The sequence below is a fragment of the Primulina tabacum genome, chromosome 13 (genome assembly GCF_025594145.1).
Source record: "Primulina tabacum isolate GXHZ01 chromosome 13, ASM2559414v2, whole genome shotgun sequence".
NCBI lineage: Eukaryota > Viridiplantae > Streptophyta > Magnoliopsida > Lamiales > Gesneriaceae > Primulina > Primulina tabacum.
Genome location: NC_134562.1, coordinates 22,735,023 through 22,807,111, shown reverse-complemented (window position 1 = coordinate 22,807,111; position 72,089 = coordinate 22,735,023). Strand labels below are relative to the sequence as shown.

Here is a 72,089-nt window from a genome sequence, read left to right as displayed (position 1 = left end):
CAGTCCGAGATTTAGTGATTCGAGCTTGCGGTATATGCTAGTGGCGAGGCCCCCAATCTTGCTACAATGACAGTTCAGCAGACTCTGAGGGATAGAATTCGAGAAGGTCAGTCTTTTGATGATCAATTACAAAAACGGAGACTGAAAGATGAAGCTAAGGGTCAGAAAATGTAAAGTGATCATTAAGAGTTCCAAAATAGGCAGTGTGATAAATCCTGATTGGAGTGGGCTGTTGCAAAGATTTTTGTAAAGCCAATGTATTTTAGTGAAATCCTTCCTACAGAGGAAGAAGTGGTAACGCAGGAGTGTTTTCTCCGAATATCCATAAAAATACCGTGTCACTTTTTGCAAGCCTTTAAATTTCAAACCATATCTTTTTGATTAGATTGCCAATAGGTTGAAACTATCATTAGAAATATCGAGCTGTCTTCCTCACTTTTCAAGTGGTTCATATATCTACCGTTTGAGAAAATCTTTCAATCGCTTAAAAACGGTTGAAAACAAATTTTATAAGCAAATATTTTTAAAGAGTTTATTCACCCCACTCTAAACTCTTTCCCAATCCCAACAAGTTGTATGAGAGCGGGGTTCTCTCAAACATCGATATCTACAATTTGTACATGACATCTTTCAATAAAATTCATATGTTTTCTAACGAAGATTATGATGACTGGAAGTTTCGCATGCAGGCACATTTAGCATCCCAGGACGATGACATGTGGTATGTCATCATTGACGGGCCTAAGTAGATATTTAAAGTCAATACAGCTGTGGTTACAACTAAATATGATTTTCAAATGGTGGAAAAGCATCGATTCGAATGGAAAACTGAAGATAAGACAAAGGTGAATCTTGACAACGTTGGAAAAGACATTCTCTATAAAACTCTGGATAAGAACATGTTTGCCAAAATCAAAACTTGCTCCACAACAAAGAAGATATGGAAAAATCTCACACAACTGTGTGAGGGAAACGACCAGACAAAAGAAAAAAGACTGACAGTCACTATCCAGAAATTTGACAACGCAAAGATGAAGCCAGGAGAAACCTTTGCAGAATTCGATGAACGGTTTGGTGCTATTATTATTGAACTTATTGCACTAGGAAAAGAATACTCTACCCGTGAAAATACCTTGAAGGTAATGAGAGCTCTTCCCAGAGAATGGGACGTAAAGACAATAGCGATGCGAGAATACTCCACGATCTATTTCCCGATCTTAAAGCGTACGAGTTCGAGCTTGGAATACGAACTGAAAAAGAACAATCCACTTCTCAAACAAAGGCCCTGGCAGCTACTGCAGTGACTCTTCTGGTCGAAGAGTCCACGAGTAAGAAATCGGCTGAGCAACTGAGCAATGAAGCCATGTCCCTATTTGTAAGAAAGTTTCGTAAATTTATGCGTAAAAATCAATCTCAAATGACTAAACCATGTTTCAAAAAGGACCATACAAATGATGGTCAGACTTGCTTTAACTGTGGAAAGAAGGGACATTTTATTATAGAGTGCAATAGACTGAAGAAAGATGAAAAGAGACCGGTTGATAGGAGACGATCCAAAGATGACAAAAAGTTCACCAAAAAGAAAAATCAGATTGCAGAAGAAGATAAAATCAAGTGGTCCGACTCAGATTCCGAAAGATCCATCTCCGAGGCATCTACAAGTAAAAGCGACGATGAGACAGTAAAATGTCTCATGGCTAATGAAGACTCAGAATCCACGGAGGAAATGGTATTTGACTTCGACTCTATTCAATTTGCACGAAAAGACCTTGTCACAGCACTACATGACATGGTGAATGAGTTTAAGGGACTATCACATCAATTCGATGAAGCTAAAGTAGAAAACCAGGACTTAAAAAACAAGTTAACTCTCTCAAGTTGCTAGCAGCAAAAGGAGGTTGACGGTTTGAAAGTAAAGTTAAGTCTGCTAGCGATTGAGAATGATGACCTGTGTAGATTGTTCCATGCCACGTTAAAAGAAAATAAACGGTTGATGAACACAATCATCACATTGAACAAGTCCTCAGCTTCTCTTGAAAGGATGCATGAGATGCAAAATCCAGCCGAAGACAGAACCGAGCTTGGTTACAGCATCAGTGATTGCAACAACTCTGAAACACAAACTCAACCGTTGCTAGATAAAGACAGTTTAAAATAAATTAAATTTGTTAGATCGAGTACGGTACATGTTGAAACTTTTCAAGTTCGCAATCTTAATTTTGATGCTAACAAAACTTGTTATTTTGTGTTACTAATGATTTACCTTAGTGTTCAGAAGTTAGGATCAGTTACGAGTTGTTTACATCGCAAACTGAAGACCCAACTGATTGCACAAACCAAATCAGGTGAACCGATACGTCAAATGAGCAATTCAGCTGATCGTCTAATTGATAGGTGGTTCAGCAGGAGAACCTCAGAAGCCTGGACAGCCGAAGGAGTGTTCAACGAATGAAGAAGCCCAGCTGATCAATTCAACTTAACAAGAGTGAAATCAGTTCAACTGATGAGTCAACTGATTTCACCAGCTCAACTGAAAATCTGTTGAGCTGACCAGTTTGGAGTGTCAGTTAAGAATCTTTCAGTTGCAGATGAAGACAAACTCATTCAGTGGTTTCCAGCTATACACAAAGGTACAAAGCATTTGTCTAGTCAAAGGACAACAATGGACGTTGCATCAGATCATAAAAGACAAACATTTCAGAAGGGCAGTCAAAGTTGAGACACAAAGCCCAAGGAAATGAAGACAATTATTGAGTCTCATTGTACGATCAATTTTCCGCGTATATAAATAGTAGATCAGTGAAGACTCAAAGACAGAGAGAAGTGTGGAAAAAAAAAAAAAAAAGAGGGCACGCAAAATGATTATCAGCTTTCAAGAAGCAAACCTGTCATGAGAGACACTTCAACATGTTATCAGCTTAGTTTAAGAATCTTATTTCCATTAGTGTGTGAGAACATCCTTGTTCAGTTCTCACATACGCACACACTCACGACCACCCAAATACAGTCTTGCACAAAGACGTTAAACTTGTGTATGTAGTCTTTGACACATAGAAGTTAAAGAAATGTTGGCTGAGAGGTACTGTCTTCAGTCTAGACTAGGAGTTCAGTTAGGCAGTGCATAAGTCCTAAGCTAGGTGGGTTTGTACAAGTAGTTGTATAAATAAAAGTCTTCTAGTGGATTCTACCCGAGGTGGTAGAAGGGGTGACGTAGGAGCAGTTGAAGTCTCCGAACATCCATAAACATATCTTGTGTATTTAAGTGAATAACTGTTGTTTTCAAACTGACTTGATGAGTTAGAGCACCCCATAATTCAGTTCTTACAATAACTGAACTGATATATGCGACAACTGATCCCCTGCTTTTCAGTTATTCGGTTTACATAAGATAAAACGTTTTCTTATTTAACTGTCTTCTTCACGAAAGATTACTTCGAGTTTCTTCCGCTTGGTTTTTAACCAAACTCAATTTAATTCAACGGTGTTAACATTCTTAGAACACGAATTATTGCAACTCATTAGAGAATATTGTGTTTGAAATGCCTTCAAAGACAGCAGCACACGGTCCTTCAATTGGTATCAGAGCTAGATGTTCTAAGAATAACATTTGAGGAAAAATGTGTTTTAAAATATATTACTTTAAAATAGTGTTTAAAGCTATTTAAAAGTATTTCATACAATTTTCAATACTATTTGAAAATGTTTATCTATCACTCATTGCGAAGAGTTGAGAGAATTGTTTCTTCAATTAACGTTGTCGCCACTTCTCTTGACTACTAGGTTTTGGGCTTTAATCAGTCTGCAGGGTCTGAGCTTCATCTGTCAAGATTCTCAGTTAAATTGTTCGATGAATAAGATTTCAGTTGCAAACCTACCAAGTCAGCTTTTCTTCAGACGAAACTCATCCATGTTGGGACGTTGGTTGATTCAATCACCAGCGTTTGAGCCTAGTTTGAGTCTGCTCGACCAGTTGGGTAAGCACAAAGATCAAGTTCAAGACAAATTAGCTCGTTTCTCTAGCAAATTGAACTCACGACCTGTGCAGCATTTCAATCAGTCAAGGCAACTAGTTGTTGGTATATCCAGTTCTGTCACACATAAACCGACTGATATATGATGTTGTTTAAAATATTATATTGTCGTATCAATTTTTTCTTTCAACTGATGTATATACTCAAATGTAAAGTAAAGGAAATTTATTTGATTAAATAAACATCATGCTTATTCAGATGCGTTTCGTTGTGACTAAATGGATATTTCCAAATTTCTTAGTCTACGTTGCTTGAATGATTATAACCTCTGAATAAATGATTAAATAAATACTTTTCAAATATGGCTTTTATTCAGTTTTTGAGGGGGAGTTTTTCTTGTACTCTAAAACTGAAAAATTGTTTCTCAATCAGTTTTTAAAATTCAGTTGTTAAGGACAAGCTTTCTTCAACTGAAGGTGCTCTCTTAATTTTTCTTTAAAGAGGTTTTTCAATTCAGTCTTTGAGGGGGAGCTTTTTCTTTTAGCCTCAATCCTTAAATTGTTTTTCAAAACCGTCTTTAATCCAGTTCTTGAGGGGAGCCTTTAACGATGTTAAATGGATTAACCTTGAACTGAATATATTGTTCTTAACTGCTCAAGTTTTGAGATCATCAAAAAGAGGGAGATCTTTGGAGCTTTTCAAGTTCACAATCTTAATTTTGATGTTAACAAAACTTGTTATTTTGTGTTACTAATGATTTACCTTAGTGTGCAGAAGCTAGGATCAGTTACGAGTTGTTTACATCGCAAACTGAAGACCCAACTGATAGCACAAACCAAATCAGGTGAAATGATACGTCAAATGAGCAGTTATCGTCCACTTTATAGGTGGTTCAGCAGGAGAACATCAGAATCTTGGCCAGCCGAAGGAGTGTTCAACTGATGCCAACTGATGAAGAAGCCCAGCTGATCAGTTCAACCGAACGAGAGTGAGATCAGTTCAACTGATGAGTCAACTGATTTCACCAGCTCAACTGAAGATCAGTTCAGCTGACCAGTTCGGAGCGTCAGTTAAGAATCTTTCAGTTGCAGATGAAGACAAACTCATTCAGTGGTTTCCAGCTATACACAAAGGTACAAAGATTTGTCTAGACAAAGAAAAATAATGGACGTTGCATCAGAGCATAAAAGACAAACGTTTCAGAAGGGCAGTCAAAGTCGAGACACAAAGCCCAAGAAAAACGAATACAATTGTTGAGTCTCACTGTAAGATAAGTTTCCCGCGTATATAAATAGAAGATCAGTGAAGACTCGAAGACAGAGACAAGTATAGAAAACAAAAAACAATGGGCACGCTGAATGCTTATCAGCTTTCAAGAAGCAAACCTGCCTAGAGGGACACTTCAACGTGTTATCAGCTTAGTTTAAGAAGCTTATTTCCCTAAGTGTGTGAGAACATCCTTGTTGAGTTCTCACACACTCACCACCTCCCAAATACAGTCTTGCACAAAGACGTTAAACTTGTGTATGTAGTCTTTGACACATAGATGTTAAAGAAGTGTTGGCTGAGAGGTGATGCCTTCAGTCTAGACTAGTAGTTCAGTTAGGCAATGGATAAGTCCTAAGTTGGGTGGATTTGTATAAGTAGTTTTATAAATCAAATTCTTCTAGTGGATCGTACCCGAGGTGGTAGAAGGGGTGACGTAGGAGCAATTGAAGTCTCCAAAAATCCATAAACATATCTTGTGTATTTAACAGATTAACTGTTGTTTTCAAACCGACTTGATCGGTTAGAACATCGGTCAGTTCAGTTCTTACCAAAGCTGAACTGATATATGCGACAATTGATCCCCCACTTTTTAGCTATTCAGTTTACATAAGTTAAAACATTTTCTAATTTAACAGTCTTCTTCACAAAAGATTACTTCGAGTTTCTTCCGCTTGATTTTTAAAGAAACTCGATTTAATTCATCGGTGTTAACATTCTTAGAACACGAGCTATTGCAGCTCATTGGATAATATTGTGTTTGAAATGCCATCAAAGGCACCAGCACACGGTCCTTCAGTACATGAACATAATGAACCAGAAGTCCAAAGCAATCAGAACGTCAGACTTGAGAACAATGGAAGGCGACATGGTATAGGATATATCAAATTTGAGAATGCTGAATCCAACCGATCGTGGCTTGGACAGAGGACAAATTAAACCGTTCATAACAGTTTAGATTGGTTCCGTAGAAAGCCATGTTCAACCAGACAACATTAAAAAATAAGACCTAACCGATACTACAACAGCCGACCATTTCAAAAGAGGTACAAATTGATTGACAATGATAGACGGCCAAGACAATTGCACACACCACCTGATTATGCACCTAACCGCATCCGTTTTTGGACACACCAAGGAAAATCCCTCAGGATAATCCAAGTGTGGGTCCCTAAGGGTCTAATTAGTTCAAGACCAAAATTGGAAAGGGTGCCAAGTTCCTACTTTAATGATTTCAGGTACTAAAGAAGAAGAACTTGGAAGAACCAATCTGGTTTCTATACAGCGGTTGCTCCAGACATATGACAGGAAACAAAAACCTTCTATCAGAAGTTGTTAAATACAAAGGACCAAGAATCACCTTTGGTGATAACTCTAAAGGTAAAACTATGGGTAAAGGTAAGATTATTCATGTCAATATTATCATTAAAGATGTGTTTCTAGTCAAAAATTTGTCTTATAACCTGATTAGCATAAGACAGTTATGTGATAACGGTTATACCGTTTAGTTCCACAAGCACACATGCATTGTTAAATCCGGTGTAGGCAATATTGTGTTGATTGGGCTTAGAGAGCAGAATACATATAAGTTAAAATGAAATGATGATAGTTTAAATGCACCTACTTGTTTCATCGCAATAAAAGGTAATAAGAATTGGCTTTGGCATAAACAACTTAATCATCTTAAATTCAAATCCATTGTCATTCTTAGCAAGGTTAACTTGGTATCTGGTTCGACTAACATTGAATTTGCAAAATATAGAATCTGCAATGCCTGTAAACTAGGTAAACAAGTTCTCTCAACCTTCAAGAATAAAGGAAGAAATTCATCAGTTAGATGCCTGGAACTACTCCGCGTGGATCTATTTGGACCCATACCAGTAATGATCTTAGGGGGAAAGAAATACACCCTTGTGGTAATTGATGACTTCTCTCGATTCACATGGGCAATATTCCTAAGTTCAAAGGACCAAACCACTGATCAGCTCATCACACTTTTTAAAAGACTCAAAAATGATAAAAACTTTAGCAGTGGACAGAATCAAGAGTGATAGATGAACTTAATTTCTAAACCAATCCATGTCATCCTATCTTGAAGATCACGACATCAAGCATGAGCTCCCAGCTTCCAGATCACGCCAAAAGAATGAAGTTTCAGAAAGAAGAAATCGCACTCTTAAGGAAGCAGCTAGGACTATGCTAGCAGAATCCGGAATCTCTCAGCGATTTTGGGCGGAGGCTTTCAACTCAAATCCGGTCCATGATCAATAGGAATCATGAAAAGACTCCGTGTGAGATCTGGACGGCAAGCAACCAGAAATTAGATACTTCCACATATTCGATTGTAAGTGTTTTATTCATTATAATGGCAAAACACACTTAACTGCATTTGATGTGAAAACTTATAATGGGGTCTTCCTAGGATATTGAGCAGTGAGCAAAGCATATAGAGTTTACAATAAAAGAACTCTCACTGTTGAAGAATCTATACACATTGTATTTGATGAATCGTCCATCCATTATGACAATATTAGTAGAAGCATTCATGATTTAATTAATAAATTAGATGCTACTAACTTTGAAGCTAGCAGTGATGACGGAATAAATTTAAGAAGAACAGGCGAACATATCTCGGAACAAAGTCCAATTGCTCGAGAACAAATTAATTAGATAAATGAACCGGTGAACAATCATCAACCAGAGATCACTCAAATAGAGGAAGAGACAGTGGAACACGAGGATACAACCGCACAAGCAATAAAGCCAAATTCATATGGACCATCTCTCCAGTGGAAAAAGGACCATCCATTTGATCTGGTCACTAGTAACCCAACCGCTCCACTTAGAACTAGAAAACAAATTATTGATGAATTTATGCATGTTGCTTTTGTTTCTCAATTAGAAACTAAGAAAATCAGTGATGCATTGAATGATACCAAATGGATAGAAGCTATGCAGGAGGAACTTAATCAATTCAAAAGAATAAAAGTTTGGCATTTAGTTCCTCGACCTACTAATCTGCATGTAATAGGTACAAGGTGGGTATTTAGAAACAAGATGGACGAAAATGGTTCAATACTTAGAAACAAAGCCAGATTAGTGGCACAAGGTTATAGACAAGAGGAAGGTATTGACTTTGATGAATCATTTGCATCTGTTGCTATACTAGAAGAAATTAGAATATTTCTTGTATTTGCAGCATTCAAATATTTTAAGGTATATCAAATGGATGGCTCCTCCTTAGCTTCTTCAGCATGCATAACATAAGCTCTTCCCACTGTTGGTGCTTTCTTCTTCGGCAATCAACAGCTTTATGTCCTTCTTCCTTGCATATGAAGATTTTGTATGTCCCCCTCATGCACTTGCCAAAATGTAAGCGATTGTACTCCTTGCACAATGGTCTCTCTGCAGGTTTCGGTGCTCCAGGTTGTGGTAGTTTTGGTGGTCCTGGCTTCTTCACTTGCCCTTGGGGCTTTTGCTGCCCTTGAGGTCTAGAAGGTCTCATATATGGCTTCTTATTAGGCTGGGGAATTCTGCTAGTGTTTCTGCCTTTTGCGATGTATCTCAAAATCAATATCTTTCAAGGCTTGTTCGGCTTGGAAAGCATAGGCAGTGGCAGCTGCATAATCCATGGGTCATATCATCATCACATCACGGAGTATAGCAGGTAATAGACCATCCAAAAAGTTCCTAAGTTTCTCATAAGCATCCCTTTCAATGAGGGGGACAAAGTGACAACCCCTATCTAAAACGTTCACTACTCGTTTTGCTTAAGAAATTCTGGAATCTTTTTTTTGAACTTCTCGCAATTTTGGCCGAATTACCTATGAATATTTATAAAATATTTTGTACCATTTTTAAAATTAAACAACCAACTAACATTTAAAAATCCAATGGACATGGTTTAAATCATAAAAGCGTCAATCGTTTTCCTAACTTAGCAATGTTGCTAAACTAACAACCTCTCAAAAACCACTCAAAATCATGATCAAAGTCATAAAATATTTTTAACATAATCATAAAAATCATAAAACATAAACTAGTGCGGAAAACTAATGCTGGTCCTCGGGTTATGTGAACCTTCAGTCCAATAAGATCAACCCTCAAGACCTCAATTATCATTATTATCATAATCACCTACATCAGTCACACCTAGTGAGTTTAAAAGACTCAACACACTATAATCTTGATAACAAGTAATATATATACAGATCACATACGACAGTGAAAAACATTTTACGTAAAATAACATTTTCATAATGATGCATAAACTTTAAACATAAATATTTTCATAAACACTTTCATATCATCATAAGCGTATTCATATTCATATTCATATCCATATTCATATTCTTATTCCATTTCCTTTCGTTGAATTCAGATCGATAATTGTGACTTTCGTATTCGTATTCATATTGGGCTATGGATCCATCTACATGTAATCGTAGTGCTGGGCGGCGGGGACTTCAGCCACACTCTCACCCGTCAACTGAGAATTGGCCTACGTATAAAATATCATATCGTGACAATGGAAATACAATTGTGGGGCTCTTTCTTGGGCCTTCTCCCGTAAAAGAGCTCTCTCTGAGTCTTCTCTATCATGCAACATATCTTTTAACGTTATTGTTTTATCATAAAAATCCATAAACATTTAAAATAATCATTTTAACATATTAATTCATAAAAATCCATAAACATTTTATAAATATAAAACAGCATTCAGGACACTGCCATAGCATTTACTAATTTCTAGGTGTAAAATGATCGTTTTACCCCTATAAGAATAATTTTTCTCATTTATCCTTAGACCTCTAAACGACATCCCAAATCATTCCAAACTTAACATATAACCTTAACACACTCCCATAAATATTCCATAGGCTTAAAACTTAGCGTTTTGATAGGTTCCTCGATTCGTTTTTAATTTACACATCTAACCCGGTTTTGACTCGTATGGACTCGAAACTTAACCAAACTTTACCAAACTTGAACCCAAGCTTAATAACACCTAAATAACCCATATTCAGAATAAATCAAGCCAATTATAACCTTTGAACAAGCCTAAAACCTTGCTGGAAAATTCTGCTCATTTTTGGAAAACCCTAATCTATCGTACCATGGTTTCCTTCAAGCCTAGGCCATAACCATCACGTCCAGTGTAGGGCCCAAATTCAGTACACGTATAACTCATGCATTATTTAAATTGTTAAATATTTTATTAAAGTTTAAAATGATTTTAGTGATGCATGATTTATGTAAATTGCATTATTTTAATGTTTATGTGATGCACGTTAAAATGTTTTTCAAGTTTCATGTTTCAGGCGATTACACGAGGCGGGATCGAGGAAAAGACCGGTGACGATTTTGGCAATTTAAAATGTGGTATTTTATTTTAAGTTGAGATTGGGGCATTTTAACTAATTTATTAAGTTGTTAGTATTTTAAAGCCTAATTTAATTATTAGGTGAATTTTAGAATTTTAAAACTGTTATAGTTTAACAAGAGTGCGTTTTATTTTAAATTAGGGACTTGGCTTGTAGTGAGGATTAACATTTTTTAATTAGCCTTTTTATTAGCATTTCTAATTAGTATTTTTAATTGGGAAATTAAGCCATTTAATTCCCTAATTATTCACACAAACACACGCACACACACACTCACACACACAAACTCACGACAAAAACACACACACACACACACACATATTCATTCAGATTTATTTAAAATTTTGAGAGAGCAAACCTAGGGTTCTTAGATGGAAGAGCAGCCGCCCCATTCCCTTCATCTTCTAGCAAATTTTCGTGTGTTTTCTTCGAGGATTTTAGCGCCACGTTTGTCCCGGATCAACCTCGGATCTTTCCCCGCTTCGGTTCGTCGTTTCGGTAACGTTAAAGATTTAAAGGCATGTATAATCTGTCATTTATGCATCGATCTCGTTATATTTTGTTTTTAGATCTGAAATGTCTTTTCGGTCGCGATTTTGAGAAAACTTTCAACACAAAAATCGTAGAACTTTTTGATACCTTCGATTTGATATAAAATTCTAATTATTTGGATAAATATTGAGTGAGTTATGGTGTTTTTCGTGGGACTGCTCAAACTGCGTTTTCTGGAAAAATTTTGTATTGATGTATTCTTTAAGTTTTTGAGTTGCACGCTTCGTTGGGAATCGTTGGTGGATCGCTGCTGCGTTTGGGTATTGTGAGTATGACATGGGTTGAATTATGGTGCTTAGCCTTGAGTCGGTAGGCACTTGGTTGCATTAGAAGTTGTAGGAAGTATTTTGGTATCAAAATTCATGTTTACGAATTATCTTGCGTAGTTGTTGTGCGTCATTGTCTTGGGGACATTTGTTTGAATTGAATTCTTGTCATAGTGTCCTAAGAGGAGTCTCGTTGCATCGGTTGATTCGTTGGAGCATGAATTTTAAAATTGCATCAAAATGTGTTATTTTAGGTTGGTTGTGCGCAGGATTAGCGCCGCAGCGCCCGATCTACGCTAGCCAGGCGCCGCGGCACTGCTCTTGTGGTGCCGCAGCGCTGGTCTTCGGCATTGCTAGCGCCGCGGCGCTAGGCGCAGCACTGTCCAGCGCCTAGGCGCTCGTCCATGACTTTTTAAAACATTATTTAGGGCACATGTCTTCTATGTTTTGGGAAATGTTCACACATCATTTTAGGAGTTGTTTTGGGGGTTGATGTCTTGGTTTAGCACGACGATTAAACGAGGTCAAGTCCCGAGAGATTTAGAACGTCTTAAGGAAATTTGTCATTTTTGGATGAGAGCATGACAGTTAGTCTAAGTTATGCAAGTTAAGTATTCGAACTCATGTTAGTATGTTGCAGCAGTGGCCCCAAGCGAGATCCAACGAATCCCTCAACGCCAAGTAAGTATATTCGACGTGCAAAGGAAAATATTTTCATGTTTTTGAGGTATGCTAAATGTCTTGTGACCAAATTATGAATGAGTTTGGAAGTCAGTGAACGTGGCCGATGACCTCTCCACCTTGTTAAAGCATGAACGGGTTTGGATCAGGATTGGAAAGCGTTAAAGCGAACGGGGACCAATCAACCTGTTAAAGCATGAACGGGGATCTCATGTATGTGGCAGTGGATTCGTCCCTTTCAGCCTAGTACTGTGGTTTAGTCTGATCACGCAATTTATGTTATGGGTCACTTGCTTTGAAACATGCCTCTATGCAAAATGATGAAGTTATGTATGTTCAAGTATGCAAGAATGTTTAAGAAAGTTTTATGACTATGGCACGTCTATGTATGTATGTACGTATGTTCAAGCTTTTGGTACGCAAGTTCAAGTTTCTAGTTATGTATGCTCTATTTTAAAGTTGCATGTGGTTTTATTATGTAGTACTTGTTACTCCAAGTTTATACGTGTTGAGTCTTTAGACTCACTAGACTTGATCGATGCAGGTGAGGATGTTTTCGAGGAGACGAGGGGTCGGGACCAAGGAGCAGGCTTGGACTGAGCAGGAGGCTAAACCCGAGGACCGCCCAAGGTTAAGCTTTTATGAAAATGTTTAAATACTCTGATTTTATGTTACTGTTTGAGGTTCGAACAAATACTTTTGGTAGACATCATTTTGAGATTTTTCTGTTGCAACAATTTTTGATGACGAACAGTTGTTTTATCAAATTCTGAAGGTACACGAATTATTTAAGAAAAATTTCAATTTTTTTCCGCAAATTTTGAATAGTAAAAGTACGGTACGTTACAGTTTGTATCAGAGCGGTGTTCTTGTAAAGGGTTATGCCTACTGTCAGTCGCAAGAAGCTCACGAAGTCACACCTCAAGTCTGTAAGTTTTAAGATTTTAAATTTATGTTATGTAGTAAGCATGAAGTTCTAATTCCAGCATGTCCATGTTTTAAATTCAATTTACGTGCATCTTATAATATTGGAATCATGTTCATGCATGTGGGGCTTACGTGTTGGGTAAATCCTGGAACAGTATGCCTCCTAGACGTTTGATTAATCAGGAAGCAAGGGATGGGGATGAAGAGACTCGAAAGGAGGGGAGAGACGCTTCTCTTTCTCCACCGCTAGATATGCAGGCACAGATGCTTGCAGGTATGACTCAGTTCTTCGTACAGTTTGCGGGGAACCAGGCTGCGGCAAATACAGAAACGAGGCCCAGGTCAGAGGCAGTATATGAGAGGTTCAGACGGATGAGCCCAAAGGAGTTCTCGGGGACCACTGACCCATTGATAGCTGAAGGATGGATTAAATCCATCGAAGTAATCTTCGATTTCATGGAGCTGACAGACGCAGACAATTTCAGGTGTGCCACGTTCCTTCTGGCAGGGGACGCCAGACTTTGGTGGGATAGTGCGTTGGTGTCAAAGAACTTGCAGACACTGACGTGGAACGGTTTCAAGGAGGTCTTCTACTCCAAGTACTTCACTGAGGAAGTACGATCCAGATTGACACGGGAGTTTATGACACTGCAACAGGGAGACAGTAGCTTGGCGAACTTTGTCATGAAGTTCGAAAGGTGGTGTCATTTTGTGCCCCTGATAGCTAATGATGCCCAGGGGAAGCTGAGGCATTTTATGGATGGGTTGCGGCCGATCTTGCGCCGTGATGTTCGAGTTGCTGAACCTACGACTTATGCAATCGCCGTATCTAAAGATTTGGCGGCAGAGCAGGATCAGAGAGATATTGAGGCAGACAGACAGGGCAAGAGGCCCTATCAGTCTCCACAGCAGCAGCAGCAACAACGATCCTCAGTTTAAGAGGCCGTTCCAGGGGCAGCCAGAGAAGAAGCCAAATCAGGGACCGCCAAAGGGCTAGGGTCCTATTAAATAGCAGAAGGCGCCTCAGAGGCTTGGTAATTTCCCAGTGTGTCCTAAATGCAACCGCCAGCACCCAGGACAGTGCCTATGGGGATCACGAAAATGTTTTAAGTGTGGAGCCAGCGGCCACATGTTAAAGGACTGCCCTCAGTAGATGCAGCCGACACAAGGGAGGATATTCTCCATGCACGCTCAGGAGGCGAACCCAGACACGACACTGTTGACTGGTAATTTATGTAATTCAGTACAGTATTCAATTTTTGCCTTGCATGTTTGTTCTTGAATTGGGATTATTAGGATGTTAGATGGAATTTTTGGTGTCTTTTGCTGCTCAAGACTATTATTAGAACCTTGTGATATAAGTTGTGTGGTGCTAACGTCCCTCATGAAACATTTTCATCAAGAGAATAACTACTTAGGCCTTGATAGATTCAGGAGCCACCCGTTCATTTATCTCGGAGACGTTCGCTAGTCACTTGGATATCAAGACCATTGGACTCGATGTGAATTATTCAGTAACAGTCCCATCAGGGGAAGAAATATCAGCTACCAGCGTGGTTAGAGACATCAATCTCGAGCTGCAGGGCCACCTAGTGTATGCAGACTTGATAGTGTTGCCAATGCCGGAATTCGATATTATCTTGGGTATGGACTGGCTGACAAAGAACATAATTCTGATTGAAAAGGTCAGTGTTGGTAAGACCTTTGGGTATGGAACAGTTTCTCTTCGAGCCAGCTAGGTGGAGGAGTTTCCCTCGCATGATCTCGTGCATGCAGGCGCGAAAACTTATTTCCAAGGGGTGTCATGCTTTCTTGGCCAGCATCATTTCAACACCTGACATACCCACTCCGTCAGTATCAGATGTGCCAGTAGTCAGAGAATTTCCTGACGTCTTTCCAGATGACGTCGCAGGCCTTCCACCAGAGAGAGAGGTGGAGTTTGCAATTGATCTCATGCCAGGCACAGTGCCAATCTCTAAGGCATCGTACCGATTGGCTCTAGCTGAGATGTTAGAGCTCAAGCAGCAGATACAGGAGCTCCTGGACAAGGAATTCATTCGCCCTAGTTTCTCACCGTAGGGCGCACCAATACTATTCGTAAAGAAGAAAGATGGGAGCATGAGACTGTGCATCGATTACCGAGAGTTGAACAAGGTAACGATCAAGAATAAATACCCATTTCCTATAATCGAAGACTTGTTTGATCAGTTGCAGGGAGCTACAGTATTCTCCAAGATAGATCTTCGATCAGGGTATCACCAGCTAAAGGTGAAAGACGCAGATGTGCACAAGACAGCCTTCATGACCAGGTATGGGCATTACGAGTTCTTAGTGATGCCGTTTGGACTGACGAATGCTCCAGCTACTTTTATGGACTTGATGAATCGAGTATTTTAGCCTTACCTTGATCAGTTAGTCATAGTATTTATTGACGACATTCTCATTTACTCGAAGAGCCATGAGAAGCATAGTCAGCATTTGAGGACAGTTTTGCAGGTTTTGTAGAGTCGCAAATTTGCGAAGTTCAGTAAGTGTGAATTTTGGTTTGAGAAATTTGCGTTTTGGGGTCACATAATATCTAGCAGTGGTATTGAGGTGAATCCAGCTAAGGTAGCGGCTGTTAAAGAATGGGTTGAACCGAAGAATGCTTCAGAGATTCGCAGTTTTCTGGGTTTAGCTGGTTATTACCGTAAGTTTATTCAGGGATTTTCTTCAATAGCAGTGCCACTCACTTCGCTGACCAAGAAAAATTCTAAGTTTGCATGGAGTGATGAATGTCAGAAGAGCTTCGATACATTAAATCAAGCTCTTATTTCAGCGCCAGTATTAGCCATGCCATCAGGGCAAGGAGATTTTGTGTTATACACCGATGCATTTAAGCTCGGGTTAGGCTCAGTGTTGATGCAACATGGTCGGGTGATAGCTTATGCTTCCAGACAGTTGAAGATGCATGAGAAGAATTATCCGACTCATGATCTTGAGTTAGCCGCCGTTGTCTTTGCTTTGAAGATTTGGAGACACTATTTGTATAGCGAGAAATTCCAGATATTCACTGATCACAAGACTCTCAAGTACTTCTTCACGCAGAAAGAGCTGAATATGAGACAGAGACGGTGGTTAGAATTTGTGAAAGACTATGATTGCGAGATTAGCTACCATCCAGGGAAAGCTAACGTCGTGGCGGACGCCTTGAGCAGAAAGGTAGCAGCTGTAGCTCAGTTGACAGTGCAGAGACCTCTTCAGTCTGAGATTCAGAGGTTTGGGTTAGAGGTTTATTCCAAGGGCAGAGCTCCCAGACTATCTAATATGACAGTCAAGTCTGATTTGCTAGACCGAATTCGTAGAGGACAACCTTCAGATGATCAGTTACAGAAATAGAGGCTGAAAGATGAGGCCAAGGGCAGTGTACTCTACACAGTTACAGATGGTGTTGTGAGGTACCGAGGTAGAATGTGGGTGCCTAGTGTTGATTCGATCAGAGAGGATATTCTGACAGAGGCACATGCATCTCCGTATTCAATCCACCCAGGAGGCACCAAAATGTACAAGGACTTGCTGATTTTGTATTGGTGGCTAGGGATGAAGCGAGACATCCGCAGATTCGTGTCTGAATGCCTCACTTGTCAGCAGGTGAAGGCAAAACATCAGAGGCCAGCAGGAATACTTAAGCCACTTCCTATCCCAGAGTGGAAATGGGAGAATATTACAATGGACTTTGTGGTTGTTTTTCCCAAGGTCAGTCAGAGGTTTTAATGTCATTTGGGTCATAGTGGATCGATTCATTAAGTCAGCACATTTCTGGCCAGTGAAGACGACTTTCTCCATGACGCAGTACGCGGAGCTTTATATCAAGGAGATAGTCCGATTGCACGGGATCCCAGTTTTCATTGTGTCCGACAGGGACCCGAGGTTTACATCGTCCTTCTGGAAGAGCCTACATACAGCCATGGGGACGAAGTTGCTATTCAGTACAGCTTTTTAACCGCAGATAGATGGCCAGTCTGAGCGAGTGATCCAAATTTTGGAGGATTTATTGTGAGCCTGTATGATCGATTTCCAGGGGACTTGGGAATCGAAGCTAACTCTAGTAGAGTTTACCTACAACAACAGTTTTCAATCATCTATAGGTATTGCTCCCTACGAGGCATTGTATGGACGGAAGTGCAGATCACCGATTCATTGGAAGAAGTCGGTGAAAGAGCAGAACTTGGTCCAGAGATTTTTCAGCAGACTGCAGATGTGGTGGTCAAGATTCGAGACAGGATGAAGACCGCCCAGAGTCGCCAAAAGAGTTTTGCTGACAAGAGGAGAAGAGATCTAGAGTTTGCAGTGTGTGATCACGTTTTCGTAAAGATAGCACCTATGAAGGGTGTTATGCGATTTGGGAAAAGAGGCAAGCTGAGTTCGGGGTTTATTGGACCATTTGAGATTCTTGACAGAGTTGGGACACTAGCTTATCGTGTTGCCCTTCCGCCGAATCTAGCTGTTGTACTCAATGTGTTCCATGTCTCAATGCTGAGGAAGTACCTAGCTAATCCTTCGCATGTTTTGAGCTACGAGTCATCGCAACTTGCTCCAGACCTGTCATATGAGGAAAGACCCGTCCAAATCCTAGACAGACAGAAGCGCAGACTTCGGAACAAGGTGACCAAGTTGGTCAAAGTCCATTGGCTGAACCAATTAGTGGAGGAAGCTACTTGGGAGACCGAGGCAGATATGAGGAACCGCCATCCAGAATTGTTTGGTAAAATTTTATTTCGAGGACGAAATTTATGTAAGTGAGGGAGGAACTGTAGGGCCCAAATTCAGTACACGTATAACCCATGCATTATTTAAATTGTTAAATATTTTATTTAAGTTTAAAATGATTTTAGTGATGCACGATTTATTTAAATTGAATTATTTTAATGTTTATGTGATGCACGTTAAAATGTTTTTCAAGTTTCATGTTTCAGGCGATTACTCGAGGCGGGATCGAGGAAAAGACCGGTGACAATTTTGGCAATTTAAAATGTGATATTTTATTTTAAGTTGAAATTGGGGCATTTTAACTAATTTATTAAGTTGTTAGTATTTTAAAGCCTAATTTAAATATTAGGTGAATTTTAGAATTTTAAAAATGTTATAGTTTAGCAAGAGTGCGTTTTATTTTAAATTAGGGACTTGGCTTGTAGTGAGGATTAAAATTTTTTAATTAGCTTTTTTATTAGCATTTCTAATTAGTATTTTTAATTGGGTAATTAAGCCATTTAATTCCCTAATTATTCACACAAACACACGCACAAACACACTCACACACACAAACTCACGGCACAAACACACACACACACACATATTCATTCAGATTTATTTAAAATTTTGAGAGAGCAAACCAAGGGTTCTTAGAAGGAAGAGCAGCCGCCCCATTCCCTTCATCTTCTAGCAAATTTTCGTGTGTTTTCTTCGAGGATTTTAGCGCCATGTTCGTCACGGATCAACCTCGCATCTTTCCCCGCTTCGGTATCGTCGTTTCGGTAACATTAAAGATTAAAATGCATGTATAATCTGTCGTTTCTGCATCGATCTCGTTGTATTACGTTTTGTGATATTGATTATGTATGAAAACAAGTGTATGTTATGTTGAAGTTTGAGCATAAAATTGTCGAATCGATATTTGAACGTTTTTAGATCTGAAATTTTGTTTTTCACTGTATTTTGAATTTCTGCGATTTTTCGGTCACGATTTTGAGAAAACTTTCAACACAAAAATCGTAGTACTTTTTGATACCTTCGATTTGATATAAAATTTTAATTATTTGGATAAATATTGAGTGAGTTATGGTGTTTTTCGTGTGACTGCTCAAACTGCGTTTTCTGGAAAAAATTTTGTATAGATGTATTCTTGAAGTTTTTGAGTTGCACGCTTCGTTGGGAACCGTTGGTGGATCGCTGCTGTGTTTGGGTATTGTGAGTATGACATTGGGTTGAATTATGGTGCTTAGCCTTGAGTCGGTAGGCACTTGGTTGCATTAGAAGTCGTAGGAAGTATTTTGGTGTCAAAATTCATGTTTACGAATTATCTTGCGTAGTTGTTGTGCGTCATTGTCTTGGGGATATTTTTTTGAGTTGAATTCTTGTCATAGTGTCCTAAGAGGAGTCTCGTTGCATCGGCTGAGTCGTTGGAACATGACTTTTAAAATTGCATCAAAATGTGTTATTTTGGGTTGGTTGTGCGCAGGATTAGCGCCGCAGCGCTCGCCATGGGAGCGCCACAACGCCCGATGTGCACAAGCCAGGCGCCGCGGTGCTGCCCTTGTGGCACCGCAGCATTGGCCTTCAGCATTGCTAGCGCCTAGGCGATAGGCAGCGCCGCAGCGTAGCACTTTCCAGCACCTAGGCGCTCGTCCATGACTTTTTAAAACACTATTTAGGGCTCATGTTTTCTATGTTTTGGGAAATGTTCACACATCATTTTAGGAGTTGTTTCGGGGGTTGATGTCATGGTTAAGCACGACGATTAAACGAGGTTAAGTCCCGAGAGATTTAGAACGTCTTAAGGAAATGTCATTTTTGGGTGAGAGCATGACAGTAAGTCTAAGTTATGCAAGTTAAGTATTCGAACTCATGTTAGTATGTTGCAGCAGTGGCTTCAAGCGAGATCCAACGAATCCCTCAACGCCAAGTAAGTATGTTCGACGTGCAAAGGAAAATATTTTCATGTTTTTTAGGTATGCTAAATGTCTTGTGACCAAATTATGAATGGGTTTGGAAGTCGGTGAACATGGCCGAGGACCTCTCCACCCCGTTAAAGATGAACGAGTTTAGATCAGGATTGGAAAGCTTTAAAGCATGAACGGGGACCAATCCACCCGTTAAAGCATGAATGAGGATCTCAAGTATGTGGAAGTGGATTCGTCCCTGTCAGCCCAGTATTGTGGTTTAGTCTGATCAGGCGGTTTATGTTATGGGTCACTTGCTTTGAAATATGAATCTACGCAAAATGATGAAGTTATGTATGTTCAAATATGCAAGCATGTTTAAAAAAGTTTTATGACTATGGCACGTCTATGTATGTACGTATGTTCAAGCTTTTGGTACGCAAGTTCAAGTTTCTAATTATGTATGCTCTATTTTAAAGTTGCATGTGGTTTTATTATGTAGTACTTGTTACTCCCAGTTTATACGTGTTGAGTCTTTAGACTCACTAGACTTGATCGATGCAGGTGAGGATGTTTTCGAGGAGACGAGGGGTGTGGACCAAGGAGCAGGCTTGGACTGAGCAGGAGGCTAAACCCGAGGACCGCCCAAGTTTAAGCTTTTATGAAAATGTTTAAATACTCTAATTTTAAACTCTATTTTTATGCATAATAATTCATTAAAACGAAAATACAAGGTAGTGTTTCATTTTTTTCAAGCAAACATGACTCAAACATATAATATGGTGTGATAGATGAGAAAAAGGAAGATTAAGGCGTGCCTTTGCGTTTAAACGCGCGAAATACAAATATCGTTGCGATGAAAATCGGCGATGAACGGAGGATGATTTCTATTTTGTCTACCCTTTTCTCTTGTCAAAACCCTACCAAAAACCCACCTTCGGATGCGAGGGAGTCGGGTGATCGTTGTTGGAAGGAAGAACGAGGAAGAAAGTCGATGAATGAATGAGTAAAAAATTCAAAATTTTCCTTGCCTTCCTTTTCTTCTTCGGCCGCTGGTTTCTTTCAAATTGTTACATAATTAGTGTGTGTTTCGGTTGTTTAGGGGTGTATGTGTGTGTGTGTGTTTAGGCTTAAATAAATAAAAAAAATAAAAAGGCTTTTTTTAACTTTTTAATTAATGAGCATAATCAACACTAATTTTTTTAAAATTAATAAATTAGGCCCATCAAAATTAATAAAATCATTAGGCTTAAATTAAAAGATTTAAAATATATATTTCAAAAAATCCCCTTATAAAATACATAAAATTCTTTGGTCCCATCAATTAATTTATATTTTTCCTTAAAAATGCAATAATTATTAAAATATTTAAAATATTTTCTAAGTAAAAATAAAAATTTACCTTTTAAACATTTAACACCTTAATCGTCTCCGGTCCTCCGTTCCGGCCAACTACCGATATTCGTCTGAAAATCTTTTAAATCATGAAATCAAATAAAATTTTACAATTAATCATTTATTCACTCAAAATAAATCATTGAAGTATTCAACCTTATTTTAAATAATTAAAAATAATTATTAATAAAAATAATTTTCCTTATTCAACCCTCGGTCTCCGTTCCTTGATCGAATCTCGAATAACCTTTAAAAATAAAGTTTTATGCATCCATGTAGAAAAGTATATTTTAAATGTGTAAACATGCACACTATATTTAATTCATGCAATTAAAACCATTTAATTTAAAATACGTAAGAAATTTAATAACTTGCATGCATGTGGTTTACGTGGACCTTCAAATTTTCGGGACGCTTTAATTATCAAACCTCCTAAGTAACTCAACCACACTAGTGTCTCCTTGACGGGGAGTCATGAATTCCCTCTTCAAGCGTCCTCGGATGCAAGAAATAAAGTACTTCTCATATAACATATTCTTGAATTGCTCCCAAGTAAGTGTGGTGAGATTAATACCATGTTCAGCTCCTTCCCACCAAAGAGAAGCATCATATATAAACATATAAGTAGAACCTCATGCGGTCAGCATCTCCCATATTCAGATAGCAAAAGTGAACATCAAGTGATCGAATCCAACCCTCGGCAGCAAATGGGTCAGTGGTGCCAGAAAATTTTTTCGGACCAAGCCTCTGGAACTGATCATATACATCATGTTGTGGCCTCGGAGCATGCTGAAACTGATGTTCCAAGAAGCATGCCATGTGTAAGACCCGAGATGTTATCAATTTTATGAGACCCCGAAAAGAAAATATTTTGGATGGCATTTTTGTAATTAAGTGGAAAAATACTTGATTTAAAATTTGATGGCAATTTCGTAATTATTGAGGGCCGAATTGCAAATAGTGAAAAGTTGAGGGACTAAAGTGCAAATATGGAAAATTGAGTGGGACACTTGGCTTTCTTATGCAACTTGATATATATATATAATGTTATTTCCCTCAAACTTCAGAAGAAAGAATCAAGAACTCCAGAGCAAATTTCCCTCAAAGTTAGTCGTACTGTAGAATTTCGATTTTAGCAAATTTGGTTATCAAAATTTAAATCCGGACACAGTTCTGTGATCTTCTCATCGACAACTACAATTGGACGTAAGTTTTATTGAGTTATGTTATCATTTGAAATTATGATATTGGAGACATTATTATTTGATCATTATTATGTGTTCTGGGAATACTACACATCGTAAAATTGAAGTCAGATCGAAGAACAGATTGATTATGGAATTGTTATGAATTTCTGATTATATGGACTGAAAACCGGACAGATTTAGATTATTGATTGATTACAGATTGTATCGGATATGGGTTATGATTTGAAATTGATATTTGTTGATATGGTATTTACGGGGATATTGAGATTGTGCCGTTATGCCGATGATTTGAATTAAATTCAGATTAATCAGATTCAGTATTGAATTGAGAATGGAAGGTTGATATTATTATTCTCGATATGTCATTTCAGATTTATAGAGACAGTCTTGAGTTCAGAACGTATATTGCTTTAGACCGAGACTACGAACGAAAGGTGTAAGTCAATGTGGTATTAGGAGATCGACTCAAGTAGGATATACTTGAGTTTCCCTAAATCACATACTTATTATTGTTATATGCATTGATTTGATTTTATATGCTGTTCTATGGATTTATAGGAAGCATGTATTAGACGAATATTAGACGAGTGATCTTGTGACAGAAGTGCCTGATAGTGGTGAGATCGCCACGGGCACATTGCACGATGTCACAAGATAGTGTATTAGCGATAGTACCACAGTCTGTGACGGATAGGTTAAGACACTTGATGTTTGGTTATATCGATGTGGATAGAATCGGAGTTTCTTCTCTTACTGTTGGTCGATATAGGAATACCAACATCTGGAAACCGGGATCCCTAGACTAGGATTGAGTCTAGTCTGAGTCGTGGAGTCACGAGGATAATTGATAGTTTGATATTAATTATGTTTCAGACTTTGATATATATATCTGATATCTGTTTCATGTTTTATATTGATTATATGATTGCATGTTCATTGATTTATACTGAGATTATATTCTCACCGGAATTATCCGGCTGTTGTCGTGTTTGTATGTGTGCATGACAACAGGTGGGACAGGATCAGGGTCGAGGAGATGACGAGAGATCGTGATTAGAGTGGGGGCTACGGACTTTGATCTGAGATAGGGTTTGGAATACTTGATTTGTAGTTATTAAACCTTAGCTCGGATATGGGTTATGATTTGAAATTGATATTTGTTGATATGGTATTTACGTGGATATTGAGATTGTGCCGTTATGCCGATGATTTGAATTAAATTCAGATTAATCAGATTCAGTATTGAATTGAGAATGGAAGGTTGATATTATTCTCGATATGTCATTTCAGATTTATAGAGACAGTCTTGAGTTCAGAACATATATTGCTTCAGACCGAGACTACGAACGAAAGGTGTAAGTCAATGTCGTATTGGGAGATCGACTCAAGTAGGATATACTTGAGTTTCCCTAAATCACATACTTATTATTGTTATATGCATTGATTTGATTTTATATGCTGTTCTATGGATTTATAGGAAGCATGTATTAGACGAATATTAGACGAGTGATCTTGTGACAGAAGTGCCTGATAGTGGTGAGATCGCCACGGGCAGATTGCACGATGTCACAAGATAGTGTATTAGCGATAGTGCCACAGTCTGTGACGGATAGGTTAAGACACTTGATGTTTGGTTATATCGATGTGGATAGAATCAGAGTTTCTTCTATTACTGTTGGTCGATATAGGAATACCAACATCTGGAAACCGGGATCCCTAGACTAGGATTGAGTCTAGTCTGAGTCGTGGAGTCACGAGGATAATTGATAGTTTGATATTAATTATGTTTCAGACTTTGATATATATATCTGATATCTGTTTCATGTTTTATATTGATTATATGATTGCATGTTCATTGATTTATACTGGGATTATATTCTCACCGGAATTATCCGGCTGTTGTCGTGTTTGTATTTGTGCATGACAACAGGTGGGACAGGATCAGGGTCGAGGAGATGACGAGAGATCGTGATTAGAGTGGAGACTACGGACTTTGATCTGAGATAGGGTTTGGAATACTTGATATGTAGTTATTAAACCTTAGCTCGAATGATTGTATATAGTACCAGACTTGTACTTTTAATATACTGATACGTATATTTGCATGTATTCCATTGCGTTCTGCAATTTAAAAAAAAAATTTAGACCCTGTTTATTATAATTGATTAAATTGTCCTAATGATGATTAAGAACATGATTAGCGTCCGGGTCCCCACAACAGGTGGTATCGGAGCGATAGATCCTTTAGATTGAGATAGGAGCTAGGGAGCGGGGTAGAATGTGTGTTCTTTCCTGCTTTTGATTGCTAGCATGATTTACTGCTTTATAATGCATGTTTATCTGTTTATCTGACTTGATTTGAAAACATGTGTTATTGAGAATGAATCAGCACCGATTCTGGATCAGCAGTAAGATGATCGGAGGAGGACTGAAACATATTTGTGTATTTGGTTGCTAACCCTTTTGATTATCAGATATGCCTCCGAGAAGAATACCAGAACAGGATAGTACTTCGAATCCTCTAATGGACGTTACAGCCACTCCTATGGAGACATTATTGAAAAGGTTTCAGTCGTTCCATCCACCAACTCTGAAGGGTATTGAGAATTCAGTGGATTGCGAGAGTTGGCTAGATGATATAGAGATGCTGTTTGAGTCCTTGGACTATACTGATGAGAGGAGAGTGAAACTGATAGGGCACCAGTTGCATGATGTGGCCAAGAACTGGTGGATTACCACAAAGCGGGCCTTGGAACATCGAGGTACGACTATCACCTGGAATGTCTTTAGAACTGAATTCTATCAGAGATTCTTTCCAGTGTCGTACAGGAAGGATAAGGGAGCGGAGTTTGCAAACTTGAGACAGGGCCAGCTAAACATTGAGGAATATGTGACTAAATTTTCTACTCTATTGCGATTTGCTCCACATGTGGCCGAGAATGAAGAAGCTATTGCGGATCAGTTCAACAATGGTTTGAATCCCGAGATTTTTACATTGGTGAACACAGGGCGACCGAATAATTTACTGATGCCCGGAACCGAGCCAAGGGAGCCGAAGCCGGTCTGATAAGACAGAGAGGAGCTTCGTTTGTGCCACAAGCACCGAGACCACAGCAACCACCTCCTCAGTTTGAAAGTGGCAGCAGTAGTGGCGGAAAGAAGGATTTCTTGAAAGCTAGAGGGAAGCAGTTCAAGAAGTCTGGCAGCAGTTCTTCCAGTTCTAGTTCCTCGAGATAGACTGGTCAGGGCTAGAGTTATACAGGACCCTATTGCAGCACCTGTGGAGGGAAGCATTCCACTGAGCAGTGCCGAGGAGTGTTCGGCAGTTGCCGTATTTGTAGGCAGCAGGGACATTTTGCTCGAGTTTGTCCTCAGAGAGATTCTCAGAGATCACAGGGTGCAGAGTCATCTGGATCAGTGGCTCAGAGAGGTAGACGACCATCTGCTGTTCATTCTTTCCAGCCAGCACCGTCTACTCAGTCACAGCAGAGGCCAGGAGGAAGCCAGACAGTGAGCCAGCCTCCGAGACAGCAGGCCAGAGTGTTCGCTTTGGTTGAGGAGCAGGCACAGGAGGCACCTGACGATGTTGTTGCAGGTAACTGTTTTATTTCTGGTTATCCTGCATATGTATTGATAGATACTGGTGCATCACATACATTTATATCTGAGCGATTTGCTTTGATGCATTCTTTGCCTATTGAGTCATTGTCTGCTGTAGTGTCTGTCTCTTCTCCGTTGGGGACAGGTTTGATATCAGTGAAGTCTGTTAAACATTGTATACTGCAGTATGATAGGCATGAAATTGAGTTAGACTATATTGTGCTTGTGTTGTCTGATTTTGACTGTATTATTGGTATCGACATGTTGACCAAGTACAGGGTTACAGTCGATTGTTTCCACTAGATTGTTCGATTCAGACCTGAGATGGCTGATGAGTGGAAATTTTCTGGTAAGGGTTCTCGAGCTAGAATTCTTTTGATATCTGCGATGAATATGACTCGATTATTGCAGAAAGGAGCGGATGGATTCCTTGTTTACTCAGTTGATTTACTGAAATCGAGTCCATCATTGGCGGATTTTCCAGTGGTGTGTGAATTTGCTGATGTCTTTCCAGATAAGATTCCTGGTTTGCCTCCGATTCGAGAGATAGACTTCAGCATTGAATTGATGCCAGGTACAGTTCCGATTTCGAGGGCTCCATACCGAATGGCACCGATCGAGTTGAAAGAACTGAAAGAATAGTTGGAGGATTTACTCGCCAAGGGGTATATCAGACCGAGTGTATCTGCTTGGGGTGCTCCAGTACTGTTCGTGAGAAAGAAAGACGGTTCAATGAGGCTCTGTATTGATTACCGGCAACTGAACAAAGCAACGGTAAAGAATAAATATTCATTGCCCCGTATAGATGATTTGTTTGACCAGTTTCAGGGTTCTTCCATTTATTCCAAGATCGATCTGAGATCTGGATATCATTAGCTGAGAGTCAGGGATTCTGATATCTCGAAGACAGCGTCCAGGACCAGGTATGGACACTATGAGTTTATTGTCATGCCGTTTGGTTTGACCAACGCTCCAGCTGTGTTTATGGGTCTGATGAACCGTGTATTTCTGAAGTATCTCGATGATTTCGTGATCATTTTTATTGATGATATATTGATTTATTCGAAGAATATGATTGAGCATGAAGAGCATTTAAGAACTGTGTTGCGAATTTTGAGGACTGAGAAGTTATATGCTAAACTGTCGAAATGTGAGTTTTGGTTGAGACAGGTAGTATTTCTGGGACATATTATATCCGGAGACGGTATAGCTGTTGATCCCAGTAAGGTTGAGGCAGTGATTTCTTGGCCGAGACCGACATCAGTGCCCAAGATTCGCAGTTTTATGGGTTTGGCAGGATATTATCGTCGATTCATCAAAGATTCTTCTAGTATTGCCAAACCGATTACACAGTTGACTCAGAAGAATGCTCCATTTGTTTCGTCTGAGGAATGTGAGACCAGTTTTCTTGAATTAAAGAAAAGACTGACTAGTGCACCGATATTGACTATCCCCTCAGGTACTGGTTATTTTGCGGTTTATTGTGATGCATTCATCGAGGATTGGGTTGTGTTTTGATGCAGCGAGGGCATGTGATTGCTTATGCCTCGTGACAGCTGAAACCCCATGAATCTCGTTATCCAATTTATGATCTTGAATTGGCAGCCATCGTCTTTGCGTTAAAGATATGGTGACACTACCTGTACGGTGAGAAATTCGAAATCTATTCTGATCACAAAAGCCTGAAGTATCTGTTTTCACAATCAGAACTGAATATGAGACAGCGAAGATGGCTGGATTTAATGAAAGACTTTGATTGCAAAATCAAATACTATCTGGGGAAGTCCAATGCAGCAGCTGATGAATTGAGTCGAAAGGTATGTGCTTTATCCTTATCGACAATAGGTGTTTCAAATTTGATTGAAGACTGCTGTTTTTCTGGATTGGTATTTGAGACAGATTGTAGACCGTTGAGATTATATGCTATTCAAGCTGAACCAGAGCTGATTTTGAAGATTAAAGAGGCACAGAAAGTTGATCAGAAAGTTCAGAAATCGATTGAGATGGTCAGATCAAGTCATCAATTAGAGTTTCAGGTACTTGAGGATGTACTGTATGTGAATAATCGTCTTGTTGTGCCGAATGTTTCAGAGTTGAAACAACAGATATTGACAGAAGCGCACAGTAGTCGATTCAGTATTCATCCTGGTGGTAGAAAGATGTATAATGATTTGAAAGGACAGTTTTGGTGGAAACAAATGAAGACTAACATTGCAGAATTTGTTTCCAGATGTCTGAATTGCCAACAGGTGAAGGCTGAAAGAAAGAAACCAGGAGGATTGTTACAGAGTTTGTCGATTCCTGAATGGAAATGGGATCACATTTCCATAGATTTTGTGACACAGTTACCACGTTCTTCCAAAGGTTGTGATGCGATTTGGGTTGTGATTGACAAATTGACCAAATCTGCATGTTTCATTCCATACAAGATGACGTACCGATATGATCAGATGGCCGATATTTATGTCAGAAAAGTTGTTAGATTGCACGGAGTGCCGAAGTCGATTGTTTCAGACCGTGATCCTCGGTTTACTTCGCACTTCTGGCATAGTTTGCAGCAGGCTCTCGGTACGAAGTTACATCTGAGTACCGCATATCATCCATAGATTGACGGACAGTCAGAGCGAACGATTCAGACATTGGAAGATATGCTGAGAGCTGTAGTGCAGGATTTTAGCACTAATTGGCAAGATGCATTGCCTCTCTGTGAGTTTTCGTACAACAATAGCTATCAAACGAGTATTGAGATGGCACCTTTTGAAGCTTTGTACGGAAAGAAGTGTCGATCCCATCTTTATTGGGATGATATCTCTGAAGTTCCTGAGACTGGACCTGACATGATCAGAGATATGACTGAAAAAGTGAAACTGATTCAGAAGAAAATGAAGGCAGCTCAGGACCGACAAGCCAAATATGCCAACCTTCGACGTAGACCGTTGGTATTTGAGGTAGGAGATCGAGTATTCCTGAAGATTTCTCCTTTTAGGGGTGTGGTCAGATTTGGCAAGAAAGGCAAATTTTCTCCAAGATACGTTGGTCCGTATGAGATTCTCGAGAAGATAGGAGATCGTGCCTATCGACTTGCATTACCGCCTTCTCTATCTGGAATACATGATGTCTTTCATGTATCTATGTTACTGAAATATCTCCCCGATGATTCCCATATTATCCAGCCAGACGAGGCTGAGCTTGATGAGTCTCTGAGTTACATTGAGAAACCGGTTCAGATTATTGATCCTAAAGAAAAGCAACTCAGAACGAAGACCATCCCACTTGTGAAAGTCCAGTGGACTCGTCATGGCATTGAAGAAGCTACTTGGGAGACTGAATCAGATATGAGACAGGAATTCCCAGAGTTATTCCACTGATGTGAGTTTACTATTTGAGTTTCTGTTATTTCTGAATTGATTACCGATGATATGATTGCTTGAGATTTCGAGGACGAAATCACGTCTCAGAGGGGGAGAATTGTAAGGCCCGAGATGTTATCAATTTTATGAGACCCCGAAAAGAAAATATTATGGATGGCATTTTGTAATTAAGTGGAAAAATACTTGATTTAAAATTTGATGGCGATTTCGTAATTATTGAGGGCCGAATTGCAAATAGTGAAAAGTTGAGGGACTAAAGTGCAAATATGGAAAATTGAGTGGGACACTTGGCTTTCTTATGCAACTTGATATATATATATAATTTTATTTCCCTCAAACTTCAGAAGAAAGAATCAAGAACTCCAGAGCAAATTTCCCTCAAAGTTATTCGTACTGTAGAATTTCGATTTTAGCAAATTCGGTTATCAGAATTTAAATCCGGACACAGTTCTGTGATCCTCTCATCGACAGCTACAACTGGACGTAAGTTTTATTGAGTTATGTTATCATTTGAAATTATGATATTGGAGAAATTATTATTTGATCATTATTATGTGTTCTGGGAATACTACACATCGTAGAATTGAAGTCAGATCGAAGAACAGATTGATTATGGAATTGTTATGAATTTCTGATTATATGGACTGAAAACCGGACAGATTTAGATTATTGATTGATTACAGATTGTATCGGATATGGGTTATGATTTGAAATTGATATTTGTTGATATGGTATTTACGGGGATATTGAGATTGTGCCGTTATGCCGATGATTTGAATTAAATTCAGATTAATCAGATTCAGTATTGAATTGAGAATGGAAGGTTGATATTATTATTCTCGATATGTCATTTCAGATTTATAGAGACAGTCTTGAGTTCAGAACGTATATTGCTTCAGACCGAGACTACGAACGAAAGGTGTAAGTCAATGTGGTATTGGGAGATCGACTCAAGTAGGATATACTTGAGTTTCCCTAAATCACATACTTATTATTGTTATATGCATTGATTTGATTTTATATGCTGTTCTATGGATTTATAGGAAGCATGTATTAGAAGAATATTAGACGAGTGATCTTGTGACAGAAGTGCCTGATAGTGGTGAGATGATCGCCACGGGCACATTGCACGATCTCACAAGATAGTGTATTGGCGATAGTGCCACAGTCTGTGACGGATAGGTTAAGACACTTGATGTTTGGTTACATCGACGTGGATAGAATCAGAGTTTCTTCTATTACTGTTGGTCGATATAGGAATACCAACATCTGAAAACCGGGATCCCTAGACTAGGATTGAGTCTAGTCTGAGTCGTGGAGTCACGAGGATAATTGATAGTTTGATGTTAATTATGTTTCAGACTTTGATATATATATCTGATATCTGTTTCATGCTTTATATTGATTATATGATTGCATGTTCATTGATTTATACTGGGATTATATTCTCACCGGAATTATCCGGCTGTTGTCGTGTTTGTATGTGTGCATGACAACAGGTGGGACAGGATCAGGGTCGAGGAGATGACGAGAGATCGTGATTAGAGTGGAGACTACGGACTTTGATCTGAGATAGGGTTTGGTATACTTGATATGTAGTTATTAAATCTTAGCTCGAATGATTGTATATAGTACCAGACTTGTACTTTTTATATATTGATATGTATATTTGTATGTATTCCATTACGTTCCGCAATTTAAAAAAAAAATTAGATCCTCTTTATTATAATTGATTAAATTGTCCTAATGATGATTAAGAACATGATTAGCGTCCGAGTCCCCACACCATGTCCTCTAGTGCATGGATAGCAGCATCCCGATTAGGAAGTGGAGGTGCATTCATATGACGATCCTCAACATTCTCAGCTTGCATATCCATACTAGGTGTGCGTCTAGGAGGCATTATATCAGAATGTTTTCTAAATTCTAAACGTAACCAACATGCATCTAAGTTTTCTAATCATGCAATATTTAAATTTCATTTATCCTTAAGCTTTAAACATTAATAAACATGCATCTTAAACATGTATCATGATATCATACAGGTGCTAATCAATAAAATCATATAAAACATTTAAACTTACAAATTTTAAGCTTGACGACTAAGCTTCCCAGTACCGACAGTGGCACAACCCTTTTGCAGAAACATTGCTATAATACCAACTGAAACGTCCACTACTCGTTTTTCTTTAAAAAGTACTAGAATTTTTTTCCCTCTAACATTACGGCCAAATGCTACAATATAACTAAATATATTTTAAAATAACCTTGTATCATTTAAAAATAAAACCACCAACTATATTTGAAAATTTAAAGGAAAATAATTCAAAACATAAAATCGTCAATCTTTTACCACACCTACCTTAGCAAAATTTCAAAATAAATCTGATTTTAACATCCTCTCAAAAACCACTCAAAAAGCATCATAAAAATCTTAAAATCTTTAACGTAAACTTTAAATCATAAATGCGGAAAAACTAGTGCTGATCCTCGAGTTATGTACACTTCCAGTCCAGCAAGATCAACCATCAAGTCCATCAACAACATCAATATCATGCTCACCTATATCGATCACACTTAATGAGTCTATTGACTAGGCAAACCATAACCATAATAGCAAGTAATACATTTACAATCACATGCAACAGTGAAAATACTTTTACTTAAAATAACTTCTCATGAACATGCATAAACATAAACATTTTTCCTTTCATCATAAACATTTTCTTTTTCATCATATACGTATACATTTTCCTTTTATTGAATTTGGATCGTTAATTTTGACTTTTGTATCAGCTGAAGGTCGTTGGATCCATCTACGTGTAACCACAGTATTGGGCTGCGGGGACATCAACGACACTCTCACCCATTAACTGAGCCTTGACCATATATATCATCATAACCATCATATCATCGTATTAGTAACAATTACTTCCCATCTTCAACTTTCGTATTTTCATCGCTTATAAAAATTCAAGCATATAATAATGGTTTTTCTTTTAAACCAAGCATGCAACGTATCTTTTAGCATTGTCGTTTCATCATAAAATTCCATAAATATTTAATATTAAAATATTATCATTATTTAGAGTATTCAGGTTACTGCCAAGACGTTTATGTAAAATGACCGTTTTACCCTAGACGTAAAATTTCTCGATTTTGACTTTTTCTCACTTTCGTTGACACTAGACCCTCCCAAATAATTATTTAATCATAAACTAAATTTCTTATTTTTTTTTTAGCTTAAATTCATGGCTTCCGATTTAATTTTATAATTATTAGTTCGTAAAGCGTTTTAATACCGAATTAATTCAAACTTAAATATTAAATTCCAAATTTTAACCATATACTTTTTATTGCCTAAAATAGCCTTGTGAGCCATGAGCCACGCCCAAGGACCCACGGTTCCAGCCCTAACCTTTAAAACCCAATATTGGAACCCTAACTAGCTACCCTCGAGCCATCTTGTGAATTATTCTAGCTGAGCCCATGCCAGGCCTTGACCAGCCCATCTAGGAACCCTCCTGGTCCCACTAGACCCAACCTAACCCGCTACATCACCCTACATGATGTACACCAGCAGCGCGAGTTCCCTACAAGCATAGGACTCTTCTCCCTTGACTAGGACTCCTCACCCAAGCTGTCTCCTGAGCCCAAACCCTCTTGACTAACCTTGGACCACCCTGAGACCTAGTCTAGACAACCCTGCCCACGCCTGAACCCTCCATGCAGCCGCCCCTCGTGGCTGCTCCTAAATCGCATGGGAAGAGTCCATGCGATCATGGGCTCTCCCTTAGCGACCAGCCATGGGTCCTAGAAGGGCCATGACCCTTCCAGCCCCTTAACCATGATCCTCACCGAGCCCCAGACCAACTCTGGCCAAGCCCTCGATGTAATACCCCTTATCCGAACACTTATGAACCAACATGCAAAAATTTTTGTTCAGCTTCCTTCCGTGTGTGTAAAGCCGTGGTGTAAGCTTGTCTAGGCCCGTAAACCATCTTAAACGTGATCTTTTTTAATTGTCCTAGGATGGAAGCCCCTTCACGCAATAATATCGTGTGGTTTGAATCATGAAATCATAAGTTATTCACATGTCAAGGCATTAAATCGAAATTAATCATAATTTAAACATGTTTTTTCATGCAAAAATAATTAAAAAAAATAATTTACACATGAAAACAAATCGACGATGCGATAACAGCAACGTAGAACTCGTAGGCTGAAAACCCTTTAAAAACCAATGCCTCCATTAAAGAATTTCTTGTGTGTGCATGTGTTTTGAGAGGAGGGGAGAGTCCATGCAATTTGAGTGGAAGGGGCGTGGGAATTATGTGGTTAATGGAGATGGTTTAGGCTTATTTATTTGTTAATTATCAAGTGTATAAGCCTAGGCTCAATAACATGGTTTAATAGGTCCATTAAGCCCATTTGCTAATAACTAAAATATTTTTTTTAACAAAGTTCGTGAAAATATTAGCCGAGTTCTCGAAAAATTCATATTTTAGTCGAATATCGAATACCGTTAAAAATTATGACTCGGTGTATAAAATAACCTCAAAACACCTTATTTTCAAAAATATTATTTAGCACCAACCTTATTTTAAATAATTAAAAACAATTATTTAATAAAAATATTTCTCCTTTTTCAGCCGTCGGTCTCCGTTCCTCGATCATATCTCAAATAACCTTTAAAAATACAGTTTTCATTCATTCGTGTAGCAAGTACATTTTATACATGAAACAGTGCACATCATATTCATATGCAATAAAAACTTATTTAATTAACCATTTTCCATTTCCGTAAATTAGTGATAAATATAAAAATTTTACATTAATTAAATGTTTTATAATATAACTATATAGTTTTTGTTTTATTAAATGTTTAAATATTATATGTTTTATAATAAATTGTATAAAATATAAGTTATTGTGTAATTACAAGTTTTTACTATTTTTTACATGTTCGATAAAACAAGAATAAACTTGGCGTTGCAAATGGGATTAAGATGATTCTTGGACCTGTAGAAAGTTGATGTTAATATCTACAATATTGGTGGCAAGCATGAGATAAAAATCCTCTCACAATTGGGATTAAATTAAGCAACAAAAAAGTTACCAAAGGAGTGGCAGTTTTACCATGCTCTAGTATTTTGACCATATCTCTCAAATTACTTGGTCAAATGGTTTGAAAAAAATACCACAACTAGACAACTCAATTATCCACGCGTTTCTTTTTATGTGAAGAAGCAAATTCGGAGAAAAAGATTTTCAAAATTGATGTGTAATATAATATAATATCTTGGAACACCAATGAAGACTTATTTGTAAAAAAATAATATTTTATTTATGGTTCTCCCCAAATTTGGTTATAAATAGGGGTGCATTGTAATGTATTGAGATATCCCTCATTCTATGAACAAACCTTTGAGTTCATAATATTTCTCTCTATATTTTTTCTTTATTTCTTCATTTAAATATAATTAGCATGTTAATTTCATATTCAAAGTTTTACACTTTGAATAATGAATAACTAACTTCCTAAAGTTGAGATGAAAAGATGAAACTCTTAGCACGATAATAAAGTTACTAAAAGGTCATAATCTATGTTTTATATTATTTAATCATTATTTATTGTTTATGTTATATTTATTTCTTTAAACATTTTTATACCCTACTTATAAGTGGGAGTTTTGATTTATTGTTGCTATATATTACACTAAATTCTTGGAACCATTTAAATGTTAGTTTGGTATTACCAACTATTTAAAGTGGATGCCTTGATTTATTATATATGAATATATTATAATATTAAATTCTTGGAACCATTTAAATATTTGTTTGGTTTTACCAACCATTTAAAGTGGGAACCTTGATTTACTATATATAAATATATCATAATAATAATTTCTTGGTACCATTTAAATGTTAGTTTGGTTTTACCAACCATTTAAAGTGGGAACCTTGATTTAATGTTTACAAATATATATATAGCACAATAAATACTTGACAATATTTATAAGTTTTGGTATATATTATATACTTATAAGATAATAATATCTAACATAATATAAATATGATTATTTAATATATTGGAACTATTTTATTAAGTGGATTTCAATATTGTTCGTTAATGTTAATTTTATTAAAATACCAAGAGTGGATCCTTTAATCTCAACTACTTAATTAAAATTTGAACAATTAAAAATTACCAATTAAAGATTCAAACAACTAAAAAAAATAAAAATAAAAAGACATTTTAGTGGACTTGTAATTACCTTAGCTTCCCTGTGGATACGATATTCGGACTCACCGAATTATACTACTTGTGGACAACCTGCTCTTGGGAGTGCAACAATCAAAGTCGCAACAAGTTTTTGGCGCCGTTGCCGGGGAAGTATAATTTAATTTCAAGTCTATTTAATTTTGTTTATATTTTATTTTTCTTTATTTGAATTTTTATTGTTTTTATGTGTTTTTATTCTTTTGCATTTGCATTTGCATTTGCATGAGCATTTGGTCACGTATACTTAGTGGTCGACTCATTCGAAATAACCATTTATTTTTACAAAACATGGCGGAAGAACCCATCCAAGAAAATGAAGATGAAATTCAATCTCAACATGATCATGATAGACGAAGAACACTTAGAGATCACATGAATCCTACACGTACTAGTGCACCTTCATGTCTAGTTTTTCCCCCTGATGCATTTCATTTCAATTTTAAGCCTGATATTATCCAACTTTTACCCAATTTTCATGGCTTAGATTCTGAAAATCCATACATGCATTTACGAGAGTTTGAAGAAGTGTGCAACACATATAATGATCTAAATTGTAGCATGAACACCATTCGACTTAACCTTTTTCCTTTTTCTTTAAAAGATAAAGCTAAAACTTGGCTACAAAATCTTAGATCGGGATCCATTCGAACTTGGGATGAATTGCAACAACAATTTTTGAAAAAGTTTTTTCCATCTCATAGAACAAATTCCTTCAAAACACAAATCATCACTTTCAGTCAAAAACAAGGAGAAACTTTTTATCAGTGTTGGGATAGATACAAAGAATTGCTTAATCTTTGTCCACCTCATGGTTTTGAAATTTGGAGAGTTGTTTCTCAATTTTATAAAGGCTTAACACCTAAAGATAGGCAAATAGTTGAATTTATGTGTATTGGAAACATTTGAAAATAAAGATCCAAACGAGGCAATTGAGTATCTCGATTCATTATCTGAAAATGCTCAAAATTGGGACACTATAGATACAATCGAACCATCAAACAAGATTCAATCTCGTACATCTGGTGGAGGTATGTACACTCTCAAAGATGAATATGATCTTCAAGCTAGATTTACCTCTTTGGCAAGAAAAGTTGTGGCACTTGAATTGAAAAAGAATGGTCAATTAAAATCTGTTCAAGAAATTGCGTGTCACATCTGTGATACAAGTGATCATTTTACAAAAGATTGTCCCACTTTGCCCTCTTTTAAAGAATGTCTCCATGAACAAGCCAATATTTTGAACAATTTCAAAAGGCCAAATTTTGAACCATTTTCTCAAAATTACAATCCAGGTTGGCGAAATAATCCAAATTTTAGTTGGAGGAATGATAATGCTGCACAATTTTCACAACCACATTTCCAAAATCAACAAAATTTTCAAAATTATGCACCTTATGTTCCTCCACCTAAAAGAAATTTGGAAGATACAATGAATTCTTTCATTGCAAAGCAAGAGTCTATCAATACTCAAACTGCTCAAACCATGACAGATTTGAAAGATACTCTTGCTAAATTTGCATCTGCACTTAATGTTCATGAAAAAGGTAAATTTCCTTCACAACATCTGCCTAATCCCAAGGATCATCATTCACAAACTGGAACTTCTGGAACTCAACCGATGGATCAGGTAAAATCTGTTATTACCCTTCGAAGTGGTAAGGTTGTGGAAAAATCCATTCTTGAACCTTGTGAAGATGATGATAAATCAACTCCAAATGGTAAGGAAGTGGAACCCATAACTTGCGAAGAGGAGGTTCAACAGACAGTGTCACCACCATTCCCTCATGCATTGAAAATTACAAAAAAATCAAATTTGAATTATGATATATATGATATTTTTAAACAAGTAAAAGTTAATATTCATTTATTAGATGCAATAAAACAGGTACCATCATATGCCAAATTTTTTAAAGACTAGTGCACTGTGAAAAGAAAATTGAATGTGAAAAAGAAATCATTTTTAACCGAACAAGTAAGTGCAATCATTCAAAATAATAATACTTTGAAATACAAAGACCCTGGTTGTCCTACTATTTCATGTATTATTGGAGAACGAAAGATTAAAAAAGCCTTGCTTGATCTTGGAGCTAGTGTGAATTTACTTCCATATTCAGTTTATCAAGAACTCAATCTAGGCGAGTTAAAATATACTTCGGTAACACTTTTACTTGCTGATAGATCTGTTAAAGTGCCAAGAGGTATGGTAGAAGACGTATTGGTCCAAGTTGATAACTTTGTATATATTGTCGATTTCATAGTTTTAGATACACAACCTATCGAAGCTTGTAATGCAATTTCTGTAATTCTGGGTCGTCCATTTTTAGCGACTTCTAAGGCTCTTATAAATTACAGGAATGGAATAATGAAGTTGTCATTTGGTAACATGACCTTGGAGCTCAATGTTTTTAATCTTTGTAAGCAACCACATGACAAAGGAGATGAAAGTGAAGATGAAAATTTTATTGAAACTCTTGTGGAAGAAAACATTCAAAAAGGGAGTACTCGTGATCAATTAGATATTTGTTCAATTGAAACTGTTAAAGAAAATATTGAAATTGATCTTGATGATTTTATCAGGTATCACTCGTTACCAGGATCAGAGAAAGAATTTGATGCAAAATATGAGAACAAAGACGAACCACCCATATTTTAGTTAAAACCCTTGCCAGAAGAATTGAAGTATGCATTTCTTGGAGAAGATGAAACATATCCGGTGGTAATTTCTTCCAAACTAGAAAGTGATCAAGAAGGTAAATTAGTTGATATGCTTAAAAGACATAAAAATGGAATTGGTTGGACAATAAAAGATCTCAAGGGCATTAATCCACTAATTTGCACTCACAAAATTCACTTAGAAGAAAATGAAAAACATCTCAACAACCACAAAGGAGATTAAATCCACACATGAAAGATGTTGTGAAACCTGAAGTTCTCAAACTACTTTATGTTGTGATTATCTACCCTATTTCTGATAGTAAGTGGGTAAGCCCAACACAAGTAGTTCCAAAAAAAATTTGGCATTACAGTGATAAAAAATGAAAAAGGTGAATTGTTAACAAGTCGAGTCCCATCTAGTTGGCGGATGTGTATTGATTATAGAAAATTAAATGACGCCACTAGAAAAGATCATTTTCCATTATCATTTTTGGATCAAATTTTAGAAAGAGTAGCAAGTCATCCATACTACTGTTTTCTTGATGGATATTCAGGTTATTATCAAATTCCCATTGCACTCGAAGATCAAGATAAAACTACATTCACATGTCCTTTTGGAACATTTGCATTTGGAAGGATGCCATTTGGATTATGCAATGCCACAGCAACATTTCAAAGATGTATTCTAAGCATTTTTTGCGACATGGTTGAAAATTGTTTGGAAATTTTCATGGATGATTTAACTGTCTTTGGGAATACATTTGATAATTGTCTTGAAAATTTGGAAAAAGTTTTAAAAATATGCGAGGAAAAAGATCTTATTTTAAATTGGGAAAAATGTCATTACATGATTACTTCTGGAATTGTTTTGGGACATGTCGTGTCATCTCATGGAATTGAAGTTGATAAAGCAAAAGTTGATGTCATTGCCAATTTACCCCCTCCAAAAACCATTAAAGAAATTCGCTCATTTTTGGGACATGCTAGATTTTATAGGAGGTTTATAAAGGACTTTAGTTTAATCTCTAAACCCATTTGTAACCTCTTAAAAAAAGACACTGCATTTGAGTGGACTCAAGAATGTCAAAATGCTTTTGATAAAATCATTCGACATTTAACATCAGCTCCTATCATGCAACCTCCTGATTGATCTTTACCATTTGAAATCATGTGCGATGCGAGTGATTATGCAGTCGGTGCAGTATTGGGTCAAAGAAGAAACGGTAAGCCTTATGTGATATATTATGCAAGTAAAACTTTAAACAATGCTCAAATGAACTACTCCACAACTGAAAAAGAACTACTTGCTGTAATATTTGCATTAGATAAATTTCGTTCTTATTTGATTGGATCAACGACTATTGTGTTTACTGATCATTCTGCTATTAGATATTTGTTGACAAAACAGGATGCAAAACCACGACTGATACGATGGATTTTGTTGCTCCAAGAATTTGACATTGTGATCAAAGATAAAAAAGGAACCGAGAATGTCGTAGCCGATCATTTATCGAGACTAGTAACAGGATCATTTTGTGAAATGACACCAATTAACGATAATTTTCCTGATGAACATCTATTTTCAGTTACTACTACACCTTGGTTTGCTAACATAGTAAATTTTCTTGTGACAGGAAAAATGCCACCGCAATGGAGTTCTCAAGATAAAAGAAAATTTTTGAATGAGGTAAAAAACTTTTATTGGAATGATCCGTATCTGTTCAAGTATTGTCCGGATCAAATTTTTCGACGTTGCATACCCGACAATGAGGTAAGTAGTGTCATTAAATTTTGTCATTCAGAAGCATGCGGAGGACATTTTTCTTCAAAGAAAACAGCTGCAAAAATCTTTCAGTGTGGATTTTATTGGCCCACTTTGTTTAAAGACACCCACGAAACCTGCAAGATCTATGAAAATTGTCAAAAATTGGGTGCGGTTTCAAAAAGAAACATGATGCCTTTGAATCCTATCATTGAAATTGAAATCTTTTACTGTTGGGGAATTGATTTTATGGGACCTTTTCTACCGTCGTTTGGATACTTGTATATTTTAGTTGCAGTTGATTATGTTTTCAAATGGATAGAGGCAATTCCATGTCGAACAAATGATCATAAAATCGTCATCAAATTTTTGAAAGAAAATATTTTTAGTAGATTTGGAATTCCTCGAGCCATGATAAGTGACGGGGGAACTCACTTGGTTAATAAACCATTTGCTTCATTAATGAAAAAATATGGTATTACTCACAAAGTAACTACTCCTTATCATCCTCAAACAAATGGACAAGTTGAATTAGCTAATAGGGAGATAAAGCAAATTTTGGAAAAAACTGTTAACTCAAATAGAAAAGATTGGTCTCTGCGACTTAATGATGCACTTTGGGCATATCGAACAGCTTTTAAAACATCATTGAATATGTCTCCCTATAGGTTGGTTTATGGAAAACATTGTCATTTGCCTGTGGAATTGGAACATAAAGCTTATTGGGCGATCAAAACTTTAAATTCATTCATGGATGATGCCAACAAATTGCGTAAATTGAAACTTAATGAACTTGATGAACTCAGAAATGACGCGTATGAGAATTCAAGGATTTATAAAGCAAAAATCAAATCATTTCATGATAAAACAATTCTTAAAAAATCTTTTGAGATTGGTAAAAAAGTTTTGCATTATAATTCTCGACTTCACATATTCCCAGGAAAATTACGATCAAGATGGACAGGCCCATATGTTGTAAAGCATGTGTATACTTATGGAGCTGTGGATATTGAAAATCCTAAAAATGATGATATTTTTAAAGTAAATGGACAAAGGCTTAAACCATTTTTCGAAAATGAAATCTTTCAAGAAGAGTTTATTTCCCTTTCTGATCCTTAAATTTTTATGTTGAATTTAATTTTGTTTGTTTTTATTTCAGGTTTCCTTAATCTTTTTATTTTCCCGGTTAAATGACGGATAATGGTACTCCGTGACTCTCATAGTCGATTAAATCAGTTTCCCACAATTTCTGATACAAAAATAAAAAAATAAAAAAAAATCATTTCTTTTCTTTTCAAAATGGATGAAATTCTCCCAAAAATTTATAAATATTTTCCCTCTGTTTCTGAAAATATTCTAAGAAAAACTTATGCAGGAAGGTGTGAAAGATTGAGATTGCTAATGCAAAAAGGAATTCCAGAAGATATTCGTCTTGTAATAGAAGCTAAGGTCCGATTAGGAAGAGAAGTTCCACAATCATTGCTCATTCGGTATTTGTCTGGATTAGGAAAAAACACTTATGGGAAAAAACGAAGGGCCAAAAGTTTAGGAGTTTGTCATAAGTGTTCAAGATGGACTTGTGACAAACGATGCAGATCTTTGGGACGTGTTTCCAATAACAGAGAAGATAAAATTGGTTTCATTAAGAATGGGCTGAGTAAGGAGTCTTTAGACAACATCTTATTGACTCTTGAGATGCATTCTAGTGGACATGTGCATATTGAACTTCTCCGTTTATAGAAACAATTCCAAGATGAGCGTCATAGTCTTGGGAATCCGAATAAAAAAGACCCTGTTTGCCAATTTATAAGAAAATTGGATGGGAAGCATATTCTCGACTAATAGAAGGCGTTGAAGCCGTTTCTGGACGTAAAACCAGAGGAAAATTGTGAGCTACAATCACACTACTGTTTATATGCATGTGTGTCATTATTATTTTTACTATTTATTCTATTTACAGCTTTGACCCATAGTTTTGTCATGATAACATATTACCCCTATAAAATATCTCATCTTTCTCTCTATTTTCGCAGACAAAAAAAAAAGTAAAAACATGGCTGGATCCTCTGCACAAACATTGAAAAATATTGTGTATTTTGTGGGGCGAGTCCTAGAAAAAATGAAGTGTTTGTAGAAGCAGCGAATAATCTTGGAAAGATATTGGCTGAGAGAAAAATTCACTTGATATATGGGGGAAGTAATATTGGGTTAATGAGATCTGTTTCAACATCTGCTCATCTTGGAGGTAGTCAGGTTTTGGGTATTATTCCTACAGCTTTAAATGAAGGAAATATTACAGGTGTTACGATTGGGGAGGAATTAAAAGTTTTTTCTATGTATGAAAGAATCACTCAAATGATTGAAAATTCTGATGCTTTTATCGCACTACAAGGTGGTTTTGGTACATTAGAAGAAATTTTTCACACTGTTTCTTGGGCACAACTTAATATCCATAATAAACATGTGGGCTTGTTGAATATCAATAATTATTATGACAGTTTGTTGACATTTCTTGATAAAGCTGTGGAACATAATTTCATTTCAGAAAATTCACGACGGATGCTCATCTGTGCTTCGACTGCCGACCAATTAATTGATAATTTGAAAGCTTTTGTTCATAAGCCTGATCCGATGATAACAAAGATCAATTGGTCGCAATCAAGCAATAAGAAAAGGAAGTTGGATCATTGATTCAAAAGTCGTGGATTGGTTTGCGTTTGTTTCAGTTTGTTATCTTCAATAAAATTCTAGGTGATATCTCTTTCATTATGTACTCTTTATTAATAGTTATTTTGACATTAGGGACAATGTCATATTCTGATTGGGGGGAGAACAAACTTATAAAAAAAAATTAAAAAAAATTTAAAAATAAAATATATATATATATTATTGTTTGTATCTTAGTAATTTTTGCAAAAATGTCATACATTACATGTTTGAAAGATTTAAATTAGAACATGCATTAATCTATTTAAGAACGTTTAAATTTTTATTTGAAAAAAAAAGTCAATTTTAATATTCTGATCAATATAAAAATATGATTTATGAAATCTTTTTGAGTGATTAACCATTGTGATAAAATCAGGTATTAAAGTATATGGCCCAAGATATACCTTATAAGAGTGCCTAAAATTTTAAACTCACACATTTTTTGAGTGAGTGGAGAGGACTGAGAAAACAGCTTTCGAGCTTTTTATTGATCATGAGAGAGATTATCTATTGTTTAGATATTGAGTTCTTATTTTGAAAAAAAAAATGAGATTTCCTGGAAAAAAAAAAGAAGGAGAAAAATACAAAAAGAAATATATTGAAGATCTATGTAATTTTTAAGTTATATGCTACGACCCATATATCTCTCATAAAAAAAAAAAAGAAAGAAAGAGAGAAATTTATTGTACAAATTAAATAAATATGTGGTCAAGAAGCATAAACTTACTCTGATTCCATGATGTTATGAAAAAAATATATATCAGGAAAAAACATATAATAAGAACAACTAGATTTTGAATCAATGGATTTTCTATCTTTTGATTAGTTTGGCTCGTTTGTCTGTCTGCATTCTGTAAACCATTTTTCTGAGCATTTATCTGTATTCCAACTCAATGAGAGAAATCATTGCCATAAATTGAAACATTTATTAACCTGTGAGGATATGGAGTTGAGACTCTTACTAGGAATTTCTGAAGGCCGTGTACATTTAACTACCTGAAATAAGCTTTGAATTGATCATCTCAAATTATTTCATAAATTATAATTATGATGATCTTGATATAACTTTGACAGTTTTCAAATTTAATTTAAACACTTAGATAGTTTTGATTACATTTCTATTTAAATTAATCAATATGTTTTGTATTGCTATTAACGTTTAAATTGCTAGGGACTAGCAATAAGCTGGTTGGGAGGTGTGATAAACATAAAAATTATACATTAATTAAATGTTTTATAATATAAATATATTGTTTTTGTTTTATTAAATGTTTAAATATTATATGTTTTATAATAAATTGTATAAAATATAAGTTGTTGTGTAATTACAAGTTTTTACTATTTTTTACAGGTTCGATAAAACAAAAATAAACTTGGCGTTGCAAATGGGATTAAGATGATTCTTGGACCTGTAGAAAGTTGATGTTAATATCTACAATATTGGTGGCAAGCATGAGATAAAAATCCTCTCACAATTGGGATTAAATTAAGCAACAAATAAAGTTACCAAATGAGTGACAGTTTTACCATGCTCTAGTATTTTGACCATATCTCTCAAATTACTTGGTCAAATGGTTTGAAAAAAATACCACAACAAGACAACTCAATTATCCACATGTTTCTTTTTATGTGAAGAAGCAAATTCGGAGAAAAAGATTTTCAAAAGTGATGTGAAATATAATATAATATCTTGGAACACCAATGAAGACTTATGTGTAAAAAAATAATATTTTATTTGTGGTTGTCTCCCTAAATTTGGCTATAAATAGGGTGCATTGTAATGTATTGAGATATCCCTCATTCTATGAACAAACCTTTGAGTTCATAATATTTCTCTCTATATTTTTTCTTTATTTCTTCATTTAAATATAATTAGCATGTTAATTTCATATTCAAAGTTTTACACTTTGAATAATGAATAACTAACTTCCTAAAGTTGAGATGAAAAGATGAAACTCTTAGCACGATAATAAAGTTACTAAAAGGTCATAATCTATGTTTTATATTATTTAATCATTATTTATTGTTTATGTTATATTTATTTCTTTAAGCATTTTTATACCCTACTTATAAGTGGGAGTTTTGATTTATTGTTGCTATATATTACACTAAATTCTTGGAACCATTTAAATGTTAGTTTGGTATTACCAACCATTTAAAGTGGATGCCTTGATTTATTATATATCAATATATTATAATATTAAATTCTTGGAACCATTTAAATGTTTGTTTGGTTTTACCAACCATTTAAAGTGGGAACCTTGATTTACTATATATAAATATATCATAATAATAATTTCTTGGTACCATTTAAATGTTAGTTTGGTTTTACCAACCATTTAAAGTGGGAACCTTGATTTAGTGTTTACAAATATATATATAGCACAATAAATACTTGACAATATTTATAAGTTTTGGTATATATTATATACTTATAAGATAATAATATCTAACATAATATAAATATGATTATTTAATATATTTGGAACCATTTTATTAAGTGGATTTCAATAATGTTCGTTAATGTTAATTTTATTAAAATACCAAGAGTGGATCCTTTAATCTCAACTACTTAATTAAAATTTGAACAATTAAAAATTACCAATTAAAGATTCAAACAACTAAAAAAAAATAAAAATAAAAAGACATTGTAGTGGACTTGTAATTACCTTAGCTTTCATGTGGATACGATATTTGGACTCACCGAATTATACTACTTGTGGACAACCTGCTCTTGGGAGTGCAACAATCAAAGTCGCAACAATTAGCATGCAGTTGATTACGTCGTCTTATTTTTGGACCTTACACTAAACCTAACCCTAGTGCACATCGCCCCTCTCTCTCTTCAGTAGCACTAATTCGTAGGGTTTGTGCAACAACAAGGTTCGACCCCTTCAGTTTTCAAAGAAAACTTCCTCCCCGCCTTTCCAGTTAGCATCCCGCACGTATTTCTTCGAGTTTTCAAGCATATAATCATCAAGGAACGCCCTCTATCTCCTTTCTCATCATCTACACCATGTTTATATGCTGTTGTTTATGTTTTTCCATGAAATTTTGTTGGTACATCTCGTAGCATCGTTTTTGCAAATGTTTTGACACGTACATGCGTATATTTTGTGTGCAACTCACGTTTTATGATTCTTATGCAAGGACTTTCGGTTCTAGGTTTTTAACGGGCATGCATGCTGCAAACTAAGGTGTCATGGTGCTGGAGTCTCGGTTTGAGCACGGGTTGTATGATGGCCTAACATTTTCCTTAGGCGGCTAGGGCTATGTGTTGGCTTTGTGAAAGGGTTTGGTAGGCTCAACCGAGGGAGGGATGAACCAGGACATGGTGCAGTGTAGGAGGGTCCAACCGAGGCCTAGGAGAGGTCCATGCAAGGCTGGTCTCGGGTGGAAGGGAGCTTTATAAGCTAGGGGCTGATTTCAGTCAAAGGTGGCTAGGTTGAGATCTTTCTTGATGGTATGAGGAGTTCGCATGCATGGGGCTGAGGGCTGTGCTTAGTTCTGTCCAGGAAGGTCCTAAGGGGGGATATGAAGGGCTGGACCAAGGTTGGTCCTCGAGGGTTAGGTCAGGGTCGATAAATCATGTGTTTGGCGCGTCTAGGGTTGAGGATTTGCAATGGCCGAAAAATCTAGTAGCTTGCAGGGGCTGTTCGAGGGGATTAGTGGACTAGTCTAGGTGGTTTAAGGGCTGGTAGGATGTGCATGAGGTGTGGTAAACAGTTGGGAGAAATCTGGTTAAGTTTAGGATCGTTTCGGATTAAAATCGAGAACACGATCCAAATTTTAGAACGAATGGAATAACTTTTGAAACGGGCTCGGGTTTACGGCTATGAAATGCTTATAAATATGTTTTGGGGTGTTTTAATGAGTTTGGTAAGTTTCAGGTCAAAATTTAGAGGTCCGGGGTAAAACGGTCATTTTGACTTTATAGTGGCAAAAATGGTCATTTTCCACCGGGTCGAGTTTTTAGTTCTGGCAATGCCCTAAACACTCTTTTAAATGTTTTTAAATGTTTATGTACCACATATATGAAATTTTATGAAATTATGAAAAATATCTTGCATGCTTGATTTTTAAGGAAAAATTATGTATATGAATGATTTTGATAAGTGAGGAAAATAATGACGTTTTTGAAGGATGAGAATTGGTTGTGACTGACGATATATGTATACGATGAGCTGTATGGCAAAGGCTCTATGGATGGGTAATACTGTCGCTGATGTTCGCGCAGCCGGGAACCACGGTTATATGTAGATGGATCCATCGAATAGAGCTGATACGATTAGAGCTGATAAAAAAGTCACAACTAATGAACTGAATTCAAATAAAGTAAATGTATAAGTATATAATGATATGATGAGATGTATTTGACGCTATGCCATGATATGAAATGTTTAGATTCACGTTTCTTTTCAAGTTCACGAGATGTATTTTTAGTACTGTACGTTTCACTGTTGCATGTTGTTGGAAACTTAATTTCGGAAGTTTGACAAAACAGCGAATAAAGATTGAACTAACTGATCAAGAAGACTAATTAGAACTGATCCAAAATATACGCAAATGGTTAGTTGCCTAACTGAATATTAGTGCGCAGACAAGGCAACCGAACTAAGCTAAGTGAATTGTGTAGTTGACAGGATGATTAGTTAGAACTGATCAGTTTTACTGCAATCAGTTGTGAGCTATCAGCCAGTTCTATCGGCTGTGTCAAACTGATAGAATAGTTTGACACGTCATAAGTTAAGGAATGTAACTATCAACCGATAACTGTACAAAAGCATACTGTAACATGTAGTACGAATGCCGCATATCAGCAAAGCTACATTGTACGACTGTCAGAAGAATATTAACGTGGAAAACAACGAATAGAAAGATTCAAACGCACTTATTGTTACCATTGGAAGTAAAGTCTATAAATAGCCAAGAAGTGCAGCTGAGAAAAAAGGTAATACATAGAACCATGTTGTTATTCTGCTGAAATCCTCACAAAGCTTTATGTTCATATTCAAATATTTCAAAAGTTCACACTTAGCATATAGATTCATAGTATTCAAGGGCTATACATTGGGCTTACAAGCACAAATATATATCGTTGTATTATTCGATCTTAAAGAGATCAGTTGTGCTAAGTAGTTTCAGATCAGTTGAGAACTGATAAACTGTATTGAAACTAAGAGCTTCAGTTTGGAATTTTAAATCCAAAACTGAAGGGGGTCTGTACAAGTCTTGTATTGATCAAAGTCTAGTCTTAGTGAATATCATATCTTATATATCAAAGGGGTGACGTAGGAGTGATTGAAATCTCCGAACATCCATAAATCTTGTATCTCTTAATTTCAGTTATATTCTATATGTGAGTCAGTTTATTTTCTCATTTTCATTAAATAACTGTTTGATATTGATATAACAAGATTCCTGAGTTCATTTTATCACTAAACTTACTCATTATTCGAAAATTTGATATAATTACCTGGTGTTTATTAAAACCCCGCCTTCTAAACACACTTTCACCTAACAACCAATCCTATCAAGTGGTATCAGAGCAGTTGAATCTTGGTCCTGAATATTCCTACCTACAAAATCTGATCATCGCATCTTTCTTCAAAAAAATTCCTATGTTCTCAAGAGAATAATTCGATGACTTGAAGATTAGGATGTAGGCTCATCTAGCTGCACAAGATGATGACATGTGGTATGTCATTACTGACGGACCCATGAGAATACTGAAAGAAAATACTGTTGTTGCCATAATTGATGGTGCACGCCATCGCATTGAAAAGCCAAGAGAAGAATGGACAGTAGAAGACAAGAGAAAAGCCAATCTGGACAACGTAGCCAAAGATATCTTGTAACCAACACTGGATAAAATCAGTTTCAGCAAAATAAAGATGTGCAAAAGTGCAAAAGAAATCTGGGAGAAGTTGATTAGCCTCTGTGAAGGCAATGAGCAAACCAAAGAAAATAACCTTTCAGTTGTTGTTTAAAATTCGACAATATTAAAATGAATATTGGTGAATCTATGCACAAATATGATGAAAGAATCAGTGGCATAATGAATGAACTGAATGCACTTGGAAAGGTGTATTCAAATAAAGAAGTTGCACTGAAAGTTGTTCGAGGTCTTCCCAAAGAATGAGATGTTAAGACCATGGTCATATGAGAATCAAAAGACTTACATAAGGTCAAACTTCATGACCTATTTGCTGATCTAAAAGCATACGAGTACAAGTTGCAGACAAGAGAAGGAGAAATGTCCACACCTGCAGCTACAACAGCTCTTAGTGCTGTCAAACTGGAATAAACTGGTTCAGTTGAGAAAAATACTGATCAGTTAAGCAATGACTCAATGTCATTATTTGTCAAAAAAAATGGAAGATTCATGAGAAGAAATCAAGGCTCCTTTCAAAGACAATATCAGAGGAGTAACACCAAGAAAGAACCAAATACTTACTACAACTGTGGCAAATCTGGACACTTCATTGCTGATTGTCCTAAACCAAAGAAGGATAGTCGAGTATCAGCCGAGAAGGGAAAGAAATCTCATGAGCACAGGAGAAGAACCAAAGATGATAAGAAATCATTCAGAAAGAAACACAAAGTTCTTCTAGCTGAAGAAAGTAAATCCAAGTGGGCTGAATTTGACAGCGATGAATCAGATTCTGAGAGCTTGAGCAGCTCCAGTGATGATGAGGAAATCAAATGTCTGATAGCTGATGACACAGAACTAGAATAAACCAGTGAGCAGGTATTCGATTTTAGTTCAACTGACTTTACACATGGTGAACTTATTTCTTCATTACATGACATGATCAACGAGTATCACAAGCTAGCTCTCTCAGTTGAGAAGGCCAAAGCAAAGCAAACTGATTCCAAAGACGATAAAAGTTAAACCAATGAATCAATTGAACTATTGAGTCTGAAACCAGAGATTGCTGAGCTGAATGCTGAAAGAAGCAAGAATCAATCTATGATTCAGCAGTCAATGCTTGAGAATTCAAATCAAACTGAGCTTATTTAGGCATTAAATAAATCATCAGTTGCACTAACTGAAATGCAAGATATGCAAAATTCAGTTACCGATAAAACTGGTCTAGGTTTTAGCAATCATGATGAAGCTTCTACCAGTGATACTCAGCCAAAACTGAACATGGGCAAAAGGAAATATATTCACTTTGTCAAATCAGCTGTGGTACAAGAACAACCTAAGTTTAGTAGACCAGTTGAACATCCTATTGAAAATAAGAACAATGCTAAAAAGTATGGAATTTGTTATGGCCCTAAAACTTCAACTTATTCATGTAGCTGGCAACCTAAAAGGTTCAACAATAAACACCTGATTTCTCAAAATGGCTATTCAAATCACCATAACTGCAAGCCAGTTCAGAAAAGATATCGGCTGAACAACCAATTGAACAAGGCTAAAGTACATACTTCTCATATGCACACAACACACCAATCACACACAAGCCGAGAAATACCATTTGCAACACAACGAATGGAAAGTTAGTTAGACTGATCCAAGTCTGGGTTCCTAAAAGGCTAATCATTTTAGGACCCAAATAGATATGAGTACAAAATTTATTCATTGTGTGTGATTGCAGGTTACATGTACAAACAAGGAATCAATCTGGTATCTGGACGGTGGATGCTTGCGACATATGACAGGAAATGCAAATTTTCTATCCCAACTAATCAAATACACTGGTGCAAACATCTGTTTTGGAGACAACTCCAAAGGTGAAACTGTGGGTAATGGTAAGCTTATCCATGGTAACTTTATTATCAAAGATGCATTACTAGTTGAGAATTTGAAATATAACTTGATCAGCATCAGTCAGTTATGCGACAACAATTTCTCAGTTCAGTTCAGTTCAGCAGAAACACGTGCACAGTTAGAAACTCAACTGATGAGACTATTTTAACTGGCAATCGTTGTGGAAACACTTATAAAGTCAGTTGGACTGATCAAACTAATGCACCAGTTTGTTTTATAGCTTAAATATCTTCTAAGAACTGGTTATGGCATAAAAGGTTGAACCACCTAAATTTTAAGTCTATTGTTTTTCTGAGTAACCATGATCTTGTAACTAGTTTGTTCAAAATAGATTTTTCAAATGATAAAATTTGTTCAGTATGTCAGTTTGGTAAGCAACTAAGATCATATTTAAAAACAAGGGGAGTAAATCATCAACCAGATGCTTAGAACTGCTGCATATGGATCTTTTTGGTCCTATATCAGTCATGAGTTTAGGGGGAATGAAATACACCTTGGTGATTGTTGATAATTTTTCAAGATTTACTTGTGTTATCTTTTTAAAATCAAAAGACCAAACTGCTGCACAGCTGATTAAACTTTTCAAAACATTATTAAATAAAAAATCAGTTGGTATTGATAGAATAAGGTCTGATTGAGGGACTGAATTCATCAATCAAAGTCTTTCAAAATTTTTAAAAAATACTGGGATCAAGCATGAGCTCTCAGCAGCTAGAACACCTCAGCAAAATGGTGTAGCTGAGAGAAGAAATAGAAACCTTAAAGAAACTGCTAGAAAAATGCTTGTTGATTCTTGTATTTTATCAGAGGTTTTGGGCAGAAGCAGTAAACACTGCGTGTTACACTCAGAGCAGATCGATGATTAATAAAAATCATTTGTAAACACCATATGAGATCTGGCATGGACGTAAAAGTGTGTTATCTTATTTAAAAATATCCGGCTGCAGATATTTTATTCTCGATAATAGGAAAAATAATTTAAAAGCTTTTGATGCTAAATCTGCAGAGGGAATATTTCTTGGTTGTTCATTAGTTAGTAAAGCTTATAGAATATTTAACAAATGCACTTTGAATGTCGAAGAGTCAATTCATGTTGTATTTGATGAATCTGTACTAACTGATAAGCCAACTGATCCAGTTGAGCTAATTGATCGCTTTACAGATATAAGCTTGGAGGATGATAGTGAAAAATAAAATCACATCAATCAAAATATCCTTCAAACACCAGAACCAGAAGTTCTAGATCAATCAGTTGAACAAGAAATTGTTCCTGATAATCAGTTGGTAGAGCAAAATGATAATATTCAAATACCAACTGAAGCAGCAGCATCCGAAAATGAAGAGAACATTCAGTTGGCAACTGAAACAGTTGCTGAGATCGATGCAACAAATGATGAATACAGATGGAAGATATCTCATCCACCGGAATTGGTGATAGGTAACCCATCTGATCCGGTAAGAACTCGAAATCAAATGATTAATTTGTTTATTCATTCAGCTTTTGTTTCCCAACTGGAACGAAAGAAAACTGATGAAGCTCTTGCTGATCCTAACTGGATAAATGCAATGCAAAAAGAGCTAAATCAGTTTACCCATAACAATGTCTGGAACATAGTTCCAAGACAAGTTTCTAAAACTGTTATAGGTATGAAATGTATACAGAAACAAACTGAACGAAGATGGTTCAGTTGTGCGTAATAAAGATAGGCTTGTAGCACATGGATACAGGCAAGAAGAAGGAATAGATTTCGACGAGACATATGCACCAGTTGCAAGACTGGAAGCAATCAGAATATTCATTGCTTATGCCTCCTTCAAAAACTTTAAAGTCTACCAAATGGACGTGAAGAATGCATTTCTGAATGGTCAGCTGCAGGAAGAAGTATATGTTGAACAACCATCAGGATTTATGTTAATCACTCTCTTCCTGATCATGTTTATTATTTGAACAAAGCTATATATGGTCTTAAACAAGCTCCAAGAGCTTGGTATGAAAGACTTTCAAAATTCCTAACTGATCATGATTTTACTCTTGGATCAGTTGATAAGACTATGTTCAAATTTTCAAAGAATGATCATATTTTACTTGTACAAATATATGTTGATGAAATTATTTTTGGGTCAACTAACCCAAAATTATGCGAGAAATTTTTCAATTTAATGTAGGAAAAATTCGAGATGAGTATGATGGGTGAACTGACATTCTTTCTCGGTCTGCAAGTGAAACAACTGGAAACTGGTATTTTAATCAATCAGACCAAATACACGAAGAAATTGCTCAAGAAATTTGGCATGGAAACATGTTCAGCTACAACTACTCCCATGAGTTCTTCGATTAAATTAGATAATGATCAATGGGGAATATCACTTGAGACGGCAATCTACAGAGGTTTAATAGGTTCTTTATTTTACATAACTGCTAGTCGTCCTGATATTGTATTTGTTGTTTGTATGTGTGCAGATTTCAGGCAAATCCTAAACAATCACACTTTCTAGCTGCCAAACGTATATTGAAATATCTTAAAGGCACACAAAATCTGGGCTTATGGTATGCTAAGGACTCATCGTTCAATTTAGTTGGCTATTCATATTCAGATTATGCAGGGTGTAAGCTTGATCGTAAAAGCACCAGTGGATCATATCAATTTCTAGGAGACAGTATGATTTCATGGTTCAACAAGAAGCAAACATCCATAGAAACTTCAACTGAAGCATAATATCTTGCTGCTGGAAGATGCTGTGCTCGACTGCTTTGGTTTCAGCAACAACTGAAAGACTATGGAGTCATTGCAAAAGAATCACCAATCTTTTCTGATAATACAAGCACAATTGCGATAACATATAATCCAGTTCTTCATTCAACTACTAAGCATATCAATGTCAGACACCATTTTATCAGAGATCATGCTCTAAAGAAGGTAATCAAACTTTAATACATACCAACTGATCAACAAGCAGCTGATATCTTCACAAACTACCTGAGAATAAGTTTTCTCATTTTCGAAATATTCTTAGTTTAATTGATCTGTCTTAATTATATTTATTTTATTGATGATATGTTAGTTATTGCTAATTATAATTCAGTCGATCAATTGTCAGTTAGTCGATTGTCAGTTAATCGATTATCAGTTAGTCAATATCAGTTAGCATGCAGAAAAATGAAACATAAATGAAACAAAATAACAACTTTATTGATAATATCTTTCACATATTACACGAGTTATTTCTCTTTCTACGGCATCTAGCCAAGGGGACATCCAACTAGACAACTCATTACATGAAATTCTTCTATAGCCTTCTGATAACACAATCTTTTCCAGCATTGTCTGCTCCTTAAACAACATCAACTCCAACAGACCTTCATCAGTAGCAAGATCTGAAGTGTGGATCACATCAATACGCCTTTTATACTTTATCTCAGTTGCCCTCTGTTTATCAGTATCAACCAATCCATCTCGCTAAATAGTTTGGAGGTCTTGTACTTTAGTCCAGGCGGACATGACTTTCAACAAGACTAGCTCTTCTACAGCTTCCTTCAAACTCTCCAAACGATGAAGTGTTGATGCAGGAAGAGGATTGTTGGAATTGCTTGCTCTATCCATCTGTGATTAATTGGTATTGTTATTATCTAATGATAGTAATCTTATTTATAGATAGACTCTTACTGAAGAAGTAGAAGAAGACGAAGAGACATCAGTCAACAGAATGCGCTTGACTGCTTCAGACTAAGTTTCTTCAATCCTTTTTTATTTGTATGCATTTATTGAGGAGAAATATAGAATTTAAAATGGTTAACTGATAAGACAATAGTCAGTTGGTCTTCAACTGATCTGACTCAGTTTTTAACTGATCGCTCAGTCACTGACCTAACTGATCTTATCCAATAAGTTAACTGATTAATCGATAAATATTCTATATTAAGTGACGTGACTGTTAAAATCATGCATTTAATTAATGTCATTCATGAATAGTAATTTAAAACGTGTCCCCACGTGGTTCTTTAGACTTCTGTTCACTTTTTCACCGCACAAACACATGATTTTATCTGGAATTAACACGTGTCAAAAAATTTGAACAGTCACAAACATAAGAAATTGGACCCGCTTCATTTCAGTTTCTTTACATGCACTACAACTCTTAGAGCAAATCAAATACACAAAGCTTCTTCTCGCAGATATTCCAACTATCAACAATGGCAAATCAAGTCCCAGCTTACATCCTCAACGCAATGGCTATTGATATTGACTGAGTTCTGTCTGTCAGGCTGTCTTTCTCAAAATGGAAGCAGCTGGACTGAAGAACTTTCTAGGACTATCATCTCAAGAAATCTATCCCAAAGATATTCAAGTTCTATATGCCAATGGTTTCATCTCTGCTGATGGCAAAATCACTACAACCATCAACAGTCAACTGCTGACCTTTGATGAAGATTCTTTCAGCAATATTTTCCAACTGCCTTCTGATGGCTTGGAAAATATCTCTGAGGTCAAAACATCTGATGTGGAGGAAATGCAGACGCTGTTATCTGCAGAAGGACGGAAGATCAAGGTCTATGATCCGAAGAAAGAGCTGAAGCCTGAGATTCAGCTGTTGGCTAACATCGTGGCCAAGGGGCTACTTGCTAAAGCCGGTTCATTTGCTGCGCTCACCTTGAAAAAGTTCTAGGTGATGACTGCGATTATGGCTGGACGCAGACTAAATTGGTCAGCCGTCATATTTTCCATCATGAAGAACATGATTCAAATATCCAAACAATCCAAGGGATAGGTTGTACAACTTAGCTATCTGTTAAAGAACAACGATTTGGTGGATGACTCGTCTGAGAAGTCATCCAAATTCAAGATTTTTAATGCTAAGAGTGTTCAACTGCCAAAGGTCAAGCTAGACATGTTACCTTAGAAGTTTATCAAAGTGAAGAAGGAGATTGGACACAGGATGCTCACAAATCAGTCAAGAAGACAACTCAGAAGAAGACAATAAAAAAGAAACTGATTGTCAGTGAGACTGATTCTAAGAAAACTCCTTCTCCCAAAATCCTGAAGAAGCCTTGAAATATCAAGACCAAACCGACAGCTGTTCTGAACACAATCACAGCTGATCGATTGACACTGACTGGACCTGAACAGTCTATCAGCGCCATATCTCTAATGTAAGTTCCAGTTGAGTCTTCAACTGAGGGTCAGTTACCTGCACCAACTGATCCATCCAAGAAGATTATCAACAAGTCTTGTGATAAGAAAAAATCAGTAGCAATCCAAGCTCCAACGATCTCCATCAATTCTCTAACTAATCTGCCATTTGCTAGACTAAAAAGAGAAGTCATCAGGGAGAAAATAGATGCAAATACATCATGACTGAGTATCTCTCATATCCTAACTGACCCAAAAGCAAAGGGCCTGATGATTGAAGAGCCCCGAACGACAAACACAATTCAAACTCATATCGACCTATTATGGAAAGAGGTCAATGAGTTTTCTGAATCAATGCTAAAAATTTACAATGAGTGGGTCAGATTCAGAAGTGAAATTTTTGCGAAGCAACTATAGAAGAAAGCATTTTTGAAGAAATTTGTTGCTTTGGAAGCTATAGTGTTGAAGGTAGTTAAAGAAACCTCAATTGTTCATGCACTGGAAAGGAAGACATACTTCTTTCATCTGGTGCTTGTCAAGAAGCTTGCCCAACTGATCACTTAGCTCCACCAAAACTATGATCCAACCAGCCCAACTGATTTCAATGACAAAGCAGTGCATGATCAACTGGATACAGATCTTCGATCACTGTAGATGAAAATAAAGAATTGGGAAATGGATCAGGAGTTGGTTATTCAAGCAAAAGCTCCGAGTCCTTCATCTGAAGAGAAAGCTGAACAATCAGTTCAGGATCTACAACAATCATAGGAACCAGTTCCTGAATAAACTGAGCCAGCAACTGCTCATCCCTCTAAAGATGACCAACCATCACCTTCAGTTCCTCCATCCTCTACTACAGATCTTCAACTCAACACTGATGCTGAGTTTTCATTGGCGAACATCGACGAAGTCATACAATCAGTCGCCACTAATATTCAGCTGAATATTTTATTTACAGTAACAGCTGAAGAACTGAACGTAACTGAACAATCAACCGTAGAGGCTGTTTTGCAACAAACTGAAGAATCAGTTCAGTCGGCTGTCACGACTGAACAAGAAATTCTAGCTGACACTGACGTGGCTCAGATGCACAAGGAACAAACGAAGAAGTGCAAACTGAACAGCCACCTACAGGTTTAGTTGTTCAACCAACTGAAGAAGCAGCTACAGTCTCAGCTGATAAGAAAACTAACGAGCCTTCCAGCTCAACTGATCCTCCGACTTTCTTTCTTCCTCCAGAACTACAACAGGAAGCTATACCAAAAAAAGATTCAGAAATGGTCACTGTTGCGACTGAACCAAATGATAGAGCCTTGGTAATCTTTCATCAAGAAGACAAGGAGCAGGAACCTGAATCGTCTGAAGCTTGGTCTCTTGAAATACCAACGGCTACTGAATTCAAGATTGAAGAAATTCAGTCCAACCTTCACAGTGTGATCTCATCCATTTATGACATCAAATCAACTCAGTTGCTGCACACCTTAAAGATTGATTCTATAAAGGAGAATATTTTCAAAATTTTACAAGAAGTCACGAAAGACATTACTTCATTATTTCTCCAAATAGATCAGTGGAAGAAGGACCCAATGACGATTCAAGCTCATTTCCAAACTCAAGAAGTGTTCAACAAACGTATGGATTTCTTACAGAACATAGTCACGAAGAGAATGGATTTATTGCAAGAACTCATAGTACATGCCTTATCGAATGTCACTTCGGAAGTTCGCGCCTTATCCAACAGAGTTGATAAGTTTGACTAAAAGGGGGAAGAGCAAAAATAAGAAGATTAACAGAACTAATCAAAGAAGAGACCTAGTCAACTGACTGATCAAGGACCATCTGATAAAAGAGCGAAGAAATAAAGAGATCCAGATCAATTAGAAGACAGTCTTTATATTTCTTATTCAGTTGATGAGTTTGGCGGATTTTGTAGAATTTTTCACTCAGCAGTTGATTCTTTTATTCTTTCATTCTTTCTACGAATCTGTACATTGGAAGAGTTGTTAATAAAAGATTATTTTATCTACAAGAGATTCAGCTTGATCAGTTCTCATTTTCTAAGTTTTGTCAAACACACCAAAAAGGAGAAAATTGTTGGAAACTTAAGTTTGGAAGTTTGACAAATAGAGCGAATAAAGATTGAACTAACTGATCAAGAAGACTGATTAGAACTGATCCAAAATATACGCAAACTGTTAGTTGCCTAACTGAAGATTATTGCACAGACAAGGCAACTGAACTAAGCTAACTGAATTGTATTGTTGACTGGATGATCAGTTGGAACTGATAAGTCTTACAGCAATCAGTTGTGAGCTATCAGCCCGTTCTATCGGCTATGTCAAACAGATAGAATAGTTTGACACGTCATCAGTTAAGGATTGTAACTATCAACCGACAACTGTAAAAAAGCAGATTGTAACATGTAGTGGAAACACCGCATATCAGCAAAGCTACAGTGTACGACTGCCAGAAGGATATTGACGTGGCAGACAAATGATAGAAATATTTAAACGCACTTATTGTTACCGTTGGAAGCGAATTCTATAAATAGCCGAGAAGAGCAGCTGAGAAAAAGAGGTATTATATAGAACCAAGTTGTTAATATGCCGAAATCATCACATTCAAATATTTCAAAAGCTCACACTTAGAGTATATATTCATAGCATTCAAGGGCTATACATTAAGCTTACAAGCACAAATTTATATCATTGTATTATTCGATCTTAAAGAAATTAGTTGTGTTAAGTATTTGGAGATCAGTTGGGAACTAATAAAATGTATTAAAACTAAGAGTTTCAGTTTGACATTGTTAAGTTCAAAACTGAAGATAGTCTGTACAAGTCATGTATTTATCAAAGTCTTTTAGTGAATATCATATTTTATAGATAGAAGGGGTGACGTAGGAGAGATTGAAATCTCCGAACATCCATAAATCTTGTGTCTCTTAATTTCAGTTTTATTCTATCTATCACTCAGTTTATTTCCGCACTTTCATTAGTTAACTGATTGATATTGACATAACAAGATTCCCGAGTTCAGTTATCACTAAACTGACTCATTATTCGAAAAGATGATATAATAACCTAGTGTTTATTCAACCCTCCGTTCTAAACACACTTTCACCTACCAACCAATCCTATCACATGTTATGTATATGTATTTGCTATAACGTTACAAGTATGTTGAGTCTTTAGACTCACTAGCTGTGAATGATGTAGGTGAGTTTGTTGATGAGGAGGCTAGAGGTGCCGAAGTCTGAGTAGGTAGATTTGGATGTTCGCACGCGAACCCAAGGACCTTATTATTTTCCACACATGATGTTTTTAAGTTAGGAGTACATAATCATTCTTATATGCTTTGTTTTGACATGTTGATGATTACCATGATTTTTACTTGTTTTTTTTTTTGCATCTAGGATGGACGAGTTGGCGATAATATTTAAATTGCAGTATTTTATCAGTTATATGATTACGATTATTTTAAAAGGTGTATTTTTCAGCACTATTGCATGCATGCAATAATTTAAGGGTTTCGAAAATGAGCTTGACAAAAAAAAATTAAAAATCCTAGAATCATCAACATGTCAAAACAAAGCGTATAAGAATGATTATGTACTCCTAAAATAAAAACATCATGTGTGGAAAATAATAAGGTCCTTGGGTGATATGAATCTGGCCGGGCATGGTGTTCAAAGGATTGGGAGGAGGTTCAAGGAAACATTGCATAAAATAATGAGCGATCGAGAAGAGCTTGCAAACAAGATTCCAAGTGTCGAAGGGTTCGTGATGCATGGAAATGAGCTTGGAGGCCATAAGATCATTGTGCAAGTGTTAAATGAACAAGAGGGCCGAACGCCTTGCGCCCAGGTGGAACAAACTTACCGCTCGAGCGCAACATTTGCGTCCAAGAAAAAAAATTGCCGTGAACTTCTCGCCCAGGCGGACATAAATTCCTGCCCGAGCGCGCCCTGTTGCGACGAAATTATTTCTTTCCTACTTTAGAGTTTTAATTGATTAGGTAATTATATTTTGAGTTTCATTTTGATTTGTACACAATATATGGACGAATTTTCGGCATTGTAAACAAAAATTCTTGAGTTTAATCATACTTGTGAGTTTTTCTCTCAATTTCAAAGCTTGGCTTTGTATACACATTTGTGTGTTTCTCAAATCAAACTTATCAAAGTTTATTATTTTGTGGCGTTTGTCGATTGTTTTCTTCACTTGGATTGTCAAATACGAGTTCTTTGAAGGTTCGCTTGAATTTCAATTGTTTATCTTCGTTAATATTTATTGCTAAATTCTTGTAATTTAGAGATGAATATTACAACTTTACTTGTTCAATAAGATCGGGACAACACAACTATTTCTTTATTTCATCAAATCGAGGGCGTGACTCCGTTTTGAGCGCATTTGCTTTTCGTGGTTTGAAGAATCACAACATTGGGTTTACGTGCGCATATACAAATCTGCCTACTCAGACTTCGACACCTCCAGCCTCCTCATCAACTAACTCATATGCATCATTCACACCTAGTGAGTCTAAAAACTCAACACATCTGTAACGTTAATAGCAAATATATATACATAACGTGCAACGGTGAAGCGTACAAAAAATACATCCAGTGAACTTGAAAAGAAACATGAATCTAAACATTTCATATCATGGCATAGCGTCAAAAAAATATCATCATATCATCATATACTTATACATTTACTTTAATTGAATTCAGTTCATTAATTGTGACTTTTGTATCAGCTCTAATCGTATCAGCTCTATTATATCAGCTCTAGTCGATGGATCCATCTACATATAACCGTGGTACCCGGTGGCAGGGACATTAGGGACAATATTACCCAACCACTGAGCCTTGGCCATACATCTCATCGTATACATCACAACCAATTCACATCCTTCAAAACAATCATCATTTTCATCACTTTTAAAATCATGCATTTACGTAATTTTTCCTTAAAATCAAGCATGCAACATATTTTTCATAATTTTGTAAAAAATCATATACGTGGTAAATAAACATTTAAAAACGCGTAAAATCATGTTTAGAGAGCTGCCAGGACTATAAACTTGACCCAAATGCAAAATGACCATTTTGCCCTTGGAAAACCAAAATGACCGTTTAACCCTTGGACCTCTAAATTTCGACCATAAGCTTACCAAACTCCTTAAAACACCCCAGAACATATTTCTAAGCATTTATTTGACGTAAACGTGAGCCAGTTTAAAAACTTATTCGATTCATTTTAGAACTTGGACCGAGGTCCCCATTTTAATCCGAATAAAGCCGAAACTTAACCAGATTTCTCCCAAATTTTTACCACACCTCATGCACATCCTACCAGCCCTTAAACCACCTAGCCCAGTCTACTAAGCCCTTCGAACAGCCGCTGCAAGCTACTGAATTTTTCGGCCATTGCAAATCTTCAACCCCAGTCACGCCCAACATAAGATTTATCATCCCTAGACCTAATCCTTGAGGACCAGCCTTGGTCCAGTCCTTCCCTGCCCACCTTAGGACCCTCTTGGACCGAACTAAGCACAGCCCAGAGCCCCATGCATTCGCACTCTTCAAACCATCAAGAAAGCTCTCGACCTAGCCACCTTCGACTCAAATCGGGCCCTAATTTATAAATCTCCCTTCCACCCGAGACCAGCCTTGTATGGACCTCTCCTAGGCCTCGGTTGGACCCTCCTAAACCACACCATGGCCTGGTTCAGCTCTCCCTCGGTCTAGCCTACCAAACCCTTTCACAAAGTCAACACATATACCATAGCCGCCTAAGGGAAATCATTCGGATATCCTACAACCCATGCACAACCCGAGACTCCAGCACTATGAAACCTTAGTTTGCAGCATACACGCCCCTTAAAAACCTATAACCGGCAGCCCTTGCATAATAATCATAAAATGTGAGTTGAACACAAAATATACGCATGTACGTGTCAAAACCTTTGCAAAAACGATGCTATAATATGGACCAACAAAATTTCATGCAAAGACATAAACAACAACATATAAACATGGTGTAGATGATAAGAAAGGATATACATGGTGTTCCTTGATGATTATATGCTTGAAAACTAGAAGAACTACGCGAGGGATGCGAACAAGAGAGGAGGGGAGGAAGTTTTCTTTGAAAACTGAAGGGTCTGAACCTTGTAACGGGCGAAAAATTAATCCACGTAAACCACATGCATGCAAAATTATTTTAATTGTTTAATTGTTTTATTTAATTGATTTTAAATGCTAGCATGATATTTATTATATGATTAAATGTATGATTGCATGATTAAATGATAATATATCATGTTTACATGAAATTAATGATTTTAACGGAATATTCGATAATAAGCAGGGGAAAGGAGACCGGGAACGACCAAACAAGAATATTTATTTTTTCATTAATTAATGGCAAGGCTTCTTAATATGATTTAAAAATGATTTAATTTTCCTAAAAATATTGGAGTTTGAATTATTTTATTAGTCAAGCTCGATTTTTCTCAGGAAGTCAGTTTTGGGCAAATAAGGAGTTTTAAAGGATAAAAAATATTAGGTCATCTCCAACCACAAAATCTATTTTGGTGTAAATTTTGCACTAAAATAGTGCGATTTCTGCATCAAATACAATATCCATCTCTAACCCATTTAATTCAAATCTTACACCAAAAAGAATATTCTCGAAATATCTCTTTTATTTTACATATATTAATTATTATATTTTATTTAATATATTTTTAATTATGGATAATGTTTATATTACATACATTAATTTATTGTATTTGAATCACGTGTTTCAAATTGCATTTGTATTTCAATTATGTGTTTCAATTTAGTTATGAATTGTATTGTTATATTAAATTTTTGCATTTATATTTAATTATATTATTTATAAATCATTAAATCAAATTATTCCTTAATTATTAATAATTAACATAAATAAATTACTATTTAAAAAATTAATAATTATTATTATTTAATTTTTATTATTAAATATCTAATTTTTAAAATAATAAAATAAAAATTATTAAATATCTAATTTTTAAAATAATAAAATATATATTATACTATTATTTAAATAATCTTTATATTTTGTAATATAAATATTTATAATAAAAATACAATTTTATAAAAAAAAAAATAAAAAAAAACATACAATGGCGCGGAGGCCCTTCCTCTGCGCCAAATTTGGCGCAGAGGAAGGGGGCTGTGCTATTTTAGCAAAATAGCGCAGCCCCATTGGATGGAATTTTTTGCACCAAAATGGTGTAAAAACACCATTTTGGTGCAAGATTGGAGATGATCTTATTTTATGGATACTAATTTTATAAATTTTTTTTATTTAATTAATTAAGTGTTATTGAGCTTGGCACAATTTAATTAATTTAAGTAGGACCAATCACTCTTAAGCTCTTAAGCCTAAAACCAAAGTCCATTAACTCGTTAATTAATTATAAATAAGTATCCTAGGCTTTCTTAAACACCATAATTTACCCTTCAATCATCCGAATTCACAAAGCACACACCTATATCAGTTTCGAAAATATTGGGGAGAATAAAAGCTTGTGTTCTTCGTCGTCCGTTCGTCCAACGTCGCACCCTCGTATTCGAGCGTTATAAACGCAAAGGCACGTTTCCTAAACCTTTTTAAAACATCATACAAATCATATTATGTGTGTTTTAATTGATTATGCATCAAAATACGAGGGTTCGATTATTTTACGGTATGATACGTAATTTCAACGGTTTTGCGATTTTATACTTGTTTTAAAAGAATCGTTATGAACCCAACGGACACAATGCCAAAACATGATAAAATATGATAAATTAGGGACAAAACATGATAGATTTTGAAGGAAAAGCATGCTGGAAACCATAGGACTTTTCATTAAGGAGCCGTGGGTTTGTCATTGGGTTGGCAAATTCAAGGTCTCGGTTCTTATGCATGGGTGCAGGTGGCTCGACCAGGTCTGGAGGTTGGGTCATAGGGGTCATGGTTAGGTCCTAGAAAAAGTCCTAGAATGGCTAGGACTCGTGGTTCAGGCTGGGGAGGAGTCCACGAAAGCAAGAACTCTCCCCAAGCACTTCTCGCACTGGATCAAGGAGGTGGCTGAGTGTTTCAAAGAGTGGATCGGTTTGGGGCTGGTCTAGGTGGTCCATGAGGGTCCTAGGATGATGGGAAGGGGTCGGGCCAGGGGCTGGAGTGGCTAGGGTCACTGCTGGCTCGAGCCAAACGAGAGAAACGCAAGGAAGCTCCATGGTACGCAAGTTGTGGTTCTGGCTTTCAGGTGGTTCGCTGCAGGGGTGGAAGGGCCTGGGCTGGTCTGGGTTGGGTCTGGGCGTGGTTCGGGGATGGTTAGGGTCATGTGGGCTCGGTGGTGGCTCGGCTGGAAGTGTCCAGGTTTGCCTAGGAGACTTGGGCGCGAGGTTCATTATAGGCACAGAATTTGGGTTTGGTTCCAGCAGGGTTTGGGTGAGCTAGGGCTAGGTTTTACGGGCATGGCTTGGTCAAGAGGGTGTTTAGGTGGGTTGGCTAGGGTTTGGCTCGAGGTGGCTCGAGTATTTTGGGAGATGGCTTGGTGTGTTCGATTATGTGTCAATTTCGAAAATTAAAGAACTAAAATTGAATCCATGGGTATGGCTCATGATTTGAAAGGGTATAATAAATACCAAAAATGTTATGTTTAAAATTTGGGATCAAAATAATGAGTTTTGAAATTATTCGTGATTTAATGGCCGCACGAAATCCTTATTAAAGAATTAATTAAAAAGTCTAGTTTTAAGCTTTAAAAAATTATATTTAAGCTTAAATAATTATTTAGAATAATCTCATGTCATTGAAAGTGAGAAAAAGATAAAATCAAGAATTTTTACGTCCAGGGAAAAACAGTAATTTTACACTTAGGAAAATACGAAAACGCTTGGCAGCGTCCTGAAGGATCATAATGTTTGTAAAATGATATTTTATGATTTATTATGATGATTTTGTTGATAATAGGTATTTTTACGATTTATGGTAAAGTTGTGCAATTTATACCGTTTAAAATGCTATTTTTGGAAAGCTTTCTTATTTTATTCTTTTTAAAGAAAAAGAAAAATATTTTTGAGAGATATGAATTGACTGTGACAAAAGATATGATATGTGACATATGATTTTGTGGGGATGACGTGAGAGCCAATGCCCTAGAGGGACCACCGGGGTATGAGAAAAGGCCCCAGAGGGATTCCGACGAACGTATTTCCACGGTGGAGCCTAGTGCACACCCCCATGGACCATGTGGAGCTAAGACTGCTGTCGACCAAAGGATAAAAGCTAGTCACTTTCATGGATAAACTTCACCCAAAAATGATATATGATTTAAAGCTTATGATAAAAATGATTCTTCTGATATATGATTTTTTATGAGGATTAAAGCTATTTTTAAAATGATTTATTTATACTCAAAGCTTATTTTTAAATGATTTTTGAGATTTGTTTATGCTTAAAGTATTTTAAAATGATTTTACGCTTTATGATTTAATTATGCTAAAATGATTTTAAATGGTTTATTTATGTTCAAAAGATATTTTAAATAAAAATATGATTTTAATGCATGTGAATGTATATGTATTATCTGATATCCATGTTTAGAACGTGGTGAGTCTTTAGACTCAGTAGGTTTGTATGATGCAGAATTCTATGAGTTATGGAAATTGCTGACAATTGAGTGGATCAAGTGTAGCAGTACACACACGAGGACCTTTATGCTTTCGCACTAGTTAGATAGAAAAATAATTTAAATATTTAAGTTAAATATTTTTATTAGAGATATTTTTATGTTTAATTTTATTGTTAGTCGATCTTTTAAAGGTCGATTTAGGAATTATGGTTTGTCGATGGTTAGTCGATCTTTTAAAATAATTATTCAATAAAAATCTTTTCCTGATCATTCCCGATCTCCGTTACTCGGTCAAACGCGAAATGTAACTTAAAACCCTAATCCTTGAAACTTAAAAATAATCATGAAACAATCCCTATCCATGCATAAATCGTGAAATAAAATGCACAAAAATTATTAACCACATATTTTAAATAAAACCCTAGACTGCATGCATTCAGGTTACGTAGTTCAAATTTCCTAGACCTTACATTTTAGATGCTGAAATCTGAAATCAGAAAAACTGAAAATCTTGCTAGTAGAATTGTTTAATGATATCTCATAGCTCGATGATTCAGTATGACCAGCTGCCGAAATGAATGATCAGAAATATAAAGATCCTAAAAGTCATATATCTTGTTACTTGGGCTAAACTAGATGTCATCCAAGCAAGTTGGTGGTTGCAAGATCAAACTCTGTGTAATAAAAAAATAGTAATCAGCTTAATATGAGCAGTTGCTGTATTTTTTTCAACCATATAAGCTCGATAATTAGAATGGAAAAATTCATCATGCATTACGAAGATAAGATGACGATCTACAAAACATCTTCATAAGATAAAGTATAAATCAAAATGTAAGATGGTGATAAAACTGCAATAAAGTTACTAGTTCTGTACATGAAGAAATCAGCAACGCTGAATTCTGCAAATCATTTCAGTAGCACATAAATCAGCAGCATCAAATTCTGTATCACTGCAGATTCAACATCACATAATTCAGCACCGTAGATCCCGCACATCAAAAATTAGCATACTGAATTTTTGAAGACCAATTCAGTATTTTGAATTCGACAAACCGATTTAGAAGCCTGAGTTCAACACCACAAAAACAACAATTTATATAATTCAGCAGCGGTCAAATTTAGCAAATATCAAGCAACACGAATATGACCATTTCGATGTTAGAAACAATACATAAAATTTTCCAACATTCATATTCTTGTTTCAAACATTCAAATTATTGTTAGGGGTTATAAATTCAACTTAAAAATCAAATACAAGCTTTTGAAATGGATTCAAAGCATGGACAGCTTATATGAAAAAAAATTAGCTAGAATGAGAGCAATCACAAGTGTGATTATATATTTGATATATATATACATTGTAAAGGATTAAATCCTTACACATAATAACTCACACTTATACACAAAAGTTGAGCTTCAAAGTTTAGATGAGCGAGCATTCAAAGAAAAATATTAAAGATTGTATTTGTAGTTTTAGTATAAGAGATGTTAAATATTATGCATATTGTGAGGTTGGGGCCTATAATCAAGTGTGTCAGTCTTAAGCTGAAATAGATTTGTACAAGAGTTATATAAATCAAAGTCTTTTAGCTATATTTGTCTAGGTGGAGTAAGGGGTGAGTTATTAGTTGTTATTCTCCAAATATCCATAGACAAATTTCTGCATCTTTATTTATTGCATTTACTTATTACTACTTTTTATAAGAATTGTTGAAGCATTTTACGAATTTTTTCAAATATCAAAATATTGCATACCAGTTATTTGATAAAATGCTTCAAGCAAAACGTTTTTACACATTCACACTTACATATATTTGAAGTGTTTTTCAAATTGTTTAATGGGTTTTTACGATTAATTATTTTGAGTGTTTTCTGCTTAGTTTGAAAAACAAAATCGATTTAATTTCTCGGTGTTCAATATTGAAATAATTGAGCTATACGCCACCAATCCTAAAAATTTGTATTAAATATCTTTGTTTTTAAAAAAGAGCATTTGAAAGTGATTTTATTTTAAAATTTAAATTTTAATTTATAACATAAATTTGCATAGTTGAAATTTTAGAGCAGCTTGCAGCAACCTTTGTAAAAATGGCATAACTCTTTGCTAAAATGTCAAAATGACAAACTGTTTTTTGCATTGCAAACTAGAATCGTAAAAGATGGCATAGGTATAACATTTTCAGCCTGAATAAAATTTTATTCTTTAAAATTGGACCACGTGCGTTGCAGAATAAATTAGGCTATGGAGATCTTTGGTTAGTCGTCTCTCTAATTTTATCAATGCCAAAATTTCAAAATTATAAGGGGAGATTGATTTTAAATATTGAGGGTGAGAAAACTCTATGTTCAAATTATTTTTAAAAATCTATCCTTTTGATTCAAACAAAAATGAGAGAAATATGTCAGATGAAATCATTATTTAAAAATTTTTTGTGATCATCAAAACGGGAGAGATTGTTGGGTTTCGAAATGCTGACAATATTTATTTTGATAATAACAAAGTTCGTTATTATTTTTCTAATATCTTTATTAAAGTGTATAGTTGATTGTTCAAGTTGGAAGTTATGGATGCTGAAATCTGAAATGAGCAAAGCTAAAATTTTTGGCCAGTTTGTATTTTATTGATATCTCATAACTCGATGATTCAAATGACCATATGCCAAAATGAATTATGAAAAAACTCAATTTGCTAAATTTCGTATATCTGGTTAGTTGGGATAAATTGGATGTCATCTAAGCAAACCGATGATTGCAAGATCAAATTGTATGAAATGAAAAAAACAACAATTAGCTTAACATGAGAATTTGTGGTATTTCGGTCAATGAGATCATCTCGCTTATTAGAATAAAACATTTAAGCATGTGTTATGAAGATAAGATGAAGATCTACAAATCATCTTTATAAGTCAAAGACTGACTCGGAGTGTAAGATGGTGATAAACTGCAGTGTATTTGCTAAATTATGCAAATATCATTTCAGCTGCGCATAAATCATTAGTGCGGAATTCAACAAAGCATAATTTAGCACTACAGATTCACGGCAGATAATTCAGCATCGCGGATTCAGCAGACAGATCCGGCATAGAAAAAATCAGCATACTTAATTTTGCATACCAACTCAACAAACTTATTTAGCATACTGAATTCAACACTGCAAAATCGACAGCTGTCCAATTCAGTAAATAACCAGCAACACGAATATGATCGTTTCATTTCAGAAACATTACAGAAACTTTACCAACAGTCATATCGAATTAAAGCTTTGGAACGGGATTCAATGCATGAGGATCCTACATAAATAAATTAGATACAACTATAGGAAGCCCATGTAAGAGGATATAATCCTCACACAAAATCACTCACACATATACATGAGAATCGAGCTTCAATATTTCAATGAGTGAGTCTTCACACAAAGACATTAATGATTGTGTTTGTACTCTTGAAATAAGAGATGTTAAACATTATGTGAATTTTGAGGTTGCAGTCGAGAATCGAGTGTGCTAGGAGTTTCCATTAGGCAAGAGATAAGTCCTAAATATATATGAGTTTGTACAAGATTTGTATAAATCAAAGTCTTCTAATGATACCTTCTTTACTGGAAGAAGGGGCTGACGTAGGGTTGTTTTAGTGACCCATTAAAAAATCACCTACTAATGAAGAGATAAGCATGCAATTAACCTAAATAACAATAATCAGAGATAATTGTGGAAACGGTCAATAAACATTAGTTATACAACCCAATCAAAATCCAAAATAACTCAAACCAAAATATATGGTACAACCATACCAAATCCAAACAAAACTGATAAACTAAAACAACTGGCTACTCAACATCCTCCTCTTCCTCCTAAGCCCTCCAACATGAGATAAGCCCCATGGGAATGGGGAGTCCAAGATAAACAAAACCGAGGACGTGAGCGATAAGAATGCCCAGTACAAAAGCATGAGTATACAAACCTATATGACATGAACATGCTATGATATGATACCAGGGTAGTCAAGAAACAGGTATCACAAAAATCTCAACATGCTTAGTCTAGAGGCGCCAAGTGGATAGTTCCACGCAGTACTCGTCAGGGTCACTACATCCACTACCAGATCAGACGTGGTCCTGAAATGTCCCGGATAACTGAAACCATCCCGACTAGTTGGCCACTTTGTACTCTCGATGTCCACGCATCCACAAGACAGGGCTGAACGGCCCCACAAGATATAGCTTATCTCGGAAGAGATACAACTCAACGGTAAAGCTATCTTGAAGGAGATACAGTTCAATATGAAATGCAACATGCATCATAAAGCGTGACATAATAGCATGCATCATATGACATATATCAATGCAACAAATAATCATGCAACACATATAAGAATGTATACTTGACCTAGGATATCTCTGATAGTGCTTTCGTACCTCTGACACTGCTATCCTAATCCACAGAAAAACAAGAACAATCAGGTCTAGTCCAAGCCTATACATCAAGTGAAAACCATCACTAAAACGTATCTACCAGACTTAACTAGAGTATTCTATACTCCTGAAATAATAATGATAAAATTCCAAACATTTGTCTGTCGTCAGCCCGCTGATGACGATGCTCTGAGTTCAACCTATCCAAGTTCAAACAGTTCGTTCCTTGACTGCTTCATTCCCTAGCTGCCCTGTCCGGACTGCTCTTTCCTGTCCGGACTGCTCAACTTTGTCCGGGCAGCTCTGTCCTGTCCGGTCTGCTCAACTTTGTCCGGGCTGCTCTGACTTGCCCGGACTGCTCTTCTCTGTCCAGACTTCTCTACTCTGACTTGCCCGGACTGCTCTTCTCTGTCCGTACTCAATAGGATGGCTAGGACTTGCACTGAAAACACACAATACCCCTTCACAGTGAGAAATCATATGGCTTATTTATATACCTCAATACGGGACTCCCGAGCCCTTTCATGCATGGACATGTCAACCCAAAGCCATGCACTTCGACACCAGTCCGGACACCTGTCACTCGACCACATGCACAAACACACATGTCTCGACTTGTGACATGTTACTGAACACCACAGCTCACTATCCTGACCTCCATCTTTGCTCCCTAACTAACATACCAGTTCAGACTTATTCCCTAGCAATAGCTCGATTCGGACATATTCCATAGCACTAGCTCGGTTCAGCCACTTCTGCTCAGCCATGTCTGTTCAGCCACTACTTAGGCTGCCATGACTTCTGAAATCAGGTATGGCTTCTGAAATCAGCTATGGTGGTTCCAATGTCAATTAACACATGATTTACTTAATTAAAGACCCTTAATCATGTTTAGTTAACTTTGTAGAATTCGGACAACTACATTCTCCCCCACTTACAAAGATTTCGTCCTCGAAATCAGGTTTAGAGGATGAACAAAACTAAATAATAACATTGTTATTACATCTCAATTGTTGTTGAATACAACTTATATTTGGATTACAACTGAAACACAAACACATCAAATGTACAACTGCAATACAACTCAAAATAGCTCTGGATGCTCTGAACGCATACAAATATCTAACTCCCATGTGGCTTCTTTAGTGCCTCTGCGCTTCCACTGAACTAAGACAAGAGGAATGATCATATTCTGCAACACCTTGTCTTTGCGATCGATAATCTGAACTGGTCATGCCACGTAAGACAAATCCGAATCGAATTGGACTCCAGATGGATGTAAGATGTGAGAATCATCTGCTACATCCCATCTCAACAAAGATACGTGGAACACATCATGAATACTCAATAGGTACGGTAACAATGCAAGTCTGTAAGCCAAATCTTCAACGCTTTCCAATATCTCAAATGGACCAATAAAACTCGGAGATAGCTTACCCTTGAGACCAAATCTTAAAATCCTGTGAAAAGTCGAACTCGGAGAAATACTTTCTCACCTTGCTTAAACTTAAGAGGTCGACGCTTGGTATTCGCATAACTAGCATGTCGATCCTGTGCAGTCATAATCTTCTTCTTAATTACTGCAACCTTATCAATAGCCTGCTAGACTAACTCTAGTCCCTAAACATGTCGTTCCCCAACTTCGTCCCAGAATAATGGAGTACGAAAACGTCGCCCGTACAATGCCCCAAATGGTATCATACCAATACTACGATGATAGCTGTTGTTGTATGTGAACTCAATCAAAGGGAAATGATCCTACCAAGCGGTTCCGAAATTCATAACACAGGCACACAACATATCCTCAAGCGTAAGGATAGTCCTCTATGACTGACCGTCAGTCTCCGGATGATTAGCAGTACTCAGACTCAGTGAAATACCCAATGCTGACTGAAAACTACCCCAAAACCATGATGTAAAACGAGGAACTCTATCACTAAAAATACTGACTGGCACTCCATGCAAATATGCAATCTGTTGAATGTACAATCGAGCCATACAGTCGAAATTTAAATCACGGTTATATGGCAGAAAATAAGCAGACTTGTTGAGTCGATCCATTACTATCCAAATAACATCACTGTTCCTCGAAGACAATGGAAAGTGATTAACAAAATTCATCGTGACATGCTCCCACTTCCACTACGGAATAGGTAGATTCAACAATAATCCTCCAGGTCGACGGTGCTATGCCTTAACTTGTTGACGTACTAGACACTTGTAGAGAAGCTAATACGCGCTGCGCTTCATCCCTTTCGACAAAAATCGCGTCCTCGAGTCTTTATACATCTTGTTTCTTCATGGATGAACACTCAACTTGTTGCGATGAGCCTGAGACAAGATCTATTCTCTCAAAGTTTCATCTTCTGGTACTACAACCCAATTAGACAAACATAGAAGACCATCAGACTGATAGTGGA

At 36.4% G+C, this 72,089-nt stretch overlaps 1 pseudogene; it reads left to right on the top strand.

The window, feature by feature from the left end:
* Window positions 1-14,200: 14,200 nt before the first annotated feature.
* LOC142521920 (uncharacterized) lies at window positions 14,201-49,410 on the top strand (annotated as a pseudogene).
* Window positions 49,411-72,089: the final 22,679 nt, after the last annotated feature.